General features: G+C 45.6%; 1 long non-coding RNA gene across 1 annotated transcript; it reads left to right on the forward strand.

Moving 5' to 3' along the window:
• The first annotated feature begins 9,243 nt into the window (after positions 1-9,243).
• On the forward strand, positions 9,244-59,892 carry LOC138521976 (uncharacterized). The gene is made up of 3 exons (XR_011283201.1): positions 9,244-9,385; positions 27,766-27,960; positions 59,539-59,892. It is a non-coding gene; the product is annotated as an uncharacterized lncRNA (long non-coding RNA).
• Positions 59,893-72,089: the final 12,197 nt, after the last annotated feature.

Here is a 72,089-nt window from a genome sequence, read left to right on the forward strand (position 1 = left end):
TGTTGGATTGTAGATACGTTGATTGCGTGCACTGGCTTATTGTATCCGTAAGGGTAACGCCCGGTGCCTCAGTTGGTTGTTATATGCAAATGTCTGTTATGTTGGATGTGTGTTTCATGTGTGGTTTGGCTGGTAGTTATGGTTGTACGCACTAGCTTGTTGTATCCGTACAGGTAGGATACAGTGTCTGGGATTGTTTGGTGTATGCTAATGTTAGTAAAGTTGGTTTGTGTTGGTATGTAGTTTGGCTAGACCATAGGGCATGTGTAGTACATGTGAGGTATGTTGGAGTCGAGCAGGAGCAGGGTGGTCAGTACATTGGCTGTTCTCTAGTTCTTCCACATGTGTCCTCGGAGCACATCATCCAACTGCAACTCAATGATACCCTCCAATTCTTCCAAGTGGAATACACTGGCCGCCCCTGCCACCGCTCCAAGCTCAGTACACCAGCCACTCCCACAGATTTCTCTAAGTGCAGTACATTGGCTACTCCCACTAGCCCCTCTCGGCGCAGGAAGTGTGCTTCTCATGTAGCAAGATTAAACAGCGATAGTGGCGCATGGCTAATCTTCACAAATCTCTAGATGTGACGCATGGCTAATCTTCACAAATCTCTAGATGTGACGCATGGCTAATCTTCACAAATCTTTCTAAATGTGACGCATGGCTACGCGAGGAGGGGTAGGAAGCAGGGTTTAGTGGCTTTCCTTTGGTCCCCATTAGTATTGCTGGTATTGTCCCCTTTTGTGCAGGTTATTGGCAGTTGAATAGCCAAGTTTTCAGTTATTTTCCAAAGGTGATGTGGTCTTCTGTGGTCCTAATTTCATTTGGCATTGTGTTCCATAGATTAGCAATTAGGCGTGTGAATGCAGTTCCTCTGCATTTCCTTTTGTTGTATTGTTTTTGTCTCCATTTGGAGGTCGTCAGTTGATCTTAGGTCTCTTCCTGGTTGGTAGCGGCTGATTTTGGCCTACAGAAATACAGCTCCTTGTCCATGTAATGATCTGTGGACAATGCAGAGGGCTTTGAATTGAATGTGTTTCTTTTACTGGGAGCCAATGTAGGCTTCTGAGAGCTGCTGTGATGTGGTCTCTTCTGTTTAATCTCATGAGTATCCTTGCTGTAGTGTTTTGGATGCATTGAAGATTTTTTGTGAGCCGTTCTGGCATTCCAAGATAGAGGCTCTTTGCATAGCCGATTTTTGACAATACAAGGGAAATAGAACAAACTATGTTGCAGGCTTTATCCTTCGCTAGAAGGTGCTGACTACCCCAGCCTCCACAGAGCCTATATTTTTGAGTGCAACATCACCATGAAATCGAGTTAACCGTGTATTAACTAAAAACCTGTCATACTATTGATATCTTGTCCAATACATATTGAACCTGTTACTTGTATGGGTGTGATCAAAAGGGAATTCCTAGATAATGGTAAACTAACTGAAAAAGCAAATATATTTTGAAAATTCAGCTGAGATTGTTTCGAGAATACACTAAATGTATTGAGTTTACTGAAAAACATGCATGTTTCTTTAAATGAACTGCTTGACTCAGACAACATGGCGTAACAGATTTTTTCTAGGAATTTTCAGAAATTCTTAATGGTGTATTAGCCTTTTTACTGTATCTTTCATTGCTGTGGAATCTAAGGCTTTCAAATGTGACGCTAATGTCTCTGGACAAAAATCGTGATTTTACTGTTGCGAGATATTTTCATCATGATCGGATGTAGAAGATCAAAGTGGATATTTAGAGTTTGTACTAGAATTAAGGGCAAGGAATTAATCTTTTCTTCCTACCTGAATTTGGGGAGAAGTCTCCCAAAGCAGAGTTGCTGTGACCATTCCAGGTGATGGGGTGTAGCGCTTATTCCATCTTGAATATCTGCATGACCTATGGGTCTCCTGGGAGGCACATGATGGTGGGCATTGGCTTTTCAGACAGTTTTACCCTTCCTCTTGATCTAGATGGAGGTTGATGAGTTTGGTGTATTTCAAGCACTGTCAGAAATTGGGGCTCTGAGGAAGGCTGATTTCGAGGAATTTTTCTCAAAGTGCCGATTCTGCTCCATCTCATATACCATAAACGTTGACGTTTGATCTACGATTCCGGTTTTGGTCACTCAACTTGTTCGTCATCATTGAGCCCTTCTGGCAGGCTCTTTGTAAAGGTCTTAATGCCTTCTCTGTGGGAACTGTCTTTGTCTCAATCATATTAATTCTGGGGTTAATTGTCAGCAGGTCATCTCTTATTTTCATGACTTTAGTCTTCATTTGTGTATCAGTTCTGTATTATGTGACAAAGTTAGTGTGATAGTGAAGTTCTTCCAAAAGTGTTGCATCTGATCTGGCATTGGGGAGTTTTTCGGGATAAGTGTAGGAAGATAATCAAACTTAGCCCATTTCACTGGTCCAGAAGGTGTAACAACATCTATATAAGGGTTGGATTCCAGATCAGCACATGCTTCCTACACTGAGCTAAGGACTTGGGTAGGACTAGGGCATAGCGGCCGACTGCAAATGAAGGCTCTTATGATTGGAACAAATTCTACAGTATTCTTCTAGGACATGAATACTCATTATTTAGACCACGGGACACTTGCAGTCCCTCAGACCATTTGATGTGGCCCCAGTGACCTCCTTTCTACTCTGCTTCTGCTGCAAAGCCAGCATTGCAGCGATGAAGCTAAGTTGCATGCTTGACGAGTTTAGGTCTTACCTGCTTATCCTTTAAAGTGTTATGTATTTTAGGTTCAACTTCAGGGTCCAGGCAGAAGGTCATTCTGCCATAGTCAGGGGGGGACAAGTGGGAACAGCTAACAAGAATTAATTAAATATAGCATTGACAAACCATATGGTTTGGCCTTTGAATGAAATATTTCAGGGGTGCAGTCAGGCTGCAAGTGCCTGCAGCCTGACTGCACCCCTTGCGAGGTGTGCTATCTCGCGGTAAGGACTCAAGAGATTACACCGCTGAGTAAGACACGACGACTCCTGGGGGCAGAGGAGGTGTAGAGCCCAAGACACATGGTGATCAGTTGTGTACTCCCACCCATTGCAGCAGAGGATCCCCCTGGGAGATCTATACTCTACTAACACTGGCAAGAAGAGAGGCAAGCAGTGGTCCTCCTCGACTCACCTGTTAGGATGTCAGATAGCAGCTGGCACGGCCCTCGATCATACACGTGGCCCCAGTGTTGGACTGCGCTGTTGGGGCCGCTGTGGAAAGGAAGATCTGGTGATCGGCTGTGCTGTTGAAGCGCTTACAGCAGAGGCATACCACACTGGGTTGTGCACCGAATCGGCCCACGCAACGTGGCTCAGGAACCATACCACCAACATTTGGTCACAGGCACTGCCCCTCATACAAATACCCCCAGGGACACACCCCTAACCCCTGAGGGTCACTGTAGAGTGAACAAGGAAGGCCACGCGCTTGGGGCACCCCCAAGGAGCCGGCTATCACCTCTGCAATACTCCTGTAATGAACCCTGGACTTAGCCGCAGGTGAGACACGACAGGTGAGGGAAGGTCGGTTGCATCTCAGGGCGCAGGGCGCTGAAGGCTCACAGGACACCTCCCAGATCTAACACCTGGCTGCGCACTGTACTCTCTATACAACTATCGCAGGCACCTACCCCTTAACCCCTGGGGTTACCAAGGAGACAGACAAGGGAGGCCATGCACTGGGCGTGCTCCCAGGGATAGGACCTACGACTCCTGCAGTACTCCTGTGAGGGAACACTGGGATATGCAATACAAACAGAGAACAGGCTGCAAGGCGGACCCCTGCCCAACTACCAGCCGGGGTATGTGACTTCCTCTGGGGAATCTGAGAAGCTTCATCCCCGTGGTTAGATAAGTGACCTGCAAGGAACAGCTGGTGGTGACCAGTGAGACGCTTAGAGTGGCTGGCGACACACTGCACAAGTGAGCCCCCAATATCCATCCCTGCATCATGTCTAAAGCACATAAATCACACAAGCAACAAACTAAACTGAACTTTGACGCTGCAACACCATCCACATCCTCTGGAAATGGAGACAACCCCTGGGAGGGGACGCCACAGAGACCTGTGTTGATCTCTGACTAAATGCTCTGTGATATTAAGGCAATGTTCAGTCAGGTACATGCCAGCATTCAATCAATAGATGGGAAAATGGACACACTAGCCTGCAAGGTGGACCACATGCAGGCCCGTTTGGACAAACACAGGGAACGACTTGACGAAGCGGAGGAGAGGGGTGGTAGAACTCGGCAGGCCTCGGACAAGTGGAGAGAACTATTGAAACTGGGTGACCGGGATCTCTGGGCCCTGATAAGCCCCCCGAGCGCGAGCAATGGTTGATGTGAAGATGGTTGGGGTTGCCGATGGGGGAGGGTGGAGGCCACAGTTGGGGTTGTTCTTAGTTTAGAAGAAGTAAGGTTCATCCTACTCACTGACAAGGTGGAGACACATGGACTAGTGCTCTTACCCTGCACCATGACACCCAGCAACATTTGTGTATAGGCGTGTTACAAATACCATATCATAACATCAAGATGAGGCGAACTCTGCAAGTGGTAATAAAGGTGGTCACTATCGAAGTGAATCTAAGTGGTGTCTGGGTCTCTTAGGACTATTACGTGGAACGTGGAAGGCCTGAACTGTCTGTCAAAATGTCGCAGAGTTCTATTATATATGCAGAAATACCAGGTCGGTGTGGCTTTCCTACAGGAGACACATTTGACATCGAACTCAGAGGGGAGATTTGGGAAAAGCTGGGGATGCCATCAATATTTCTCCTTGTACTCATTATATGACAGAGGTGTGTTTCCTAATCCATGACTCTGCCGGGAGCGCCTAACCACACTGGTCAAGGACGAAGAGGGGAGGGGTCTGGTGGTGCAGGGCATTATACAAGGCTAATTGTACACTCTGATCAATTGCTATGGGCCCAATCAAGACACCACTGAGACATTGGAATGGGTGGACTGCCTATTGTGGAGACTAGCACCCGGCGACACAATCTGGGCAGGGGATTTCAATGCGCTCATGACACAGGACCTAGATCGCATCGGGGGTTCCCAACGCCCAACTCCTAAAATGACGATCAAACTTCAGGACATGTGTATAGGGTGGAAGCTAACTGATGTTTGGAGAAGCAGGAAGTTGAACGCATCACAATATACATGTTACTCCTCAGCACACAACTCAGCATTCAGGCTGGATTACTTCCTCATCTCTCACACACTTATGGGGTCGGTGACCGAGATGTCCATTCTTGCACATACACTGTCCGACCATGCACCAGTATTGCTTGTTGTTCAACTGACATGCTGAGGGCCCACGAGAGTACCTTAGGTATTCAAGAATGAGCCATTGTCCAATACAGTATTTCAGGAGGGCTTGGCGGGCGCCATAGATATGTTCTTTGAAATGAATGTGGGATCAGTGGAGTCTGTCTCGACCCTGTGGGAATTTTTTTAAATGCGTGGTTAGGGGCGAATGTATATTGAGGGAAGCTTGGCCATTAAAACAAATAAGGAAGGAAATGAATGACGAATGCTGAGAGCCAAATCCGGAAACTGCAGACACAGACACCCACACCAACACCTCTAGAACAAGCTGAAATTGGAAACCAGTTGAAACTGTTCAATTATCTGGTGCACAGAGGTCACATTTCTAGCGATGAAAGCCATGGTACTGCAATACAGGGAGGAGCAGAGGCCAGGGAAACTCTTATCCAGAGAAGCGAGAATGGATGGCTTCAGGAACCCCGTGCTGTCCGTGACACACAGGGCACCGAAAGGTTTGCAGACACCGACATAGTTGAAGAATTCCAGCGTTTCTATAACAGGTTATACTCCTCACAAGCAGAGGCCTCCCAGAGCGAAATAGAGAACTACCTGCAACACGTGGCCCTGTACTTGTGCTCGGGCGAGGAGAGAGAATGGTTAGGGCACCCAATAACACTTGAGGAAGTACTAGAAGCAATCAAATCCTTCCCATCTGGAAAATCCTCCGGACCGAACGGGTTCACTGTAGAATTCTATAAGCGGTATGCAGGGAAGATTGCCCCCCAGCTACTACGGATGTTTCACCAGAGTCTGAGTCACGGCCAGCTGCCAGAGTCTCTGCGGGACGCGGTGGTTGTGGTGATACTCAAACCAGACAAAGCCCCGAATGACTGCTCCTCTGTCCTATCTCTCTTATCAACCTAGACAGCAAAGTCCTAGCTAGGATACTGGCATCTAGACTGGCACCCTTAATGCAGAAAATGGTGAGGGCAGACTAGTCCAGGTTCCTACCCGATCGGTTCACGTCCCATGGCCTTCACAGGATGTTCGGTCTGATATCCGCTGGTCCGCGGAGTTAACCGACTCCGGCAGTGCTTTTGGATGCTACCAAAGCATTTGATATGGTGGAATGGCCCTTCATGTTTACCGTGCTACATAGGATGGGAATGGGGGAACAGTTCATCTCACTGGTTTCGCTGTTATATATGCTGCCCAAACATAGGGTCAGAGTGAATGGTCAAGTCACTTCTGATATTATTCTGGAGAGCGGCCCCCTATCGTCCTTGCTGTTTGCTTTGGCCATCGAGCCAATGGCAGAGTCAATGGCAGAGAGACTGAGGGAGAGTCACATCCATAGGGGTATCCTGTTAAAACAAACATTGGGTGGTTGTATCTCTATATGCCGATGACATAGTGATATTTGTGTTATTCTAAACCCAATTATGCAAAATGTAATTAGATTTGGGGAGGTCTCCGGTCTCAAAATAAATACAACGAAATCGATCCTCTTTCCGTTGACAATTTAGCTTGATTTGAGGATGAATGGGGGTTCCAATGGCACACCAGTTATACCCGTTACTTGGGGGTCAATATAGCCTGTGATATGTAGATTTTATTCACACACAACTAGCAAAAAGTGTTGGAGCAAGCCAAGTCTATGTTGGAACGCTGAATGAACCTACCCCTTAATCTCTATGGCAGTTTTCCTGATAAAATTGGCAATAATACCCAAATTCTCATATGTGTTCCGGAATGTTCCACTGTTGCCACCCACGAAGTACTTTAATATCGTTAGAACCGTAATACTGGGGTTTTTGTGGGCTGGGAATCAAGCTAAGGTCTTGTGGGATAGACTGGTCGCACCGGTACGCCAGGGGGGACTAGCACTACCCTATTTTGAGACATATCACAAAGCGGCTCAGGCAGGGTTTCTCCTCTATTGGTATGGTGATCGGGGAGATCAGGAACATGTAGAGGTAGAAAGGGCGATGGCGACACCGTTCCTCTTACGGTCCACCACCCTGACAGCACCCAAACGAATGACTAGAGCACACAATATGGTGGAGGTGACCTGCAAGGCCTGGGCCTTAATAGAGGGGGGTATTGGAAACGATACGATGTATTCCCCAGAGCTCCCGATAATCTATATCCTTGGGGTTCCCCTTACTAGCGAGAGATGCTACATCTCCTTTATGAAGCGGCTGAAACTGATGTGTTTCCAGGATCTTTACCCTGGGGGAAAGTTCATATCATTAGCAGAGTTGTGAGCCAAGGGGGAACTCACAGCCCTAGACACATTCCTATACTTCAGACTAAAAAACTCTTTGAGACAGCTCTTCCCGTCCTTTCCTGAGCAGCCAGCTGTGGCCCCAATAGTCGAGATCAGGGCTGTTTCAGTGCTGTACTCCATGGGCCTCACCGACAAGAGGGCGACAGACACTACCCCCCGTGAGAGAAGGGAAAAGGCACTAGGACAGGAGATAACAGAGGGCATTTTGACATATTGCTGCAAGGAGGTTTATAGTGATTTTTTCGACAGTTAAAGTTTCTACATACAAAAGTTTCGACACAAAAACATCGAAAAAAAGTTTTGAATGCATTTTTTATTTTTTAATGGGGGGTTCCCCCTCCAACCTCCTGTTTTCTTTTTAAAAAAACACTTATTTTACTAAAACTAAACTAAACTCTTTAACATTAAAAAAAATGCATTCGAAAAAAAAATATCTGAACCTTTGTATTCAAAACTTTTGTATGTAGAAACAATTATTTTGAAAATATAACTAGACAGGCTGCGAGGGCATTAACAAAGTGGCTCGGAACGCTAGGTACGAACTGATTTACTTTAAGTACCTACATCAATTTTACCACATGCCTGCTCAGACACACCGATTTCTCCCTAAGGTTTCAGACAAATGTATGAGATGCCAGAGTGCTCCGGCAGACTTCCTACACCTGCCATGGCAACACTGCCCACAGATTGCTACATTCTGGGAACAGGTATTTGTAGCCATTGGCGCAATAATGGGAGAAGCATTACACATAAACCCCTTGATGGCACTACTAGGATACACCAAACCAGTTTGTGGAGGTAAGACAAAACTGATTGGGCTTCCCCCGCTCCTGGCTAAAAGGAGAGTGGCGATGACACTCCCCAACGATGAAACAATGGCACGCACACATTCTATGTTGTAATGACATGGAACTAGAATATGAGTGGTCGTTGTATCACCACACACCCCCACCAACATATGGGGCCCATACACGAACTACCAGATAATACAGTCCAAAGAAACAGGGAGCCACTCACTGCAACCCTGCGTTGACCACCCCAGCACAGGGACGGGAGATGATACTAGGACTCAAGACTGAAGGGCTGACATCCCCACGTACCACCACACGAGACTCGCAATGCATGTATCCCTTTGCTGCTTAATATAGAAGACCTGTAAAATGTTAATCAAACATCTCAGCGATATGAGGTGTTACAGTTTAATGTGAGAAGATGAACCAATGTTGTGAATTGTATGTTGTTTATGGTGCATTGGAACAGATATGTTCAATGGAAACCAATAAAAAGAGTTAAAACAAATAAAGAACAGCCCTTACTTGTTTCGTTGCTGCCATTGTAAGTGCAGCCTCAAAAACCAAAGTATTATCATCAGAGGTGTCGCTAGAGAGGTTTGGGGGGTTATAACCACGGATCCTTCGATTATAGCCCTGGATGAAGATCAGGGGGCTACAATCAAAGGCTAGCCCCGAACATGCCCACCGCTGGAACCTAAATCGATCCTTTATACACAGGCCAGGGGGCAGCAACGTTCGTAATTCGGTGATTAGATCCCATTTAAATGATACATTAAATGGGACTGACGTCACGTTGCTGCCTCCTGGGCTGACCTGCATGTGCTCGTGCTGCTGCTGTCCGTGGCTGCGCTTGCGCATTGCAGGGAGCCACTGCCCCGGCCTCCCAGACGCATGTGCCCTGGGCTCTCTGGCATGGGCAGCCACATCCAGTAGCAGGTGTGAGAGACGCCCGTGCCCGCGTGTCTCTGCAGGCAGGGCACTGCTCTAGCCTCCGAGCTGCCACCGTGCCCTGTGGAGGAGGAGGTAGGTCGTACATGAATGCCTGAGCAACGCCGCAAAGCTGCGCCCAGGATGTGTGACAACGTAAGTTCAATCGGGACGACATTTGATTGAGTTTTCTCCATGACTGACTGCATTTTAGATTAGCTGCTCAGTGCCAATGGCCCAAATAATTGCAGTAGGGAAAGAACGTAGTGTGGAAAACGCAACCTTATCCTGCATTGGGAAAAATGCAGGATACAAATCACGCCGCCCTCACCAAAACCTTATCACGGAAAAAGGTGCAAAACGACACCCGCTCATAGGAGTAACACTGACAGAGAGGAGCCGGGCTTCTTTTAAATCTCGCCTGTCAACTGGTGAAAGATAGATGGGGACGCACTACAGGGGAAGGGGCAGGGATGGGGGGCTCCTCTCACCATAGGCTTGGGGCCATTCCAGCTACTAGCTTCATAACCCAAACCACAGTGAATAAATCCCGAGCAGTCACTGGCAAGATCTGTTTATTGCTCTTCAATGAATGAAGCTTTGCAGGGCAATGCCAGTGCTGTGTACATGCGCCACTTATAGGAAGGGCATTGAAGGAACACTTTGCAAGCTGTGACCTGTTGCCCTGCACACTTGACCATTTCCCTTAAACAAGGCTGTACTAATCATTGGTATTTCCCATCATGCATCTCTTATCAAACATTACCCTCACGCCTAATGCTTTGGTCACCACACTGTGCAATCCCACTTTGCACATTTAATGACGCTTTTATAAAACACCTTACCATTTAATCTTTGCAGAATGAATACCTCACTCACAACGCAGGGAGCATATTTTAATTTTCCAAAGCCCCCTTGAAGCTTACAGTCAGTTTGCAACTTCAACTATACGCCTGGCCCACTACGCATGTTTTCAGAGTTCCCATAATGTTACTCCAAATGCTGAAACACAGGTATTGTTTGATTATGCCCACCTGTAAAGCTATAAAGATCATACCCGGCCCAAATTGCACGTGCAAATTCTAGTGTGGAGTCAATCTTAATGTACTATTATAAACTTTCGAAAAAACGCGACCTGTGTTTAAAAAGACTGATTAAAATGCATTTTTCAAAATATGTATCGTGAGAGCAGCCTACGGCCCGAAAGGGTGTCTTGAGCGATGCGATCGGAAATAGAAAAACGTCAAATTAAAGTTGCGAGTTGTTTAAATTAAAATGCAATGTACGGCTGTTTATTCAATATTCTGGGAGCATGGCCAGGGGTGGACTGGCCTATGGGAAACTCTGGAGATTTCCTGGTAGGCCTCTGCATCCTGGCCACGGGTGGACTGGCCTGTGGGAAACTCTGGAGATTTCCTGGTAGGCCTCTGCATCCTGGCTAGGGGCCAGGGGTGGATTGGCCTATGGGAAACTCTGGAGATTTCCTGGTAGGCCTCTGCATCCTGGCCAGGGGCCAGGGGTGGACTGGCCTGTGGGAAACTCTGGAGATTTCCTGGTAGGCCTCTGCATCCTGGCTAGGGGCCAGGGGAGGATTGGCCTATGGGAAACTCTGGAGATTTCCTGGTAGGCCTCTGCATCCTGGCCAGGGGTGGACTGGCCTATGGGAAACTCTGGAGATTTCCTGGTAGGCCTCTGCATCCTGGCCAGGGGTGGACTGACCTATGGGAAACTCTGGAGATTTCCTGGTAGGCCTCTGCATCCTGGCCAGGGGTGGACTGGCCTATGGGAAACTCTGGAGATTTCCTGGTAGGCCTCTGCATCCTGGCCAGTGGTGGACTGGCCTATGGGAAACTCTGAGATTTCCTGGTAGGCCTCTGCATCCTGGCCAGGGGCCAGGGGTGGACTGGCCTATGGGAAACTCTGGAGATTTCCTGGTAGGCCTCTGCATCCTGGCCAGGGGTGGACTGGCCTATGGGAAACACTGGAGATTTCCCGGTAGGTCTCTGCATCCTGGCCAGTGGTGGACTGGCCTATGGGAAACTCTGAGATTTCCTGGTAGGCCTCTGCATCCTGGCCAGGGGCCAGGGGTGGACTGGCCTATGGGAAACTCTGGAGATTTCCTGGTAGGCCTCTGCATCCTGGCCAGGGGTGGACTGGCCTATGGGAAACACTGGAGATTTCCCGGTAGGTCTCTGCATCCTGGCCAGTGGTGGACTGGCCTATGGGAAACTCTGAGATTTCCTGGTAGGCCTCTGCATCCTGGCCAGGGGCCAGGGGTGGACTGGCCTATGGGAAACTCTGGAGATTTCCTGGTAGGCCTCTGCATCCTGGCCAGGGGTGGACTGGCCTATGGGAAACTCTGGAGATTTCCCGGTAGGTCTCTGCACCCTGGGCATCTTTCATCTGGTATTTCTAAATTTCCCCATAGGAAAAGGCTTGTGCTTGCTGAAAATGTGTAATATGGGGCCACTTCGAGAATTATTTCCAGGACCTCATTTGGTTCCCAGTCCAACCCTGCTTTGCTTGCGCGTGTAAGCACTGTAAGTAGTGGGTGCGTGCATGCATACTACGATGTTCATTTTCTCCAAAGCATACTTAGAGGAACATGATTATTTTAGTACGGTGCTTATTTTGCCACGTTCACTGCAAATGTGCCCTCTTTGCAAATTGCAAAGAAGTGAACTGTGTGTGTATGTGTCATGACCTGCGTGCCCCATACTGGTATTTACGTCATGTTTGTGCATACGTGTACACAGGCATTTTCAAGCATGGGCAAAACGGGCGTGTGCTCCTATCACCACTTTCTAAGGGCCGCAACCTGTAGCATTCCACTTTCAACACAATGACACAGCCGATCCTATCCCCATCACCTGTGGTATACCCTAGGGTTCCTGTGTCTCCCAACCCTGTATAACATATTCACCAGGCCCCTTTCTGATGATCTGGATTGTCTTGGTATCACCTACACTAACTACACAGATGACACCCAGATTCTCCTCCCACTTACAGGGGATTACAATCAAGACTTGGCCTTGGTGAATAGAATATACCTCATTATCCAGACATGGATGGCAATCCACGGCTTATGCCTGAACGATGAAAAAACTGAGCTCATCATCATTGGAACTCCACCCAATATTAACAAACTTGGCCACAAATACACCTCCTTTGACATAGATGGTAATACAATTAAGGTGATGAAGGTGGTAAAACCCTAGGCTTTTACCTTGATTCTGGCCTCACCATGAAAAAACAAGTAAACGCTATGGCATCCGCCACGGCTTACATGTGTAAACTGATTAGATCAGCTAAACCATTCCTCCCCTCAAGCAGCTGCACCACTCTGGCAAGAGCACTTGCACTATCAAAGTTGGACTACTGTAATGCTCTTTACATTGGTGTCAACAAGTATATCACAAAGGAAATACAACTACTCCAAAACAATGCCCTAAGAGCGACGCTAGGAATGTCCAAAAGAGACCACATCTCTTCAGTAAGGAGAAACAACAATTGGCCATCTCTCTCGATAAAATCAAACTCAAAACGGCATCTCCAACCGTCAAAGCCCTCGACAATGCAGCAACCCTTACCTAACCAAGAAGTTTAATAAAAGAACCTCCACTCGACCCACGAGATCAAGTTACACAAACTGCTTAACAGTTCCACCATTCAAACGAGCTACCATCAGGGGAAATAGCTTCCCTGTCAAAGCGGCCCAAGTATGGAACGCTGTGCCCCCACACTTGAGGGAAAACCAATCATACCAACACTTTAGATACAACACCATCACCTGGCTCAAATCAAACGATATCTAATCAGGCAAGGGTCTGAAGGGCCTCCCACCCCCCCAATAGCCCTGATGATTCTCATCTCACTATTACATACTCCAGCCAAATCCGATGTGCCATATCGGGAATATTTAATGCTGCCAACTCCTCTATGCCCTACTATGTAACCTTGCAAGCCCCCCTCAGCAACTAATTTGCATACCTCAAACTCCGCTGTATCATACCATGAATCCTTGTTAGCCACGCACCTGAACATGCAAGATGAACATTTTTGTAAAATGTAAATATTGTAAAATGTAAACTTGTATATTCTAATGTATCACATTATGTAACCTTGTAAGATGAAAATATCCTTTGTCTCCGTGCCCTGATACCTCCGGGTCTGGCGCGTGCTACAAATAAAATAAACAAACAAACAAACAAAACCTGCTTCACTACCGTGCCTTAAAATATAACCCCTTATTTCTGCCCACTGGGGCAGTGCAGCGACGCTGGCTGACTGCATACTGACAAATTGTAAAGGCTATTAATGCATTCTAGTGCCTGCCTCGAAAGCCAGCTGGGTCCTCCTCCTGTGGCCCCCTACACTACCCAGTGTCTCAGCCCATGCTGGGCTGTGCCAACTATGCCCATTTATTTATTAAGAGGGCGAAGGGGAAGGAAAGAAGAGCTGCAGACCAGTTGGCAACGCCTGTTCACTAGTCACTTGTATTTTCGAACCTGTAGATTTTCACTACAGCTCTGGCAGTTCTGCTAACAGTGGCTTGAGTAGTCCCATGCAGCACAACGAGTTCACTCATTTTGGCACACAGGGCTGGACTGGCCTATAGAGAACTCTGGAACTTTCCCAGTAGTCCTCTGCACCATGGGCCTTTTTTGTGTGGTATTTCCAAATGTTCCCGTAGGAAAAGGGTTGGGCTTGCTGAAAATATGCAGTATGGAGCCACTTTGAAAATGATTTGCAGGGCCTCTTTTGGATGCCAGTCCACCCCTGTTGGGGGATCGATATAGTGCTGCCCAGGTGTGTTTCATACAAATAGAAATTGAGAGAAATTCTGATGAAAGAACCACAACTCCCATGTGGCAGCTCCCTCTGGATTCTTGTTTCTCTTTGGGCTTCTGTGGCCTATTTGCATGTTGAGGACTCAGAGTGGTAGAGCAACACCTGCCACAAGGCAGTACTCTTAGGCTGGGAGCGCACCTCCCATTTTTTTATTTGTTCTGTCAGGCTTTAACACCATGTCCGTGCATCAGAGAGAACTAGGACTCCAACTCCCGTTAGACAGTAGACCTATGCTTTTAGTGCATGATCAGATGCTGGACTCTTGGTTCTCTTTGGGCTTTGGCACCTTTACGCTCGAAATCGCAATGCGGCGAGTGGGTTCATATCATGCAGTTATGTGACGTCCAGGCTTGCAATCCGCTCTAGCCCCGGATCTTTTACAAACCTAGCAACGCCCCTGATTGTCATGCAATTCAAGTTAATACCTCGCCTGCCTGGTACAATAACGTGTTTCGTTTTCCTGCTAGAGTCCTCCCACTTCTAACTGCTGTAAAAAGAAGTGTTGTTATCACCCCACTTCAGGGCACTCAGTTTATGAGCCCTGGAAGGATACGTCAGCCTGTCGCCTGATTTGAACTTGCAAAGGACATGCTCTCCCCTCTGTAAGAGGCAAGCACTTTACTTCTGAGCTATTCACCCAGACATTTCAGGAAGTCACCTCACGCGGGGTACAGTGTAGCCTCACATGGGCAGGTGTATCATCACATGCCAAGCAGAGCCTTAAATGCTGCATTAATGCCACGCAGTGGATATGAAAGCCTCATAGCCATGGCCCGAGCCCACACTTCCTTAAAATGCATGGTATTAAAATACATTTTCAAAAGTTGTCCAAACACTGCAAACATTGTTTCTTCTTTAAAACAATCCATCACATTTTGGCCAGAGTAACCTAGAAAATGTTGTAGCCAGAGATGCATTGCTAGCTCTTTGATAGGATGAGGAGGAAGAAGCCAATGCGATCTGATGAGCCCGCAGAATTATGGTGAAGTCCAACGCTACTGCTGCGGAGAACTGGGCGGGGTCTGTCGGAAGAGGCTAGCTACACCCTTTCCATGGAAAGGCCAGGCTCTCTGCATAGTTAAGAGGTTGGTTGTGAGGCTCAGTGAAGTCGCCTTGTGAAGATGTTCATGACAAGTATCTGCATTGGATTCACTTTGACTTCCTATCTTTTATTTTTTAACAGGACTGACCTGATATTTTATTCTTCAGACCAATGAGTGGCCCTCCCTTCAATCAGAGAAGCTCTGCATTTCATATCCCAATGCATAACATCAATGCTTTCTAGGGAAGTTTGTGTTTGCGCCTGGTTCGGCGGTGCTTAGAGAACATTGTGAGGTTCACCTCTCTCTCGCTCAACGGGATACTACAAAGTCAGCGTTATTGGAAGGGGGGCCTCGCCCACGTCTCCCACATAGCGAGGGGTGGCATGCCTCCCTGGGCAAGCAGAGGAGGGGTGCTAGAGTGGGCTCTACCTCCTGAAGGCACGTCTGCCCCCTTGGGGAGGCATGGTGTCCTTGGGCCGGCATCACGGAATTCCAAGATGGCCGCTGCACGTTTGATAGGCCTTCATGCTCTTCCCCTTTGTGTTCATACTTCGAGTACACTTTGCCAAAATGGCCCATGCGCTCAACTAGACAGTTCCTACTTTCTACCTGGACGAGAATGCAGGTTACAGGCTCAATTAAATGAGAACCCAACTTCATGTAGCTGCTTCTCAGCAGACCAGATGTTCACTGAAGCTCAGATAATTTTGTTTTGCTGATTCTGCCTTTTTTCCTAGAAGTCTTCCATGCCTGATCTAGTGGTTCCTTGATGATAACTCACCCTGCTCACTGCCATCAGTTGCTGTTTTTCTGTTTGCGTTTTGACATACTTGGCGTGACTTTTGAGCAAAAGGATCCTTTTCTTTTAATAAAGCGTACCATTGATCGGTGCATGCAGGAGAGCAATGTGGGGTTTAATATTGTCAGATCATTGTCACAGGTCTGCATTCCAATCTTTCCAGGTGCTCCCCCCACTGTAGCTTCCAGGTAGATTGATACCCCAGAGTACTGGCACGGTGGGCACTGGAGGAAGCCGCCTCCCGTCTAGTCAGAGTTGTTGATAGTAGTGAAGTCCGTAACGCAGGTCCATTTCTTGAGTTGAACCGGCAATCATCAACAGTCGGATCTCTGTGCAAAATGGCACCATGCATTGTGACAGCCTAAGCCTCTAAGAAAAGAAAGATCATAAATCAGGGTATTTTAGATTTGAAGCCTTGCTGAAAGATCTGTGAGGTTTTTGACTATCATATGCTCTAAGCGTGCTCTAGGGGACGGGGAATTGGGGATATACGTTAAATTTTCACATGTGGAAATTAATGCATCTTTTTTTCTGGTTAAAATGTGGAGGAGACCCCTGTCCTCCCTTTACCCCCTACTTTTACTGTTAACCTTAGCCCCACACCCCACCCCTATATTTCCTAAAAATCTCCCCAAAATTGGAAAAATAACCGCAAAAAAGATGCAGTCATTTCTCCATGAGAAACGTTTCCGACTACTTTTTCTGCAGATACCGGGAAACGGTGGGCACAGGTAGAGTGAGCCAAGCTCAAGGGAAAACAGCCATATCACCACAGCTGAAAACCATGTCTCCAAATTCTGTTATTTCATTCTGCACTCTTATGAGCTGCAAAACAAATGCCCTGTCCCCTTAGTACCACATTCCCAGCATCACAGCCAATACTCATCTCTTCTCTCATTCCAGAAGAGACCATCAGACTTTATCAACATGCCGTGAACCTCCTGGCCATCAGTGGGTACATTCCACCTCTGACTTACCGCTAAGGTTCTTCTAGTAACTTGGGACTTCGAAAACCACAAGGGTCTATCCTTATGATTTAGGATCTTTCAGTTTTTCGATGAAAAACATTCATATTCACCAATTCGCTTGCAGTCGTGTAGAAGTGGTGCCGGAAATAGTCCGAGCCCAATCATTTATATGTCCGCCCCTCGTGACAAAAAAAGGAGACAGTACTAATGACAAAAAAGAGAGATACACAAAGAAAAGGGATTCCCGAACAGAAGGTGAGAGTGTACTCACATTTCTAATAACTGATTGAACTGGTCTTTGTACAGAACAGTTGTCAAGGTTTCCATTCCCATAGTACTAGAGTATCAAGTGCAAAACAAACAGAACACACATCACCACCATTCAGAGCTGGCACAGTATAAATAATGATCAAAACCAAAACTAAAACATTGTTAGAAGTTTACATGTTTCTTAGATCTTAGACAAAGACAAAAAGGGGTCATCAGAGTTGTTCACGAAAAGAACAAGCCACAGCCACAGTAACGTTACTTGGTGCATTTTGGGGCTCCCTGCTTCATCACCAGCGGTGACAGGGTTATCCTATGGCAGGGGGTCTGCAACCTGCAGCTCAGGGCAGAAGGTAGTTGTAGCCCAACACATCTGGAGTGCCAAAGTTGCAGACCGCTATAGTGTGTACTTCATCAGGTCCTGAGTCTCTCACTTGAAACGTTGCACTGGAGGAATAAGCATATGCAAAGCTTTGCTGGTAAAATGTGATTAGCCCATTTTGTCTTTTCTAAAATATAAGAAAGATTTGTTTTGGTAATTCTCCATTGTGGCTTGTGTGGGAGGTCCTGAACTTCCTATCCTATGGCGTCAAGCTCCGTTGCAAGGCTGCAATGAGGGTTAGCGGCAGAGGCGTATCCAGAATTGTCTAACAAGTGGGGCCTGAAGCTAATGTAGTTGAGCCCACTGCAGCGGTAACCCAGGGTGCTTAAAGAAAAAGTATGTTGGTGATTCTAGAACTGCCAGCTCCAGGGATGGCAGCATAACTGCTGAGCGCCTGTGCCCTATGCTGTTTCCCTGATCATTATAGGAAATATCTGTGCCAAGTACCCCAGAGGCAACACAGCCAGCTAAAAGACAGAAGGGAGCAGAACAGGAAGACAAAGGAGAGAGCAGAGAGGACACACTTTTGGATTTGATGAGCAAAATGACTTTGGACATTGCAGAGATTAAGGCAGCTCTTTTAAAATCAGAAGAGAGGTTTGAAGCAGTTGTCAAGAGAGTTAATTCAGCTGAAGAAAATCTAACTGTTGTGGATGAAAGGACTTTAAAGCTGATGGACCAGATTAGGGAATTGAGAATAACTAATGAGAAGATCACCTTGAAGTTGTCAGAGCAAGCACATTTTTCTTCGAGAAACAACCTTCGCTTTGCTGGTTTCCCAGAAAATGCAGAGAAAGGTAATGCTATTGATTTTCTGCAAAAGACTTTACCAAAATTGTTGAATTTAGGCTCAGCAATAGTATTGGAAATAGAAAGAGCTCATCGGTCTCTTGGACCTAAGCAATCCCTGGGTGAGAGACCAAGGCACCTTATTGTCAAATTTCTTAGATTCCCGGTGAAAGAGCTTGTCTTGAAAAGAGCCCGGGAATTAAAAGACCTTGCTTGGGGGGGGGGGGTAATAAGATGATGGCATTTGTAGACCTAAGTAAGGATGTGTTAGACAAGAGGTGGGCTTTCGAAAAGGCTAAAATGAAAGCTTGTGAAGAAGATTTAAAATACTACATGATTACCCTGCCATATTCAGGGCAGTAGTTGAAGGTCATCTACACTCCTTCACTGAAAACAAATCAGCAGAAGCCTTTTTAACAGATTTAGACATGGATCCTATGGAGGGAATGGCGTCAGATTTGGAAACCAAAAGCAGGTTGAAGAAAAAGAAAGGGAGATCTGATTAGCATTAAATAAACTAAAAGAAATGCTGGCTGGACTTGGGCCTGTCTTTTTTAAAAAAAATTTTAAGATGGCTTTTCAAATTTCGTTTTTTTAATGTTTTAATGTTATATGGTTTTTATGGTCACAAAATGGCCGACACCTTCGAACCATTTTATGTAACTGATTTGGAATGCTACATCCATCATCAAAAGTATAGAGAAGCAGCTTTACATTCGCTGCCATGAGGATTAAACCAAGAAAAGCACCGTTAGTCATAACACAACGTAACATAGTGTAACGTGATACATCGTAGAAATGCGCAGAGCTGAAGAGCGAATAATTGAGCTGCAACACTTCAGAATGGAAATGGTGCCTCCGTCAAACAAGACCGTGACAAGACCGTGAGAACTACAGATTGACATGATGTGACTACTTTCACTCGCGTATTGAGGTGAGGAAAGGCTGCCCTATTTCGGACGCATATCAACACTAAAAGAACAAGTGTTACGAAATGGTGTGCTACATTTATGCGCTCCGAAAGAAACTTTGTCAGCTGACCCATGCAATCGCGTAATTCTAAGGAATGCTTGTCTTTGTTGCAATCATTCTGATACGATAACCACAACACACGCAGCACTACAGGAAATGGTAATTGGAGGCACTCCATGACATTTGGTCCGTGTAATTGGCATGAAACTGTTAGTACGATGTGCAGATGGAAGAAGATGGAAGTATATGCGCGATGGAAGAAAATGGGAAATAATAAAGTTTTTGAATTGTCAGAATTCTGAATTTTTAGGAAACAAAGATTGGAATTATGTTTTGCTTGGAAAATGCAAAAGTAAAGATCCTACAAATGGAGACTTATTTATATAAAAGGTGTCTTGCCGGGCTACGGCCCTGACCTTTTATGTGGTAGGGGTAGGAAACGTGATTAATTTGATTATAACTCACTTAGGTATGGTGCACAAGGTGATGCCATGGGCAATCTTTACCAGTCATGTGAATATGCTGATTGAGTCATGAGTAAATAACTGCTATTAAGTCAGCAATAAAAATTGTAAGTTGCATGGTTAATGTTTGAGGTTTAACCCATAGCATTCTCAGATGTTATTCCAAAGCTGGGGAATGTAGAGCTAAATGGAAAGGACTGCTATGCATCACAGAATACACTCTAAAGATCTTGTTGAGGGATATTTAAAGACTTGTGTGTATGTTGTACTTTGGGTTGTGAATATTAGTATGATAACATGCTGTGGACTCAAAGTTATTGGTGCATTTGATTTAATGGTCCAGAATACCTTGGCTCTTATTTACTTGCATTTATACAGTAATGTTTACAATTGTTTTGAATTACAGCAATTGTGAAGGGAATCATTGCTGTGCAAAGTGGCATGGAATTAAAGTAGAAGGGAAGGGCTGATGAAGCAAAACATTGTGAAGATTGAAGCTCAGATTTCAAAAAGATCTTTTATCAATTTGTCATGTTGCAAGGAAAAACACATTTGGGCCAAATACGATCAAAAACAGAAATGTATGGGGGGGCTTCATATGAGAGATGTTAAGATTCTTTGTATTATTGAAGATGGGTGTGATATTTTAAATATGAAATCAAATAATAGTGGGAAGCATCATAATACATTCAAATTGTTAGTTGCGGGACCTTAATTTGAATCGAAAATAAGTAGTTATGGATACATGGGTGTGAGATAAATAGAGAACGGAATGCTAGCTACAGAGACGTACACATGATGCAATTTTACAATTGAGCAAAACAGTCATTTGTTTTTATTTATTTTTTAATTTATTTTTTATGTTGATTACTGGGTTAATAGAAGAGATGGTCGTTGTCTGATCTTGATATCAACGGAGAGATAAATACTAGAAGAGTTTTTCAAGTTAGTGTGGGGAGGTGGATAAATGGAATTTAATATGGAATTATAGCTGGATACATAGCATATGGAAAACTATGTTATTAAGAAAAGAAGAAAATCTTGGAGATGAGGACAGATTGCCTAGAGGTGTTCTACCGTTAAGGATTTCTCATTTACTTTAAGATGTATAAACAATTCAATTCATGTTAAGTTGGGAATGACTGGACCAAATGATTAAATCCTATGTTGATGATGGGGTTTACTTTTGGTTGATGTAGTGCACATTGTTATAGTGGTAAGAGTCATGAAAAAACAATGCATCGAGTAAAGGGATAGGAAACTGTGGCTCTTAAAATAAGTGGGCCAAACATTGAAATAAGGTTTGTTAAGTTTAAGGTGGGTCTGGGAAAAATGAGGGGGTTCTTAGAGGTAGTATTTATAGAATAGGGGACATACTGATGTATATAATTTGTGTTTCTTAGGGCATAGGGTTTCTGGTAGATATGGTTCAGAATACTGTGTTAGATGTATATATTTTGCTTATTTTAATTATCAGACTTCAAGAGTTGTGCAAAGTTTAAGGTTTGTATATGTTAGTCTTTTTGTGTGTCTTATTTTGTCGCGTATACCCCTCCCCCTTTTTTTTATTTTTCTCCTTCTTTCAAAACCTCCCTCTTGATTATGAAGGCCATTGTAAAACTGAGTTAGTGCTAAATTCTGAGGTATGAATCCGTTAACTTTTATTTTGTGGAATGTTAAGGGGATTGGCAATGCTATTAAAAGACGTAAGGTCATGGCAAGGATTTGGAGAAGTAGAAGAGATGTGATCCTCTTTCAGGAGACTCACTTAAATGAGCAAAATGGAAGTTATATGACCAGTCTGAAATATTTGTAAGTGATTTCAAATTATTATGATTCCAGATCAAGAGGAGTAAGCATATCGATTAGGAAACGTTTGCCGATAAGAATAGAAAAGACAAAGATGAAGAGGGCCGAATTTTGCTGCTTGATATAGTCTATGATGGCAGGAAAATGACAATTGGGACAGTTTATGCCCCATGCTCACCAGGCGTACAGTTTTTCAATCTGCTAGATTCATTGCTAGACAAAATGGAGGGCGAGGTGGTGATTTTGGGTGGTGATTTCAATATGGTGATGGATAGCAAACTAGACCGGAAGTCAGAATGTAGATATAATAGTGAAAAAGTTAGCGAGGAATTGAGAGCGTTTGTGTTTTAGTATGGGCTTGTAGATGTATGGAGGGAACTTCATCATGGGGAAGAAGAATACTCCTTTTATTCAGCTGTTCAAAACTCGTACTCGAGAATCAATTATTTTTTTGTCAGTAATACATTAGTTAGTCAGACAGTGAGCTCAAATATTATGGAAAGAGGCAAATCGGACCATGCTTTGCATGACATGCAGTTACATTTAAAGAGTATAGGAGAGAAATCCAAAAGATGGAGGATGCAAGCTAACATACTTAAGGATACTTTGGTTACAACGGGGTTAGAAGATTTTATTAGACATTATTTTGAGGATCATAAAGATACAGCTGCAGTTAAATCTGTTTGGGATTGTTTTAAGGTGGTATTAAGGGGTGAATTGATAAGCAGGGGTACACGTGCTAAGAGGAAAAACCAAGAAGAGATTAGAAAAATAGAGGAAGAAGTTAAGGAGTTGCAGAAGGCTTGTGCAAATGGAGATTCAGAGCGGAATAGGCTAAAATAAAAAAAAAAACTAGAGCCCGAAATTAATAACCATGTACAGACAATGGCAGATAAAGGGATGTTTTATTCAAAACAGTGTTTTTGGGAATATGGTGATAGGAATGGCAAGTTATTGCCCAACAAACTTAGAGGAATGGCAACAGATACATGTATTTCTTCCATTCAAACGGAAGAAGGTAACACTTTACAAAAGAACAAAGAAATATGTGACCATCTCTGGGGTTTTTATGAGCAGTTATATAAAGAGGAACTCTATCCTAGCGATGAAGCCTTAGAAACATTTTTTGATACAATTACTCTTTCTAAATTAACTATAGAAAAAAAATACTTGATTCAGAGATTGATCTTGCTGAAGTATGCAATGCCATCTCACAGATGAAAGACTGAACATCACCACGGCCAGATGGTATCGTTTCAGAGTTCTATGAGAGATTTGCTACTCGGCTGGCACCAATTTTATGTGAGGTCTATAATGAATTTATAGCATCAGGTGTAGTGTGTAACTCGATGAAGGATGCTTTGATCATTGTACTTCTGAAACCTAATAAGGATCATAACAAATGTGGAAACTACAGGCCAATTTAGTTGCTGAATGTAGATCTAAAAATGTTCACTAAAATATGGGCTAATAGATTGATGTCATGTATGTGGGAACTCATTGATGAGTCTCAGGTGGGTTTTACTCCAGGACGGTTTGGGTATGACAATATAAGGACTGTGTTGAATGTAATTAGAGTACATTTTGGAAAGGAGTCAAATGGAATTATAGGGTTTTTCGATGCTGATAAAGCCTTTGATAGGGTTAATTGGAAATTTATGCAATACACATTGTTGAAAATGAGATTTGGACAAGTGTTTATGAAAATGGTTGAGTATATTGATCATGATGTTAGGGCTGAGGTATTGGTTAATGAGTTGATCTCGAGGTCATTTCCTTTATCTAAAGTTACACGACAAGGATGCCCATTGTCACCGTTTTTGTTTAATTTGGCACTGGAGCCGTTAGCTGTGTACATCAGGCAATGTGAAATGATTTAAAGGAATAAGTGTTGGGAATACTGAGGTCAAAATTTTGTCTTATGCGGATGATGCTTTTACTGTCAAATCTGGAAGTTTGTAGACATATATTAAAATAAATATTTGAGGAAGTGGGCAAATTATTGGGACACAAAGTAAATTGGGACAAAACTGAGATTTTTCCACTATCTAGGACATGTGATGAAATAAATTGGAATCTTGGAATAGTAGATTGTCGCCCAGGGGTGTTACATATTTAGGTATACATATTATTGGAGATTTAAATAAAATAATTCAATGCAATCTAGATCAAGTAACAGCCAAAATATCATTGATAATTAAAAGGTGGGAAAGATTGCATTAATGTTTGCCCATAAATGTAAATTCAATCAAAAAGGTTCTGTTGCCTACGTTGTTGTATGTTATTCAATCAGTCCCACTACTGATCTATAAAAAGCAGTTGTTGAAGATTGATAAGCTCTTTCAATCCTTTTTGTGGGGAATTGGCAAGAAACCTTGTGTTCCAAAGTACATATTGATGCAAATAATTGAAGAGGGTGGATTTGGATATCCAGATCTAATGAAATATTGCAAAGCCTTTCTGCTTAAGAAGTATTCATATTATTTTATAGAACAAAGCACTAAAGAGCCGATCTGGCTACGTATGGAAAGAGAGATGTGTGCACTGTATCATCTAGAAAATCTTTATAGTATGGGAAAACTGGCTAATAAAAGTCTAAAGTTACAACCAATAATGGCAACCAGACAGGCCTTGGGGTTATTATTTAGGGAAAATTAACAGAGTTACGGTTTCAGCCCAGATGCATCTATTTGGCATAATGAGACATTACAACTTAATAATAGATGTCTGCACTGGAAGAGCTGGATTAAAAAGGATATTTTGAAGTTAAGTGATATACAGGATGGGAACAGGTTGTTGCGTTTTGAGGAGTTACAAAGTAAATATGATCTAGGACACAGAGAGATGAGTAAATATTTGGATTTGGTTTCCCTAATCAATCAAAGGAAAGATATGGCAGGTGGCTCACTTGGAATGAAACCAGAGATTAGTAAATTATTGGTTGGACAAGAGTACAGGGTGCGGACTTACATGCGTTTCATGCCCATAGGACATCTTATAGCTTGGAATGGGTTAAAGGAGGCTTGGTCGAATGATGTCAATATGGCCATTTCCGAAAATGATTGGAGAGATGTGCTAAGGGTGAGTATGAATTTGGGGAAAGATATGAATTTGCGTCTAATTAGAGAGAAAATTATTGGAGGAATATACTGGACACTAGTTAAGATGTTCAAATTGAAGCTGAGATTAGATGAGCTATTCTGGAGCTGTGGTACTGATAGAGGTACTGTATACATCTATTATGGGACTGCCCGAGGGTACACGTTTTTTGAAAGGATGTAGTTGATAGAATTGATTTAATATTTGGAATAAGTTTGCAAAGATCTACAGCAAACATAATCTTGCTCTTACATAAGGAAAGATGTACAGGCACTAGGAAATACAATTTCTGGATTGACAGGGCTGTGATGGTAACGATTAAGCTGATCCTTAGGATTTGGAAGACGAGGAAGAAACCTAATATTGAAGATTGGTTGGTGGAATTACAGGTTCTATCAAAGTTTGATAAGGTCTCATGGAAGAATAAAGGTAAAGAAGAAGATTACTTAACGTTATGGGGATCGTTTGAAGCCCTTTATGATTGATATAGTAGAGAGACTGTGAGAGGTGGGTAAGGTAGATGTGAGAGAAGTTAAGTTTACTCCCCTCCCCCCTCCCCCTTTTTTTCCCTCTTACCTGTTCATGTTGTCTTTTGTGGTGTTTTATGTGTGTTAGTGAGTACCTTTTGTAAATGTTTTGCTATTTTATGTTTCACATAGGGTGGTTATGTTATTGAAGTATGCAATGTGAGATGTTCCGAAACTTTGGATATTGAATGCTTATTGTAATATTTTGTTGAATCTATGTGAAGTTGTTATGATTTGTTGAAAATCTAATAAAGAGATCTTTAAAAAAAAAGAAAAAGTATGTTCTGTCATTGGACGGGACGCCTCATGCTTCCCGTTCAATGACTGAAAATACTGAGCTAAAATGGCTGCCATGGAAAGGGAAGGCTGAGCTTCGTACGGAGCCCCTTTTCCCTTTCCATAGCAGCCAGAGACGCTGGGAAGCTGCTGCAGCGGCCTGCCCCGCCGCAACGCACAGGTAAGTGGGGTTGGGGAGGGGGGTTGGAAATTGCCACAAAAAGAGGTTGGGTGGGGGGAAGATAGCAGCCGGGTGACCCAGCCGTCAGGTGGCTACGAACGTGGGCTGAGATTGTAGGTTTCAGCCTGTGTTTCTAGCCACTTCATTGGCTGGTTCCCCCGTGCCGGCTGCTAATGGCAGTTTCATCCTTGGACATTACACTTTGATATGGTTAGTCCAAAAACTGTCAACACAAGACTCGCCCATACACTTCAACAATTTTAAGGGATAGCTCATCCTTGAAACATAAATGCACACACCTTCCACTCCTCGCCTAACCTGAGACTGCGTGATCTGTTCCACTGTTGTTTCCTCCCGTTTGCTTGTAGATCCTGTGCTGCCAAATTGCCCACCTTCCCCCTCTCCCGTTGTTACCTCCCTGCTCCCTTGTATCACTGCTTCACCCACGGTTTTCTTGTCCCTATGACCTGTAAAGTGTGTTGTTGCTTTGCGGAACTAGGTTTGCCCTCAATAAATACCATAATAATAAACAGTTGATCAAAATGTTAATATAAAATAAACATGTTGGGGGTCATGTTGGTACGGGACTGCGAGGGAGCTTTTTGTACAACCCTTTGTGTAATCATCTAACCTAATGATGGAACAGTGCATCACCCAAAAGGAAAGACCAGATTCTCCAATGGTAGCAGAAATAGAGCCATCAGCCTTAACTTTAGGAGGGACAAAGGCTGGCAGGGAGGTACAATTAATCCCGAAGATCCCACACAAATATAGACCATACTGGTATTCTAAAAAGATATACATTTGCTTTCTAAGGTCACAAATAAAATATTTATGATGGGGAAACTATGTATTCAGGTTACAAAGAACACATAGGACAGCAAAGTGTAAGTAAAACAGGTAATGACCAGTTAAGGCCTATCCCGCTTTTTTCCCTAAAATGTAAGCCTCATACCTGGCGGCAGACACAATGCTAGAGGCGACTTAAAGAGTAAACCCTTAGGTAATATTACACACAGTAATCACTATCATGTTCAGGATGCAAGGGTGCCACACAGAACTTAGAACGGGCTTCCTTTTACAGTCTAAATAAAGAAGTATACAGAATACATAGCCATTCATTGTAGCGCACAGAGCAACACCATGTCCAATAGAGTCAGGAGAGCTGCCGACGTAGAGGATATATTTTATCAAGTGAGTCTCTTGGCCAGCAAGTGATTACACTTCAAGGAGCGAACCAGTAACTGCACACAGAGATAGAATGTATACCCCAGGCAGAAGTGTAATACAAAGACTTAAAAATAACCAATAAATCAGGGGAAGACTCTAGAAATCCAGGGCTTGGTACGGAAATTCAGGCATCGCTTGCGTACCGTAGAAACATGTTCTATGTGATATTTCCGCATTTTAAAGGTCGAACACAAAAATGACAGATTTCTTTTCGGACGATTTTGTGTGGCCTTTAAAATGTCAAAAAATCACATACTAAAACCAACCCCCCTCTCAGAAGGCAATTCCATCCTCACCCTTACCCTCTCCCGCCGGATTTCCAGTAAATGGGGGGATGAACCCCCTGAACTCCCCCTTTCATCACCCACCACCCCCCTTCCCAGCACAACACATTCCCCCTCCACTCCGAGTCATGCAAACACACTTGCTCCTCTACCGCACAGACATGCACGCACTTACTCACAAACCCCCCCACACACACACACACACACACGCACTCAGTCTAACAATACATAAAACATACTTACCTCGCTCCTGTGCCTTTCCTCTCCTGCCTGTGCCTGTCAACCCCTGTGCGCACTTGTGTTTGGAAGGGGCATGATAGTTTGATTTAGAAAGGCCGCTCAGAGATGTTTCCGAGCGGTTTTTCTACATTGGATTTTATCTCCTGCAATTTTAAATGCAAGTTCTTTACTCCACGCCTAGACAAATGCGGTAGTCCATGTGCATACCTTACAGTGTCATTTGTAGGAATGCTGACAACAGTGGCCTATAGGAAACAATAAGAAAAGCCAACTAAGTCTCAGTTTCTTTCCACAGGTGCCTAAGAAGAAAGCAATCAACCCCTGGGGACACCAGAAGAAGAGATCCAGTGGAGGGTTCAAGACCCAGCAGCCCCAAGAACAGAAAAGCAGGGAAATACATTAGAAGGGAACCTGCAGAAACTGACGACCCCTGGGACTCATGAGTATCACGAAGAACCCACCAATCCAAGACCCAACCCAAGACCCAGAGGTAAATACTTACAGTTTTTGCTTCCAGTAAATTGGTTCCCAGAAGGTGAAACAACCCGTAAGCGAAGATTTGTTATGGTGAAATGATGGATCGGTCACCTAGGGTCTTGCACCCGGAGCCAACGGCCCAAAAGAAGAACAATCGACCTTCACAGAACTGGGTAACACAATCCAGAAGGGAAATCAGCAATGGAGATGGCTGCAGGAGGAAGGAAGAACCTGCACATTGCAGACCCTGGTCGCTCACAGGCAACGATGGGTGGCACACCAGCAAAAATGCCCCCTGCAGCAGAACAAGGGTGGCGACCAGAGACAGCCCGGGCAGGCAGATTGGGCAGGTTCTTTGGGTCCCACCAGCAGTCCAGGTGGTGGCGGCTTCCAAAATCAAGGCTGAACACCCTGCTGGAAATGGCAGTGAAAGGTCCCAGAAAACGGCTACAGGATGGGAGGTATGGCTCCAGCAGCTGAACACCACCAATAGCATGACGAGGAAAACTAAGGAAAGACACCCAGCAACCAAAAACCCAAACCAGGGCTATGCCCAGACCACTGATTCTAGCCAGCATATCCAGAAAAGGGCGTAAAAATGCAACAAGGGTGGGAAACGGCCAAATATTCTCCACCAGGTAAGCAGACCTGCCCCCCTTCCAGAAATTCAGCGGCATTGAGCTCAGGAAAAGGGGTTCCCCCTAAATATACCTTCACTCACATGGGCTGGCTTCTGCTAGATAAACTCCAATCAGGATTCCGAACAAAATTCGGAACTGAGAGAGCCCTCCTAGTAGTACAGGATGAATTACTGAAGGCCGCGGATCAGGGGGAGCTCACACTTTTGGTGATGCTGGACCTGTTCGCGGCTTTTGATACAGTGAATCACAAAATCCTCCTAGAACGACTACAGGAGGTAGGAAGAGTCTCGGACTCAGCATTGAAATGGTTTAAGTCTTTTTTGACTAACCATCAGCAGCGTGTGAGACTGGGAGAGTTCTTGTCGAACCTCATTTGTTTAAGTTGTGGAGTCCCACAGGGATCCTCTTTGTCACCGCTACTGTTTAACTTATATATTCAACCCCTCCTGGAAATCCTAAGACGGTATGGGTTGGATTTCCATTCATATGCCGATGATACCCAGATATTCTTACAAATTACTAATTTCCAGGAAGCGTTTAGCAAACTGGAGCAATGTTTGACAGAGGTAAGCAGCTGGATGTCAAAGAACTATTTACAGCTTAACGCTGCTAAGACCGAACTTATATTATTCGGTCCTAAACATCTGCTGACAGCTGCTAAAAAATTGCCTGTTCCAACACTGCTGGGTAAAAATCTTCAATTTGCTTCAAAAATTAAAAATCTGGGATGTATGTGGCAATAAGACCTGGGAGTGAAATACAGGTGGGAGCAAAGACCAAAGCAGTCTATTTTGTTCTGAGAATGCTACCCCAAGCACTTCCTTACATTCCTAAAGAGGCTCATGCCGCTGTGGTAGGGGCGCTAACTAGTGCCCATCTTGACTATTGCAACAGCCAACTGATGGGCATCCCTTCCAAAGAACTTCAGCGACTTCAGAGAGCCCAGAATGCGGCCTTCAGACTGATATTTAAATTAGGTAAATTCACCCATGTATCATCTTATCAGAGAGAGCTACACTGGCTCTCAATTGCTGACCGCATTAAATTTAAAACAGCCTGCATTATTTTCAAATGCATGAATGGCATTGCCCCTCTGTATCTGTGAGAGCTAATTGAGTCTTATCACCCAGTAAGACAATTACGCTCTAGTGATAGTCATCTTCTGGTCATTCCCCACTCAACCTATACCTCCAGAGGTGACCGAAGATTTTCTGTCTTCGGTACTAGGCTGTGGAACTCTCTACCTTTGCAACTTAGGACCATGAGCTCTCTTCTGCAATTTCGCTGAGCATTGAAAACCTTTCTCTTTAGGTAGATAGCCCTGTTTTCGGGGATCTGTTTCGATCTAAACATTCTACCAGTGCTGTTGTCATCTGCGCCAAAATATGATTAAGTTCGTCATGTGCGCGCTATAAACACAAAAAATCAAAATCAAATCACGACTCTTATTAGGGCATTTAAAACAAAGGTTTTGGAGGCCAGCCAATAAGGGTGGCCTAAAAAAAAACACCAAATATCCAGGCCCACCCCCAGAGAAAGTGTAGTGGACTGTTGAAGGCCAGGAAAGCTGCCATATTGGGCTCACAAAGAGCCCAACTTGGCAGAACTGCCATTCCAAGGCTTGCTTCGTGGTTTTCTTGAACAAAGGATGCTCCTTCAACAAAATGGCTGAGAGTATGACTTAAAACGAAAATGAAAGTGACATTGGGCTACTACTGCAGTAAATCTGCTTTCAACCCCCTGGTGAAACCAAAGCTAAATATTATCTGCCACCATAGTAACCCCCTAAAACCAATGCAGGGTGATACATTCACTGTAGGGCAAACATGAGGCACCTTTCAGTGTGGTACTGGACACTTTATAGGTGACCCAATAGATATAGGTTTAGCAAGGTAAAAAGAGTGTTGGGGTAGGGGGAATTCACTAGAAGTCCCTCTGGCCACCAAAATAAATTAACAAAAAATAAAGAGCGGGAAAAAGCAAAAAGAGTAGGGGGCGTCCCATAAAATGACATTGCAGAACCCCCACAAATAGAAATCTTTCATTTACATGGACCACTCCTGTTTGCATTTAAGTGCAAATGGTCCCCTTCGTGCAATGTTCAACTTTTGTACCTTGTAGTGGAAAGGCGGAAGAGTGAAACATAGGCGAATTGGCCTTTATTCTTCACTTTCCCATGACGCTGGAGGGAAAGTGTGAATGCGTCTCACTATACACGATTACGGGCGGCATTTATAATAGAATCCTGCCTGTTTTTAACAGGTGGTAATTTTAGGCGGATTCCAACGCATTGCCAACAACATGAAACCCAAGCTTGCAGTAAGGCAGCCACAAGGCTTTCTTGAGCAGAGTGGGAAATTGGGTCAGGCATGCCTGGTACCCCATCTCTGCCTGATAAAGGCACGAAAAACCAAGTGGCAGCAACAGTGTTTTCCACTACTTTTTCCAATCTGATTACCCTAAAAAGTACTCCCAATAATTTATCAGACTTTGAGCCATAATGGATTATTCACTGTGTGCCAGGACACAGTGTTGTGTGCTATATTTATTTTAGTAAATACGAAGTAGACTCATAGACAAAAGAGTGTACGCAAAGCTGAAAGTCTGCTAGGAAATACTGTGCTGCCTTTAACATGGTAAAATTATTTCCAAAATGATTATAACGACCTTGATTAAAATAGGAAGCATGCCTCCATCATGCAGTGGCGCTACGACCATTGGGCAGATTGGGCTTCAACCCCTACCCCCACATTTTGGGTTATGTTGACTTGACCTGGCTGACATACAGAGCTGTGTCATGGAAAGACAGGACAGAGGCAAAAAGCGGTGCCCGTGGGCTGTGCTGTTAACAAAGACCCAGCAATTACTAGTATAAAGCGTTTCATAGATAGTATCATTTCCTGTACATATGCATCCACTGTAACTAAGCTGAAAGTTTACTTGTAACCTCTATGTTAAAGGCGCCCAGATACCCTTGGGTAGGGTGCACCATACCAATAAATAAACAAACAAGCAACTGCATTTCTATGGCAATTGAAATCATGATGATGTTATAAATGCATGATCAGGGGAGTGATTGGAACGGGGGGCAGGACACAGCTCAATCTCACAGCACTCCTTAAGTGTCTGGTTTCAGATGTGAAGGAGAGTTAACTGCTTTTAGCATTGAACCTTTACCAAAAAAGCCTCACTAGAATGTGTAAAGACAGTAGACGCCCCAGCACAAGTAAGTTTGCCCGTCCCCCTTTCTCGGAAGTTAGCCCCCTCCCATCATTTGATGGTTTAGCTCCTGCCCTAAATGCCTGCCTAGTTGCACCCCTGCTCTCAGGCATGCTTTTCAAACAAGAGCACAGCTCTCACCTCACAAGCTTCTGGCATGTATCACCTGCCATGGAATCAGTTCTTTCTCCCACCAACCTCCTTACTCATTCACTTTAATGGCATAGCTCTCAACCATTTGTGTTGCAAAGGCGGGTGAAATCACCAGATTTTATTTTTGGCGGGTGAGACGCCCATTGAAATGAATGGGCGTGCAGGAGGCTTGGCGGGTGAGTCAGCCCTTTAGAAGGCGGGTGACACCCGCCAAAAGCGTGTGTGTTGAGAGCTATGTTAATGGGCTCTTGTTACCCACCCCAAAATGAAATCTGTTTCCACCCGCCCAGGCGGCTAAAAGTGTTGAGAGGTCTGCAACAGGCCATGATGTGGACCAAAAATTATGACCTGAATGTGCTAAAATACCTTTTGAAACCTGTAACCTCACACGACTGCAAAAGGTGTCTTTTTAATTACTATGCCATTTTTCTTTTTGTTTTGCTTTCGATGCTTATAATCAACACAGACCTTTACTTTGTCAAGCATTTTAAGAGTCAGGATCCAGAAGCGTGTGCCTGGCACCCAGATGCCATACACTGCTCTCCCTCCAGCAGGTCCATGCTGCCACTGCAGTGCCATTCCATCGCTCATCGCAGTCTCTCGCGCGGCGGCCATTTTCCCTCCCTGCAGCCTGCCTCAAGGAAGGCCCACGTGGCGCGAACCTTGCTGACGGCGCATGCGCTCTGCCGGCTGCACACGCCCAGCGCGCGTGCGCACCAGTTGCTTGAAGCGACCAGCCGTCGTGGAAACGCCTCGTGCGCATGCGTGTTGACCCGCGTAGGCGCCAAAGTAAACTAAAACGTGCCAAAAAGGAGAGAAGGAACGTAAAAGCCGCCTCTTTCATTTAACGCCTGAGAAAGATGAATTGTAAGTAGCCAATGAGTACCAACACGGCTTGCATGGGATCACCAGGGCAGGGCACAACAGACCCTGACTGGGTATATTCCCCTGAACGTTATGGCATTAAGTATTTTTAATACCTGAGTCTAAAATAAGTGCCATTTCGGTGCCCCCATGGCGGTCCTGACGCAGTGAGTCTGTCCTAGATGTTCCCATTGCATGATTGGACTTCATTCGTTATTTCCATTGTCAGTATGGGCCTACTGGCAAAAACAGTCTGTGGGGGGGTTTATATTATAATTGTACAAGTAAGTCAAAAGAATATAGGGAGGTGGTTAATCACTGCAGATTATCGTGGGATAGGCAGTCAGCAGGGAGCCGAAACACCAAATGGCCAGCTGAAAAGATTTTAATCACTCTTTGACAAGGTGCTAATTGCAAGGCGGAGGTGACCGCCTGAGGGCGGCAGCCAAGGCCGCCAGTTACATGCTTGATGGGCAGGTTCCATGGCCCAAATTAAAGGAATATGTTTTTGTGTCGCCAGACTGCCAACAAGGAGCAGCTCCTCGAAGCCCTCCACCCATGAGCCAAGGGGCCTATTGAAAGTGAAACTGTGGAAAGGCTCTGATGCTGTGCCTGCGGGCAGCTATGTCACCGAAACTATACTATCATATACCTCCACACAAAACATATGACTGCACCGTGAAACTTCTTATATACTTTCGCAGCACTCCCAAGAGCAATGCCCTAATATTAACCCAACTAAACCATTTTTGCATACTATTGAAATTAAATTCACCCTCCATTTTCAAGCATTGGCCTCTTAGTAATCGTTATTCTGATGCTTTCAGTTGCCTCTGATGGGCAAGCGGAAGCTTTTGCCAGCCAAATACGGAGGAACTTGTTCTGTCGTGCACAGACCTGCAGCCAACGGAGTGTGAATGTGTAAAACTGGCCATTACTGGTGGTCTGGGAGTTAGTGGAGCGCCTAAAGCCATGACGTCAATCTCTCATAATAACTACCAGGGTTAATTTATCAACACAACATTTTAAAACACCAATAACTTCAAGTCCATTTGGTTTTAGGTACTTTTACGGGCCCTTATCAGTGGAAACTGTGGACCATACACAATGTGTTGGACAACATTGTGAGAGCCCCTCCTACAGAGAACGAACAAGGCCCAATAACTTGCTCTATTCGAAGGTGCCCAATCAGGAGCAACTTCGTGAATATTTTAGCCCTGTGTGCCATGTCAGTGGAGAACAAGTCATTTTGCATATCAGTCTGGTTACACCCACAAGGACAGTAGGGCACCAAAATGCCAGGCAAATCTCTGAACAAGAGTACCACCATCGACCCCTGATATGCGTTTATGTCTCCCAGTGTGTCATCCTTCAAGTGCAGTGCCCCTAGCCTCAAAGAACAACTCCTCTACATGACAATACGTAATCGTAGTGCTTAAACGAGTGCATTATAGTGCCATCTTTGCAGCACGTTAGTTTAAGTACCATTGCAACTTCCATAAGAAAAAACAATGACATAGCGCCTGCCAAATTTTTAAATCACCAGATAGTTCCGGGCAAATTGATGATCGCATATTGTTTGTTACATGTGTGAAGATGGCTGAACATTGCCCTTGGATTGTATACTTTACAGCAAGTGTCTCGTATTTGCATTGGGCTGTTTTGGAAAATGGTTCAGAATCCTCCAAACCAGTGTTCATCACTTTCTTGTGAATGTTTACAAAATTATTTAAACATGTTCACCAGTATAAAGAAAATCAATTAGGAGTGCATGTTTGTATGTGGCGTAACGTGAATGAAAGGCATAAAAGCCGTGAGTAAGGCTTAAACGACTTCCATTCATGCCATGCCACATATTCAATCATTTGTATGGCGGAGAGGAGGGGCAGAGCGTGACTTGCGTTACCGCTGACTTCAACTATGCCATACAATTTCTCCAGCATTTGCGCTGGGATGGATTTTCATGCCGGCGCAAATGCTGGAGATCCCTATTGGGTCCATTGGACACACTGGGCCTCATTACGACCCTGGCGGAAGACCATGGTGCTATTAGCACCATGGTCGATGCCGGAGTCCGCCATGGCGGAATGGGGAATTACCACCCCATTCCGAGGTTGGCAGGGCGGTAATTCCCCATGCCGCCATGGCCCTTCCCCATTCCCATTTTTGCCCCATAGGGCTCAATGGGAATGTGCAAGGCGCTAAGTACGGTGCCGCAAATTGCGGCACCGTACTTAGCACCAAGGTCCCTTTGCGGGTGCCTACTTTAAAGGCTGGTAAAACCAGCCGTTAAGGTTGGGTCCCGCAAAGGGACCTCGTAATTAGGCGCTAATAGGTTAACGGCGCCGCAGCCTTTTATGGCGCTGTTAACCCATTAGTGCCTGGGTCGTAATGAGGCCCACTGTCTGCCATGCTCACATAGCAAGCAGTGCACACAATTACGAACACTGCCTACCATGCGCGAATGGTAAGCAGTGTTCACAATGAAAACTGAACGGTGCCCGACAAGCGAGCATTCCAGGCAGCATTTACTTACCTTGCACGGCAGAGTGCAAAAGGACAAAGGCAAAAGGTGGCATACACATATTCGCCGTGCAAATGATGAACATTTGGTAGCTGGAAGCTCAGTGGCAGATTTAAGGCAAAGGGCCCCGTGGGCAAAAATTACAGAGGGCCCCCAAGTGGGCGGGTACTGGAGGCGGGGCCCCAAAGTGGGCAGAGTTGCGCAAAGATGAACTTTAGGGACACATGATTCATTTTATTTAAATTGTGATTTTTAAGGCCCGAGCGCAGACATCCAGCCCTGAACTAATATTACAACAAGCAGAATTCAGGTCTGCTTAAATCTGCATTATTTCTTAACTATAATACAATAAACACTTGCTAGAGCAGAGGAGCGTGCGTTTCTGGAGAGGGGATACGGCGAGAAGTAAACTGCCCAGTCAGAGCACCCGCGACCGAGCTGCAGAGAACAACTGGGAAGTGATTAACACAGAGTAATAGTGGGCATTGTGCACTGCGCGGCAGGCGTTTAAAGCCCATTAATAGATTCATTGGGCCTCATTACACGGAAGGCGGTGAGCCATGGCGCTATTAGCGCCATGGCTCATGCCGGTAAAATACCGGCACCGCCTTGGCGGAAAGGGGATTTACCGCCCCATTCCAAGGTTGGAGGGGCGGTAAATCCCCCTTCCGCCATTGCCCTTCCCCATTCCCATTTCTGCCCCATAGGGCTCTATGGGAATGGGGAAGGCGCTAATTACGGCACTGCAATTTTGAGGTGCCGTAATTAGCTCCGAGGTCCCTTAGCGGGTTGGTTTTTAACGCCTGCAAAAAGCAGGCGTTAAAGCACCAACCCGCTAAGGGACCTCGTAGTAAGGCGGTAATGGTTAACGGTCACCGTTACCATTAATGGTGGCCGTTAACCATTACCGCCTTCCGTGTAATGAGGCCCATTGCCTCCATTACAGTGCGCTGTGAGCATCTGCTGAAATTCGGGTCTGACTGCAACGTGTGTCTCAGAGAGAGACTGGGAAGGGAAGGGGTGGGGCAGGGCACATGGGCCCGCTCGCCATTTGTCTGTCTGCCGACCGTTAAGTCCGCCACTGCGGAAGCTGTTCACGCTGCAATGCTAACATAATGGCTCTACACCGTGAAATTGTTGTTATGTTGAGAATACGATAGATGTCAACGCTGCTAGAAGAAAAACAAGAGAGGAAACATTTTCTACATTTTCTTGTGTGAACAATGGGGCCAGTTCACGAAGAAATCAATGTGTATACACAAATTGTGACAGGTACGAACTGCGGCAGTGACCACGCACAAATTGACAAGGAATACCATATGCACCATGAGCAGTTTTATCCCACTGGATTACCCACAGACAAAAGGACATAAAAAATAAAAATCAGCGACCCACCAGATGCAAGTCCCTGGAAGCATAACACAGGAAGAGGAAAAGTGTAAAACTAAATGTTTCAATGTTTTTTACTGAAAGTAGTGTCAAAGGCTGGGGAAGTCAATCTCTTTCAGGGAAACATGTTTAAAAAGGGGACACATTCCTGGGAGCTGCCTTGGTTGCAAATCTGACTTACGTCTAGTTACAAAGGGAGTAACTGACTTGCTATTCTTCCTGCATAGTAACAGGCTTTAGACCGAAATGGGCGGCCTGGCTCTCCCTTTGGGCCTCGCCCGCTTTTAAGCTTGCTGCTTTTTTAGGGCAAGGTCCCCGACGTTTGCGTATGTATGTGTGCCCCTCATTTCAATTGGCCACCCACTGTCATCGTAGACACGCCCATTTCGCATTTGCGAAATGGCTGTTTCTGAGAGCTGCTTTATGAGTCACTTAGGTGCATTTATATAACTTGTGTGGAGGTCATTTTCTGTCTCAGGCCTGAGTATTTTCTTGGCTGCTACGTGTCTAATACATGACCCATTCGAGCGCACATCTGTGGGTGATAGCAAGATTAGTCATGTTTTCGCTCATACTGGGGCAGTTTCATATATTCTAGGGGCAATTAGATTGCTTATATTGGGGTCTGCTTCATGGCTTCCACTAAGCCAATTTCATAGCTGGGTTATTACAATAAATTGTCTCCCACAGGACACTTTAATAGCAAGTCAACAGTCTCACTTCCATTGTACATGTATTTTATTTTCGTGGTTGTATTTTTTTGTTTGAAAAGTAAGGCTATTGTTACACGGCACATGAACAAAGAATTGAGATGTTACCATTACAGCAAGATGAGTATTGCAGAGAAATATCAGAGCATGATCCGGATTTGTTTGCCGAAGGAGGAGGCGGTAGAAGGGAACACAGATGGTGGTGGCTTTCTGGCGGCTCAAGGGCCATCTAAAGCACTTTTGGGCCCCTGGGCACGGACATCTTTGGGGCCCCCTCCACCAAACCAAATGACTTAAGTGATCAAGAATATCTGCCCTCTTCACCCCCCCGCCCCAGCGTTCACAACTCATAGTTTGATATGCTGCATTATAAATCAGCATGTTTACTCCCTTTCAGTCCCCTTCCCCTCTTCATTCTTGCAATAATCAGAATGATAAACAAGTACCATTTCAAAGCCAACATTATTAGTCATATGAAGAGGTTACCTCTGTTCTAGCATAGATACAGGACAGGATACTTTTTATCAGTAGCATCCAGGAAGATATGCAGCCTGTAGTATTAATGCAGGACTGAATGTAAAAGGTACATTTAACCCAGAATAGGTAGAGAACTCACATTTGCTGCCTCCGAAAATGTGAACGTGCTCAAGCATGGATAGAGGAGACCAATTGGGAGGAAGGAGAAAGCTACACATACCATAGCATGGATAGTGGATGCAGATTACAAGCTACCAGGAAGGTGTCTGTATCCTGACAGACTGAGATAATAAGTAAGGAGTTAGGACAAGGTAGGAATAAATCCAGAAGCAAATGGAGTGTCGGAACCCTGTGACTTTTCACTTTGAGGTACGGATAGGGGCACACATATGTAGATGAATTTGAGATTATAAGTGGGACATTGTTTTTAAATAATGTTGCCATTAGAGATTAAAAGACTACGTGCCTGTGGTGTGCAATATATCAATGCTCACTATTGTAGTGGAAGCAACACTATAGCCAGTGACACCACGAGTGAGGCTGTTTTGAAGATCATACTCTGAGAAGGAAATCACCCTGAGGTGCTGACAATTTTGAAAGGTTTAGGAACTGGCAATTTCTAGAGGCTAGGCAATACAAGATTACATTAGATGCCCAGCATTACACCCACTGGTTAAGGGGTGAATCTGGGATGTGTGCCAACTCTGCAATGTCTACATTTGAACACTTTCATTACCCAAACTAAAATAATCTAATTTTATGAAAGCGGACTTGGAAAGTACAACACACACATTACCAAACATGACCATTTTGAAAACAAAGTAGTATAGAAGGGTGCAACACAGAATCATTCTAGCTTCATTCTCCCCATCATCAAGGGAAGTATATAAGTACCAGCATACCAATCAATGTGATTTAACAGATTTCACCTCGGTTTGTCTTTTGTAGCTTTATATACGTCCAAAACACTGGCTAGTAAAATTGGTCCTGCACCATCTGGTCCGCTCTCTTCTGTCTACCACCCCTTCCACTCAAATGGCCCACATAAGAAGAAAGATGAAGTAATGGGCTAAATGATGCCACCAGCATGCGAGAAGGCAAGCTTCACAGAAGACAGTACAGTAATGTACGAGAGATTGGATGATTTGACCAGGATCATTGTATTGTCTGCTGGCAAAGCCAGGATACCAGCATGAATGCTTTGGTACCAAATTTGGATATGTATTCATCTCTTGGACTAACAGTTTATGCTCATTGTTGGAGGTGATTGCCTAGGTTTTACGACACCCCATCTGAACAAACCAATTTCTAGACCTTCACCATAAGGATGACATGTTCATTTTTATTGCAACAACTGTCTGGTGCAGGTATATTGCTGATAATAGCACCTGTTGCACTGCAAGACCAAGTACATATGCAGGCAGGTTTATAAACTTCACACATAGGAAAGGCTCAGCCAGCCTTACATGAATGTGCTCTTCTAATCTTGCATAGGAACACATATCTCTGCAATGTGTGCTTAACACACTGAGCTAACTTCTGAAACATTGGGGCACTCAATTTACCAATGTGCATTTCAAATCTGGCTATTGCACATGATCAACATAATTCCCACAGGAAGGAAAGAATGTGTTAAGATGGATTTCTGAACTCTGTCCTAGAGGAGCAGAGGTTCAGAAGGCCAGCCTAGTTTCTTGGAACAGGGTAACCTCTGGACAAGCCAGACCAATCAAGGTAGCGATCGCGGCGGTCAAGACTAGGTCTCAAGAGGGGTGAGGGTGACTGAAAGCCCGCAATGAGCACACAAAGCAAGGACGCTTACAAATTACTCCAAGCAGGTGTTATATTAAAAATATAGACACATTTATTACAAGGCCTTTGTAATATTGACCAGAGCAAAGAATCACGATAAAACTCAAGTAAACCAACACATCACAATCAAATACAATATATATACAATTACTGAAGGGTCTAAAGAGTTAGACGCACGAAATATGCAGACCACCTAGATGGGGAGGAAAATAATGCTTAGAATAGTTGTTCCCACTATTCCAAAGGGTCGAAGTACCAGTACAGGCCTTCTCGTTCGATCAGAGGCAGAATGGTTTCACGGAGCGACAGCAGTGCAGAGGAGCATTCCTTCAGCGGGTCACCAGCAATTCCTCGGTTCAGCCTCATGGTTGCAGGATACTTGGCTCCTGTATCCGTCGTTCGTGAGAACTCAGGAGATCGACATGGTAGTGGTGTTTCCAGCCTCCTCTTATCCAGAGTTCCCTTTGCGCCAAAACAGAAGGGACCCAATGGGAGATCTGCTCACAGAACACTCACACCATACGTGGACCTATCACGGACCACGGTGGTCTCAGGCATTCACGACACACTAGACTCTCTGGCACCCAGTATGTGTATTGGGACCAGACATCTCAGCCCACATCCTGGAGGCACACACAAGGCCTGTAGAAGCCCTCAAAAGTATCTGTGTTTTGCGGGAAAGTGCATGCCCAAATAAGGAAGGCCCCGGGTCGGCTCGACCTGGGGAAGGTGAAGGGGGCAAGACGGTCAGCGGGCAGGACAAAGAGCCTTGTGGTCTGGCCATTTTGGGAGCCAGGCCACCATTTTGGGCTAAGCGCGAGAAACGCGCTTAAACAGCCAAAAGGAGCTCAAAACACAAATAAACGATCGCTGCCACCAGTCCTGTCCGTGGTTCACTTGCACCGTTCGTTAACAATCCAAAGAGAGTGTCTAGGGCCTGTAGAGTGACTAGAGACCCAAGAGAGCGGTAACGTAGCTTACAGTGCCCTCTTGTGTCATGTTGCGCGAAAGCTGCAACATGATAAAAGAACTATGGAAAACAACGTTTCCCGGTACTGACTGTCTTAAGGGCATGTCAGTTTCCCCGTAAGAATGGAGCGAAAGCCCAGAGGAGTGCGGCAGAAGGTTGCACTTCACTGGCAAAGTCTAGATCATGGTGAAAACAACAGCAAAAAGTTTAGGGGTTGCCACATGGAAGGAAAATTACCCACAATTAAGAAATCTTTCCTAACAGAATGCTACAGGAATTGTGCCGCAAGGAACACACAAACTATACATACCACAGTTAACACAGAAAGCATTACATGATGAATTGATCGAGGCAGAATGTACTTGCCAAAACAGATGGGCAACAGGTTTAGAGCCTCGGCATCATGCCATAAAATATCATGATGCCTGGGCAAGTGCCCCTTTTGCCCTCCCATAAAAACGTCTCTGGGCGGCTCAACTACTGGGGCTTGGATCAGCGTTCTGGGTAACCTTTGCCCGGCGGTAACTGTAATGAGGAGAAGAGCCAGCAGGCAGTTGGCATTTTCACTCCCCTGGGCATCCTGCTTCCAATCCTTGGGGCTGACAAGGAACACGTTGTGTCTTGTGCAGTTGAGTTGGCACCCCTGTGCTTGGAGGATGCGATCAGGGGCAGGTGTAGCAGTCGCACAGGTTCACGTGGTGACTGGGAGTCGTGGCTGTATCGTGGGTCACTGAGAAGAACATTGGAAGCTAGGAAGGAGGAGCGCACGTGGAGCAGTGACCTCACAGCAGATGCCCTCGCAGGTCTGTACTCACAAATTATTTCAGGCTGGCAGTGAGCAATGGGGGGACTCTTGCGAATGGCTGGCTGCTAGGTGGCTGGCCAGCGGTTTAGGGTGATGGCCGGCGAACAGAGGCAGGATCTACATGGTTAGTTTAAGTTGTAGTTGCATGTTGTTATAATCATGAGTAGAAAGCATGAGCGGAAAAACACAAATTGTGACTTTTTCTCACTTTGGGTTGATGCTCAGGGCAGAGACGCAGAAGGAAAAATAGAGATCGGAGGGATTGGTCTCGCCACCGAAGACATGCAGATCATGCCTCCCTGAGAGAGACTTCACAAGAAGTCTGAGGCTGTGGAGGTATGTTTCCTCTGTGAGGAGAAGAGGCTTAAATCACTTGCCACAAGAACAAGTGTTTTGGAACTGGGCCTCCTCAAGAGAGATCGGAAAGTAACAATGCTTAAGGCAATGGTGCAGGGATCAATGGATGCTCAAAACACATTCATGCCCCTTCAGCACTGTGCAGAGAAGGGAATTTGGAGACAAAGGTGGAGGTGCTTCAAAAGCTTGAGAGCAGCAAACATACATACTCTGTAATTCCTCACTGTGGATGAGCCGAAAAAACTGACATTCCTAATCAGGCCCTTCCTTGATAAGTAAATCTTGGCCGAGGCATCTTAGGGTTCTGTAAATAAGCTCAGAGTGACCTGATTTAAGGATTCGCACAAAGAGAAGGCGCATTTCTTTATCCGCACAGAGGAAGTTCAGAAGTTCTTGGCTGCATGAAATCTTGTGTTGTGGTTGCATCCTTCTAGCCAGCTGGGTACTGTGATGAATCCAGAGAAGTCATCACTTCCTCTCTGAGGAAACTTTCTTCCCATGTGGCCAGGGAAGGGCAGCCGCAGCTGGATCCCAACCCTGGGGGTGGCTGTCCGACGGAGTATCACATGTGAGGAGAGGACACTTGTGGGAGGGAAGGAAATTCACTGGTAGAAACATGGTACCCCCCTTTCCAATGAGGGTATGACGTTCCCCTAAGTTCACCAATCTTTATGGCATATTGTAGTACAAATTCAGTCCAACCCCTCTATACTGATAAACAGGACTTTTTTTGACAAGTTCCGCCGAAGCATTGAGACGAGGAAGAGCTAGAGAGTAATGGAGAGCGTAAATGTCTTGGAACTAGAGACACGCTGTAGTGGTTGGAGGCATCTGATAGGTGCCGGGACATTTAAAATCCAGGCAGTGCAAGGAAGATGGAGATTAACAGTACCCGATGCGGGTGGGGAAGCGTAAAGCAGGGCAGCTAAAGCAGGGAGCAGAAGAGCTCCTATTGGCGAACTCATGATAGGGACAGAGAGGAAGATTTTGCTGCACGTAGACCTGCAGCAAGTGAGGCTGATGAAAGGAGGTCCAGGCATGGTGGACACCAGAGGACAGGCGGGACACCAGTAGAAAGAGGAGGTGTCCTGCTGGAGAGACCGAGAGCTGCAGAGAAGGCCGAAGGCACCAGAGAACACTGGTGAGCCCAGAGCAGGGAAGTGGGACCCTGGGGCACTTCGAAGCATATACTGCATGCTACGGGAAGGCAGAAACACTCAAAGGGCAAATCCGGCGAGGGGGCTGGGACGCTGAGTACCTTTAGAAGGGCGGCAGAAGAATGGGAGTGAAAGACCCGGTACCTGATAGAACTGAATTGTAACATATGTGGGAAGGCCTGGCAGGTCAGTAAACCAGGCAGCCTGTTGCGAGTCAGGAGACCCGCACCAAAAGTACAAAGTGAATAAGCCCTGGCAGGAGAGTATACCAGGCAATGTGAGTGCGAGTTAGGAGACTGGTACCCAGAGTACACAGTGAATAAGCCCTGGCAGGAGAGTTTACCAGGCAATGTGACTGTGAGTCAGGAGACCTACACCCAAAGTACATAGTGAATACGCCCCGGCAGCAGATTATATCAGGCAATGTGACTGCGAGTCTGGAGACCCCCACCCAAAGAGAAAGAGAACACTGGGAAACCGCTGGCAGAAGCGGATACCAGGCGGTGGGTTTGCAAGTCTTGGTCCCGCACCCAATAACAAAGAAGAGGTTTACAAATAAGAGGTGCCAGTAGTGGAAAGGTAGCCTCTTGAAAGTGTGTGAAACCACCTTGGGCTGATAATGGGATTGAACTGTGGATAGCCAAGTAATTCAAGGGGAGGAAAAAGAACCCTTGAGTGTATGAAGTCTAGGGGGAGGGAGCCATGCCCCCTGAATTGAATAATTGTACATTATTAGGAAAGAGAGTTGTGGCTGAGAGATGTGAAACCCAAGAAAAAGGATTTCATATCCCTGGGATGGAAAAGTAACAGAACTGTAGAGATCCAAGGGGGGAGAAGAACCCTTCAGTGTGTGTGGTCCAGGGATATGATATGATATGATTGGTTATTTATAACGCACTTAATACCCAGAGGTTTCTAAGCATGGACCCGGGGATCAAACCTGTGTTACTCCATGTCATCTTGCTTCCAAGGCGAGCACGTCACCGCTAAGCTATCCTCCCGAGACACAACCCCTGAAGTAAATAAATATGCATGTTTCTGAAGTTGAAGAAAAGCAAGGAAAGGGAAACCTTCTTGACTGTGTGGAATCCAGGGCAAGGGAATCATAACCCTGGACTGGAAAAGTAAGGTGAATAGTGGCATTGACAAGAAGGCCTGGCAAGAGAATATCCCAGGTGAATTGATCCCAAGTCTGAAACCTGTAGCCAAAGAGTGAGAGTCAACTTCGTGTATATGTAAAATCCAAGGGGAAAGGAAAGCCCAAACCCTACCCCTTTAACTAAAGTGTTTATAAACCGATCACTGAAGATACCAGTAGGGGAGGAGAAGCTCTTCCCAATGAAATTATAATCCTGAACTGAGAGGAAACTGAGAGACTCAAGGGCAGGGAACCCCCTGCTTTCGAGAGTTGTGAAATCTTGTTGAACCTTGATTTTTCATTTATTTGTGCACCTTTTTAACTTTGTGTTGGAACATTAGAAAGCCTACAGATGGCCAAGTGAAAGACTTGTCCGTTGCACATTTCTTTAAGTTTCGTTTGTACGGGTCAGGATAGGATTCTTGGACACAGCATGGGGAACTCTTTATTTTTGGACATTCTGACACTGACATCCTTTAGTTTTGTTGAAGCAGGGAAACCCCTCATAGTGATAGAGTGAGATAGGTCTTTCTGTAACCCTTCTTTTATGTTAATAAAAGTCTATAACAACCACCTGAATAACCCCTGTGTCCAAGTATTACTCCTGATTCATTACAGTACTGAAAACGAAATGGACAATTTAGTGGCAACGCTTCTTGGTTAGGAAACGGTTACACAATAATGTAATGCTGTTGGGATGGATGTAAGGGTGGCAAGAATTTGAGAGGTTTATCCTTTGGGGTAGCAGCACCTCCTGATGCTAATTGTGTGTCAGGTCTACCCTATACTGTGAACAGTCCTGGTCACCTTGCCGTTTATAGATGCTTGTGAATCTCATGTATGCAAAGATTCTCAGGCTAGGTGCGGTATTTCCAAGTGTAATTCTTTATTTACAGCGGTGTAGACACCTGGGGCATCATTCCCCCCCTTTTTTCTACTATCCATCTTGCCTTGAGAAGGACCTTTTTGGGTCGAAACATGTGTAGGCTGACCACCCTAGACCACGTGTCTACACCACTGTAAATAAAGAATCACACTTGGAAATACCACTCCTAGCGTGAGAATCTTTGTATACAGAAGATTCACAAGCATCTAAAAACTGCAAGGTAACCAGGACTGTTCACTATTCCCTAACCAGAGGTGTAGTTTCACCACTAGCAACCTGTGACCTTGCACAGAGATATGAAGACCAGATGACTTAAAACCGAGCTCAGCACAGGAGTGTGCATACCTAGAGCCCAAACATTTCTTTTTCCTACCCTATACTGTGTCAATAAAAACAAGGAGAACCCTAAACTGTGTCTTTAGATGAAAATGCAGCAAAATATTATTCTTCCCTAGTCCACAAGCACACGCTGGACATTATTTCACTTCATCACTGTCCATGAGACAGTTGACCAGCAAATTAGGGTGTATAAAATGTAAATGACGGTCATGTATGCACATTTGCCTTCAAATCCGGGATTTCACCTTTTATGCAGTAAAATGAAGCCATGCACCTATTCAAGGAAGACTGAAACAGAGTGTGTATGAAAGGATGTCTTATAAAAAGTGAAGTATTGCGGTGGAAAGGGCTTAGCAGCCAATCAGGAAGAGTGGAGCACCACACATGTCCAGAAACGCGGCGCTCTGTGCTCACTCTGAAGCCTGAGTTAGCGCTGCCAGGCGTAGGGAGTCTGAGGAGCCGTCACATTATGCATTCCACGCCTCAAAATCGGAACGCTGCCTCCCTTTTGCGGAAGGGTTATGAGAAGAGTGAGAGTTCAGTTCACAGAGTTCATGGTGTCTTACCCTGCAGGGGGCACTGTGCTCCTTTCTCACACTGGCTCTTGAGGAGTTCCTCCCAAGTGGCTCAGCCGGCCGACTCCTGCAGCAGGACTCTCAGGATCCATCTTTCCTGCATCAGAGGAGAGTTGAGAGTTCTCATCTGTTCTTCTTGATCCGAGTGAACCGTTTTGTTTTCTATTAGTTGTGAAGGGTCTTGTTGATTCTCTTTGAATCGGATCTGGACTCGCTCTCTGACAATGCTGAAAGTGATTGGGCTGTTCTTGTTTTGTAGAGGGCTACTCTTTCCAAGTCCCAGACTCCACTGTCCTCCGTCACCACATAGTTCCTTCCTACTCTTAGCACTTACAGTGGTGGACTGCACTAGGACAGGATTTCCTTGTTCCTATGGGTCATTCTCTCTTTGACCCAATCACTAATCACCGGAATGCATGCCCCGAGCTTTTGCTGACTGCCTCTGGACATGCTAGAAATATCAGACGCCCTCCGGCCAGTCGTATCGCTGGACTCTCACTAGTGTGTCATCTAGGTCCATAACTGCAAACCATTCCTTTGCACTGATTCTGTCTGTCTAATCACCAACTCCATTTTCTAAGGAAGAAACTACAATACACTTCTGTCTCTTTTGAATGCAGTTGTCGCTGCTTCCCTCCACGGTGGCACGACATACAGTCACAGTGGCTCTTCCAACCAGGAACACGTTCAACTGTGAATGGGTACTTTAGTTATTTCCAATGTGGAAGCAAGTATTCTACCTTCACTGCGCATGTGTCACTGGGGGTTCTGGTCCCATTGCTCACACAGACAAACGCATCTGTCCGTCTCTCTCTCCCTCATGAAATAGTTTCTTCCTGACGCACTAAGTGTTTTGGACGCTATGTTTTCAATACTTCACCTCTGACGAATCAGGGCCACTCCTATTCCTTAGGCCGTGGCATCTACTGCAATGTGTTTATCTAGTGTAAGATCGAAAGGCCTCAGACAGTGTGTTCGCTATGTAAGACTTCACGCGCGCAGATACTTCTCCCTTCCCTTGCTAAAATTCAGTCCCTTTCTTTAATAACAGCCATAGATTCTGTTTCTTTTCCCCCAGAAAAGTTCAGAACAAGCTTCCTGTAGTGCTCAGGCAGGCCCGGGAAAGACTTGAGCTCTTGTTTGATGTTGAGGTCTGCGGTATCGGGGATCGCTTTGAGCTTGGGCCTGATTCTATCAGTGTAGAAGGTGTAGCCGGGTTGAAATTAAGATTTGATAAACTGGAGCTAAAAGCAAGCTCCTGGTATCCAACATTAACCAGTGACCAGGAGCTACCACTGGGAACCAAGGACACAGCGTTTTCACAAATCTAACTTCCACATAGATTGCAAACTTATCATTTTGCACCTTATGTATGACCCCTTATGCTTTTAATGTTGTATAGATGTGCCCTAATGTTTATTTATATGCTGTCCCAAATACACAGAGTTAAATGCACATAGGTGTGCCTGTGCGGCATCAGTTGGCCAGGGGAGCCAAAAGTAGCTCCTAGTAGCTGTTGCTGCCAAGCTAACCATACTCTTCTAGGCTACAAGGAGGAGCAAAATAGCTCCCAGCTCCCCTCAATTTCGAACTCGGAGCCCAGATAATTTACAGACGTCCATCATGCATATACACTTTTCCTTTTGGAGACCTAAGCCAGCTGTTTGTGCAACAGCACCATTAAGCCCTCATTATGGCTCTGTTTCATCGCTCTGTAAATCAATGTGTCATCTTGAAAGTAGGACAGATTCCAGACTTCTCGCAACAACGTGCTCATTGTCCTCTGAAATGCAGAAGCTGCTGAAGAGAGCCCAAACGGCATGCGGGTGTAACGGTACTTCCCAAACGGTGTGATGAAAGCCGTCGGTGATTAAGATTATTCACACAGTTTGATCAGACCAGCGGCTTTGCACATGTCGAGCTTCATCGAGACAGTGATATGGTTGAGCATGAATAGCAACACAGAAACACTCCATATGGGAGAGCTGTCTACAATGTTTTCACTGTTGAGGGTTTGGAGAGCCACAGGAAAGCACAGATTATTGAGGTTAGTTTAGTTTCTTCATTTATACTGCGCGCCGAACCCTGGGGTAACCGGGTGCCGGAGACTTAGATGCAGTTACAACAAGGCAAGACTTAGATGCAGTTACAACATGTCAGGAATATACAATATACAATAATACAAGACTGTGAAATAACAACAATAAGTGTGGAAGACCAGGTTATGGAAGACCAGGTTACAGGCTGGTCGTCAGGGACATGCGGAGAGGAAGTACATTAGGCAGAGTTTCTGTTGGAAAGCCAAGTTTTAGTTTTGGCTCTGAAAGTCCAAAAGGAGGGTTCTGTTCTGAGGATTAGCAGGATAGCGTTCCATAGTTTGGCAGCTAGGACCGGGAAGCTGGCGCCGCCGGCTTTTTTTAGGGCGAATTTGGGAACGGTGAGGCAGTGTGAGTATGGCATTCTGGTTGGTCTAGTTGAGGTGTAGTTGTGGAACTTGTCTGCAGGTATTTGGGTGCATCATTGGAGCGGCATTTATGGACAATGACGAGGGATCTGAGGGTGATTCTATCTCGTACCGGTAGCCAGTGAGCATCTTGCCTGATGCTGGAGATGTGGGCGTGTCGTGGGATACTGAGGGCGGCCCTGAGGGCATTATTTTGAAGCACCTGTAGTTTGTTCAGATTGCGTTCTGACGTGCCGAGAAAGAGTGTATTGCAGTAGTCCATTTTTGAGAGCACTAGTGCTCTGGCTAGCGTGATGCAGCTGGAGGCAGAAAGGAAGGGTTTGCAGGCGTTGATAAGCTTATTTGTGTAAGCTGTGGATGAGGCTGTGGCATTTACCTGTCTTTTGAGCGAGAGAGTGGAGTCTAGATAAACCCCAAGGGTTTTAATTTCTTTGGCAACTGTGATTAGGTTACCGTCTATGTTTATGGACGCGTAACGGGGGTCTAGTTTGTTTAGCCGTGGTTGGGAGCCAACAAGAAGTAGCTCAGTTTTCTCATCGTTGAGGCATAGCCCGTGCTCTGCCATCCAGGCTTGGATCTCCAAGTATAGATTGTTGATTCTGGTGGAGTCCTCGTCATAGCACCCTGATAGTGTGATGAGAACCTGGATGTCGTCAGCATAGTTTGTGTATGTGACACCCAGGTTGTCTAGGCGGTCAAACAATAGCTTAGTGAAGATATTGTATAGGGTTGGTGAGACGCACAAGCCTTGAGGGACGCCGCATGTGATGGGGACAGGGAGTGCTGAGGCCTTGGGGAGAAGACCCGGGTGGTTCGGTTGGTTAGGAAGGACTGGATCCAGGCAGTCGCCTGATTAGAGAAGGCCGCTGACGTCATCAGATGTTCCGTGAGGATCTGATGGTCGACGAGGTCGAAGGCTGCTGATAGATCTAGTAACAAGAGAATGGCTAGATTACCCTTGTCTTTTGCCTCGTCCATCTGGATTTTTAGGTCCAGTAGGGCTGACTCTGTTCCGTGCCTTTGCCTGAAACCGGATTGTCTGAGACCCAGGAGGTTATTGTCTTCCAGGTGCTTCTGTATTTGCAGGTAGGCCACTCTGTCTAAGATGTTTAGGATGTAGGGAACGGTGGTGATTGGCCTGTAGTTGGTTGGGTTATTGGGGTCTAGACTAGGTTTTTTTAGCAGTGGCATGATCCAGGCCTCCTTGAGGGTGCTAGGCACTGAGCTTGATTTGAAGGATGTGTTGATAAGGGCTGATATGAAGGGGGCCAGCATGTTGGCGCCTTCCTGGATGATGGGAGCTGGGCATGAGTCCCCTTGGCATCTAGAGGGTTTGAGGCCCTTAATGATGCTTTCTACTTCTTTAGTGGATACTGGTGAGAAGGAGAAGGGGGGGCAGGTAGGTGTTTTGGGAGTAGTGGACGGTAGATGGTTTGTTTTTTTGGTTAGGTTAAGCTTTTTCTGTTCGATTTTGGATTGTAACATGGTGATTTTGTCTGCTAGTGCTTTTTGAATCCTCTCACACCAGTCTTCATCTTTCACGCAGGTTTCTGCCAGAGTGGGGGGGGGATTCGAGTTCCCTGAGGATATTGAAAAGCTCTTTTGTTTTGGATTTGGCACTCTCAATTCTGTAGTCATATGTCTCTTTTTTGGCCTTGAGGATGGCAGTTTTGTAGGTGGTGGCTGCTATTGAGAGTTGTGTTTTGTTGGAGGGGTTGGGCGGTTTTCTCCAGGTGGCTTCTGCGGCTCGTTTGGAGTTTCGGAGGATTTTTAGCTCTGGTGTGAACCATTTGTTCATGTGGGCTGCCGGTTTGGCTTTGGTGAGTTTGAGTGGGGCGATGGTGTCAACTGCTGATTCTAGCGTTTTGTTGTATAGGTCAGCAAGTTTCTCCGCATCTAGGTTGCCATAGTTTGTGGGGGTAAGGATGTTGTCTAAGAGTGGGCTGAGGTTTTGTAAGGTAATGTTGCGGTTATTTCTGCTGAGGGCTTGGGGGATGATGGGGGTAGGAGTGTTTGGTTGTGGTTTCCCTTGGATGGAGAAGGAGATGGCGTGGTGGTCAGACCATGCAGTTTGCTCGTTTTTTGTGATGGTCATAGAGCAGTTGAGATCCGCTAGCCAGTCCAGGGTCCTTCCTTTGTTGTGGGTGGGGTCTGTGATTCTGAGCTTGAACCCTAGTTGGGAGATGGTGCTTTCCAGGGAGAGTGCATTGGCATTGTTTGGGTCACCGAGGCCGAGTTTGAGGTCGCCAAGGAAGATGATTTGCGATCCTATATTGGTGTTGGTGGTCAAGAGGTCAGATATCTCTTCCTCGAATGTGGTGATGGGGCCTGGGGGTCTGTAGAGGAGGTGTAATAGTGTGGTTTGTGTAGCTGAGAGTTGAAGCTTGGCTGACAGAAGTTCTGTAGACCGGAAGCTAGGCGGTGGGGTTAATCTGAGGCCAAGGGATGTTTTGGCGATGAAGGCTACTCCTCCTCCTTTGCCTATGTCCCGGTCTTTCCTCAGTATTGAGTAGCCTTCTGGGATGGCGAGGGATAGCGCTGGGCCTGCTGCTTGGTGCAGCCAGGTTTCAGTGATAGCCAGGAAGTGCAGGTTGTTAGCAGAGATGAAGTCTGCGATATCTAACGCATGGGCGACCAGGGAGCGGGCATTGATGAGGGCGCCCTTGATCAGCGGCTGTTTGGATGTGCTCAGTGGGGCTGTTTGGGTGATGTTCAAGATTTGGGCGGCGTTAGCTTGATTGTGCGCGGGAAGAGGAGAGTGTTTTTTGGTGAGTGTCGTAGGGGTTATGAACCGAGAGCCGAGTCTCAGGTTTCTGTCTTTCAATGTGCATGGGTTCCAGGGAGAGGGTGGAGCAGCAAATCGGCGGATCCATTCTACGGGGCTGAGGGTGCCGTTAGGCTGGTCAGTGTGTTGGGTCTCGAAGAAACCCATAGTCGAGGTGCATGGAGGATGTTGGGTTGGGTGTGATTGTGGTTGAGGTTTGTGGCGGGTGATGTTGTTGTGGTAGAGCAATGCGAGTGTGGCCGTTAAGGTGAGAATGGCTAAGAGGAGGTTTGCCATGGGTGGTCAGTGTGCGACCTGGATATGGTGTGGTGAGGTCGACTAGATGGCAGTAGAGTGGGTTGCGGTGGATTGGGAGCCGCCTCGGGACTAGATGGCAGTAGAGTGGGTTGCGGTGGATTGGGAGCCGCCTGGGGACTAGATGGCAGTAGAGTGGGTTGCGGTGGATTGGGAGCCGCCTGGGTCGGGATGGGCGGGGAGGCAAGTAGTCGGATTCAGAGTAGCGGGGTAATGGGCAGGCACAGTGACACAATAGGTTAAGGCACAATGGCTAGCAAGTAGACTGTCCTTAAATGCACCTAGGATTGACTGTCCCAAAACACACTAAATGCATATGTGCCAGAGGGCACCTAGAATTGACAGGTATAGGTTATATGAAAATTGCCAGAAAATCGTCACATACAGGCATGCAAAGTGGCCCTTAGATTTAGAGTAGCGCAGATGTGCAGATTAGCAATTAGGATCAAAAATAGCAAGCGTTTGAGATTAGCACAGCAGTAGATCGGAGTAGCGCATGAGTTCAGAGTGGCACATAGATTCGGGATAGCGCCTGGATTGGGAATAACATCTAGGTTCAGGGTAATACTTAGTTCAAAATAACACCTAGATTCAGGATTCAGCCTAGCACCTACATTCCGAATAGCACTTAGAATAAGCGTGACATGCGTTTGGAGATTAAGTACAGCATTGAGTTTAGAGGCTATGGAGATATGTTGCACGAGGACACATTGGGCTACAGGTCAACAGATCTAGGGGTAGTTGGTGAGCAGATCAGCAGAACAAAGGCAAATGATCACAATGCAGTTAGAAGTGGTAACTAGAATTGCATTAGGGTAACAGAGCATCAATGAGGCACAGCAAAGGCAGAGAGTTTTATATATACAAATCAGAGAGTCATAAAGTAGTTTGGTGCAGAATCTTGTCATAGCATCTAGATTCGAAATGTTGTAAATGGGCTGTGAGCCAGTCAAAATAGAGTGTGGTCGGACACGATGAAGGAAGGTTTAAGTAGGCACACGCCTGTGACTTTGAAAGGATTTTGCCTTGCATTTAGGCATGGAGCGCTCAAGTCACCCTGAAGGGCATAGGTGTCACAGGTGGATGTTACCTTAGGAGGCTGGTGTTGGGAGGCCAGGGGACTGGCAGGTGGCAGGATCGGCAGATAACAGGCTGAGAACAGGCTCCAGCCTTAGTCTCAAAGGCCTTGGTCAGAGAGGGCCGGCTTCGCCTGCCGGCGTCCAATAGCAGGAGATGTAGTACAGCTGGCCAATCAGGCAGGGCCAGGAGTGCTGCTGTGTGCCTGGTAAGGCACCACTTGAATTCGCCTAGAGTGCGGCGGCCATCTTTGAAGGGGGTACCTCGTGTACCAGAAGCTGTGATTAGGGCAGAAAAGTGCACTTCTCAGTGAGGGCTAGTGCAGGTTTCTTTAAAATAAACAACAAAAGAAACGCTGTGCTCAGCAATTTTTTCTTTCTTTTTACTGGTTCTGTTATCCCTTCCATTTGTGAATCACCCAGAAGGTCTTTAAGGGGTTCACTGGCAAAGGTTTAACTTTGTGTTCGACAGGTAAGTCTCCTTTGTGCAGGTGGATTTTATGAACACCTTTTTTCACACACCCTATTTCTTTGGAGAACAACACCGTCCTCACTTGTTTTAATATCCAGACTGCGTCCTTGTTCCCTGCTGCAGGCTCTAACTTCATCCAGGATAGTGAGGGCATGTTTTATAGAGTACACTTTCCTAGAAGCTGAGCGTGCATTACATTCCCTGGGCAGTTTCTGTAAGCGAGGAGATCCTCTCTGGGTTTCTAGTTATTTCCTTCTACATGTCTTGTGGAATCACAGTGAGGTCACGGATGGAGTCCGCCATCAGCCGGATTTCACTTCCTTCCACTCTCACTAGGTAGTGTAGACACGCCATCAGTTGCCATCACTGTGTGTGGAATCCAAGGTCCCACCATGATGTTGCTTCTAGCAGCAGGGCTAAACAAAGAGGTGATGGCTGGAAGGTTTAGAATTAATTCTAAACTTCTGTCCATGGCGAAGTGGCCTACACAGCCACAAATTGAACACTCTGCGTCGAGCAGGATAGTTACGATCACTATTGTCGCAGCAGAAGCATGTCTTCCTGTTGACCGATCTCTTATCTGGTCCTTTCAATCTGGTCATCTTTCATTCCTTTGACGTGTCACTTGCCTTCACTTCCGTGTACATTCCACTGGTCTGTCCGGGTTGCTGCCTGCTCCTTGTGTCCTCCTTTTTTAGCAGATTTTGGGGGATGGGGGCATGCCATTTAAATGAAAGGGACCTCTGCCAAATGAGTGGAACAAAATGGTGTGCTACACATGTTGGGGGGGCAAACACCTTTGCCCCCCCTAAAATGACGCCTATGATAGCCATTTCTCTTCCTGGAGCATAAACGGTGCCACCCAATGCCTCTATGTAATTCTGGAATCGAGGAATTGATTGGCGCCACGGAATGACAGCCACACCTGAGCTAGCCATAACGTGGCAGCGGTGTCTGCATGTGGACTGGCTCAATGGGTCACTTCTCATGCAGTGCTGGATTGCTGTCCTTGATGCCTGGTGACTGGAGTCCACGGGTCGCATCCTGTCCTCGTCGCCACTGTAATGAAGCGGCCTCCAAAAGGAGGAATTAATACAGCAGGGTGTGCGTCAAAGAATGGCTTTTACTGCGATCATTATGTCGTCCATTTCAGGGCCCAGAATATGTTGAATGTGCCCGCTTTCTCGAATCTTCCATTGGTCTCAGTTACTTCCAGATTCTCTTTCCACCTCCATCAACACACAGTCGGGTAGTGTGTAACTCTTGCACTCGGCTTAAGCACACGTTGAAATGGGGATTCTATGGCATGACAGGAGGCTTCATATTATGCATTTCCATCTTTACTCTGAAACCACAGCAGCAAAGAAAAAACTTTACAAACAAAAAGTTTCAACAACAGAACTAGATAAGAGTTCAATGTCCATGCATGGGGAACTCCCCAAACCATCATGGAGGACAGGTCATGCCCTGCAAGGAACCAATGAGCAGGGACCCTCCTCTATATATATCCATTACTCTAACCCCAACTCCTCTTTCTTTGCTGCTGACACCACAGAGCTAAGTCACCCCTTTCAGTTGTGTCTTACATGTTAGTCAGTGTTTGCCATATTAATTGGTGTTGCATATATATGTGTGCCTTGCGGCTTTCACTTTGTAAAATTGTGTTTCCTTATTTTAAATTTATTTGCTGTGTTATTTGAACGGCCACTTACTTTGTGGCGTCTAACAGAATTAATGGGCCATGAGCGCCCGTGCTTCTTCCTGCAGTATGGTTCCTTTTATGGGTTTGGGGCGCCTGGCAGCGCCGAGCTGTGTGTTTATTTTACTTTCTTTCTGAGATAATGCGAGCAGTCGCATGGGCCCTTGTGGAAGCTAAAGCTTTAGCTTCAGGCCTGTCGAGCGTGATTTATGTACAGAATGTCAGCTGTGCTGGGTCTTTGAAGCCTGGGCTTCAGACCTCCCGTGCACACCCTTTGTTTATCTTGTTTATTTTTCGCGTGAGGCCCATTTAGAAGCTGTTGCTTACAGGCCTGTCACACGTGGGTTGGGTGCCTACGGCGCCCAGTTATGTTTTCTTTTATTTTGAGAGTCTTTGTCAGCAGGGGTCTTTTAAAACTTTGCTTTGGACCTCGCACGCACAGCCAAGGGGTAGGGCTGAGCAGCGCTTTTTTCTCCTGCAGCTAGTACAGCCACCAGTGGCTCATATGGTAAGTGCTTGGTCTTGGAATGCTGGAGACCTGAGTTCTAATCCAAGGTCTGAAACATCCTTGGCATGATTTAAAAACAAATTTAAATCGTTTTATGCTGAATTATGAATGTCAAATTTTTGAATTTATCCATAAGGGAAATTTCCTTTCTTATACGCTGCCCTGACCCAGGGGTAGGGTTGAGCAGCGCTCGGAATCCTGTGGGTTTGTAGCGCTATATATATAATTGCTGACTTATGAATGCTAAATTGTTCACTTTATACCAAATGAGATAAAAGGGGTTTTTCCCTTTAAAGTAATCCATATGGGAAAGGTGCAGGCTTCCACATATGGGTCTCCCATTTCAATCCCCATGCGCGCCCTGGCAACAGCTTTGCTTACTGAAGCGCAGGTGAGGGGAGCGCCATGCACCACCTTTACATTTTAGAAATGAAATACAAAATGCTACCAAGTGTCTCGCTATTTTTGGGTATCTTTCGTCAGAATTTCAGCACCTTTATTTTGAGTGCCGCTGCCTGCTCGGCTTCAGGTTTCACCTGAGTTTGGATGCGAGGGTTGTTCCCTGGCGTGCTGCTGACTTCCATACCTTGCTCGGGTAAGCAGCTGGTGGTGCGCTTGCTTGGCGTATTCCTTTGACACAGCAATGGTCAAGCTGTGTGTGAAGCATTGCCGCTTCTCTTTGTTCAAACAACTATTTTGTTTGTTTTATTTGTTTTCTCACTTTATCCTTCAAAGGAAAGACAGGGGTTAGTGGAGGAGGTTGTTAAATGACCTAGAGGGGGCTTGGGCCTTCCTATCCAACCATCATTCAGGCACAATCCTGTACTAGAATGATATTTCATGTCCCTTTACGGGGGAAAAGAAATGTCTGCTTAATTTCCCCTCTCTCTCTCTTTTCCGTAAGGTAAGTTCAGGACAACTCAGTCCGTTTTCCTTTAGGTTTCTCCTCCCCTGAAGGGGTTAAGTTCGCAGGTTAGGGGGTGTACCTACAGTTCTGGTCTGTTCCTCATATCCTGTTTTCTTAATATATATCTCCCCTAATGCATGGTCCTTGGTTTCTGTGTCAGTTAATTTGGCGGACCCTACTTGCCAACATGAGGCTTTAAGAACCTTAGCCTTCTTCCCTCATCAGGGGGGCGGTCTTGGGAGACAGTGCCATCCTCTTGTTTTGTGAGCTAACCCTCTCGACATTGATTGCACAGTCCTGGGTATCCTTCTTTGCCCTAGGGGACATAAGGGGTAGGACCCTACAAAGGAAGAGGGTATCTGGGTTTTTTAGGACATGTATAACCCAGTTTGCTCACTGGCTAAAGAGGGATGTAAACTCTATGTTCACTATTTGATGTGCAAGTACTAGGCTACTTGATCGAGATCTGTTTGCCTGCTCGGCAACGACGGCGCCTCTGCTCTTACGGAGCGGCGTAGTTACCCCTCCTGTGAGAAGGGATGGCTCAAGGGCAATGCAGTCCTCTGAGAGGTTAAACTATACAATCCAGGTTCGGATTATAATACTAGCACTTGAAAATGTGCGGATCATGAAGGACTGGATTATAAGAGCGATTGCCTGTTCGGCTTTGATGGAAAACCTTCACGGCCACAGGATGACCTAAGCCCTTACCTGTGCGATTTCATCTCGAATTATTATTGAACAGGTGGCTTTATTAAGATCTTGCCCCTCAGGAGAAGGGAGCAGCTCCTTTGGAGGTTTTCCTGAGTCTACCTATCCGGTAGAAGGTGCATCAAGAAGTGCGCACAGTTACTCCTCTGCTCGAGGGGCTTGAGCATGGTGTTTTTTGTTCCTTTGGAAGGATTGTGCCGACAGCAGTCCTGCTAGTCATAGGATATCTCCTGTATTGCCTTTGGTGTTCACTAGGTTTTTCGTAGATGATGTTCATCTCAAACCCCTGGGGGTTGCTGTGGGTTAACAAGGATCCTATTTGTGTTTTTCCTCTGTCAGTTTTTCCCTTGCCCTCATTTTAGAAGGGGCGGTGATAACAACCTCCCTCACGGTTTCTGAATTATGAATGAGATAAATATGCTCTCACTAATTGGGAGTGGACATATAGGATACTTCTAATAATAAGTATTTTACAAGTTTTAACATATATTTGTGGCACTCTTTAAATGGAAGTATTGTTATGCTCATTGTTTCCTGTCTCCTGGCAGATGGTATGGTCGTATTAGACCTTGAGGGTTAGTGTTGAGGGGTTTCCTCCATTATTCCTCCCCTCAAGAGTTTCCGCGTCAGTTCTACTGATGGGTTCACTCTTATCTTTGTCCCTCCCTTTCGGTTTGGCCTTTCCCTTCAGCCCCTGATGTCACCAAGTTAATGAAGAAGGTGATAACTCACAGAGGTTCCAAAGGTTCTGGCGTGTGTATATATATATATTTGTTTCTTGGATACAGTTAGAGATGTCCCTTCCGCAATCACAGAGTTTGTTCTTGGTTTTAGGCACGTCATTATAACTCTGCATCTTATCCTTTGGGATGATAGACTGTACGGAAGTAAGGAGTTAGCAGTTTTCTCCCCTGGAAAGGGTGATTATTTCCCTTAGCTAGTTAACCTAGATGGGCAGAGGGCCAGCTCCTTCCGTGCCATTGTTCCAAGCACCCCGCGAGAATCTATTGCTCTCGCATTTAGATCAGCCTTTGGAACAGTTACCTAACCCTGTTACACACAAGAGCCTTTCTCTGAGATCAATTCCAGTTAGCTCCGTGACTGGAGCAACATATTGTCAATCAGGATGTCGGTCCGATAACTCAGCAAGTGCATCACTTGCTTTAACATCTGTGCAAAGCCTGCTGATGCAGGATCCAATGGGCAGAGCCACACTCAGCCTTTCATACTTGCGAGATCGATAAATGAGCTCCACACACCGTGTGTTACAACAAGCAGGGCTCAGATGCCTGATGGTTTGTAGCGCTTTATGAAAGCTACATTATTAGCTCTCTCTTGGCCTCAATCTGGTACGGTTGGAGTTCCGATTGGGTGATCTCTTTTCCTTGTGAGAAGGTGGATGCCAGTCCACTGTCTTCGGACGGTTCCTCCGGGATTGCTCGGTTCCTTTTGGGGCCTTCTCGGGAGGGGATGGTTCCCATCCCTATAGAATTTTACGGTGCATGTTGTCTAGTGTCATCCCTATCCACCTTTCTCTATCTCTGCCCGTCACTTCTCTCTTATGGTTCCTCTGTTATTCATTAGAATATATTTTCATCTTTTCCTGGGGCTTCAGAAGTTCTTTGCGCAGTGCACTATCTGGGTCGTCAAGGACTTTTGGAAAGCCTTTAATAAGCCTGTTTTCTTTTAGATGGCGGCTATTCAGTGAATGGGTATGTGATAAGATTTTGCTTCTGTTTCTCTCTTAACGGAAATAGGTTGTTCTGGTAGAACGGTCTATGAAGGCTACTTTGCATGCCAATGATTGCATTTTACTGCCATTATCGCAGCGAAACATGGTCGCTAAGGGTGAAAACGGTGGTTGGCAGTACTTGGTGCGCGGGACCTTCAGGTCCATTGGTTTTGGGGTTCCACCTTGACTAGGTGTTTCCTATCGGCTTCGATTATATCATATGGTATTACCGCATCTTTGTTTTTTTAAGTAAGGATTGTCTGTGCTACAACTGTTTTCAAAGTTATCCATGTGGAGTTTCTTTCCTGTTAAAGTGCATCTCCTGTTTCAGCCCTTTAGATATGGACAGTGGAATGTTCTCCCGGGGGTCAGGATTTATTGCCAGATTGGGTACCCATAGGGTTTCCTCCATTTATTATCCAGGTCTGGGTCATTTTCTAATGTATAAGTTTTTAAGTGTTTTTAAATGCTTAAGTTGGACTAAATACCTCTCAGCTGCTTTCCTGTGGGAACATTATTGCAGGGTCTCTTACCCATGGGCCATATGGATTAAGTAGATTGCAGAGAAAGGGAGTTAATTGCTCCTTGGTCCTTCAATGGAAGATGCTATAGTGTTTAAGATGCTCTCCTGGGGGAGGGAATTGTCAAAGCAGCTGTTTGGTCATGGGAATAATATTTGGAATAATAATTTTATTTTATCACTAGTGTATTGCTCAGGTTGGGATTTGGATTGGGATGCAAGGGTTTTGAACTTGCATAATATGAAGCCTCCTGTCATGCCATAGAATGGGAAATCCCCCTCACTAACGTGACAGGGGGTTTAGATTCTATTAAAGACAGGAGGCGAGTATTATCCCACCCACCCTCCCTTTGTATTGGCTGTTCAGCTTCCACCCACCCACCCTGTTATATTTCATATTGTTTCAGATTTGGGTGAGAAGTCCTATCCAGAAGAACTTCGTCATAGATTCAGGCTGTGGGAAGGTTGAGATCTCCAGTTTCGCTGGATCCTTTCTCCGCGCTACGCAGTTCAACTGTTTCATTGGACGTCTGGTGCAAGACAGCTGCAGAAAGAGGGGTTGGGGTTAGAGTACTGGATATATATAGAGGAGGGTCCCTGCTCATTGGTTCCCTGCAGGGCATGACCTGTCCTCCATGATGGTTTGGGGAGTTCCCGATGCATGGACATTGAACTCTTATCTAGTTCTGTTGTTGAAACTTTTTGTTTGTAATGTTTTTTCTTTGCTGCTGTGGTTTCAGAGTAAAGATGGAAATGCATAATACTCGCCTCCTTTCTTTAATAGAATCTAAACCCCCTGTCACGTTAGTGAGGGGGATTTCCAATTCCATTGCGCAGCTTTAAAACTGGTTCAGGAACAAACCGTGCTGCAAGTATTGACGGGGCGGCCACATTTGCTGCATTGGCTGCATTGCAGTGTGTGGGGTTCTGGCAAATCAATAGGCACACATGTTCCACACGAGATTCCGATCTGGATATATTTAGTCTCGCAGACAGACAACTATGTCAGTGCATTTCTCGTTTACGACATAATTTCCCGCCACCAGGTTACTCGGTGCAAATGGAAGGTCACAGGAGGCGAAAGGGAATTAATTGGAATTAATTGGACGAACTGCTGTTGGGAAGGAAACTTGCGCTCTTCCCTGGGCCTGTGTCTTCTTTCCCACTCGCAGTTTCACTTTAAAACTTCTAGATGATATGCTTGATGTTAAAAATCATCATAAAAACGACACAAAAATATCTTCTTGTTTAAAACTGGACCTGGGGCTGGCTGCATTATCAAACAGTGCTGTATTTTATAATCAACCCCTGCTTTAAAAAAATAATTCTTAAGAATATATTTGTCATAAAACAACTCTGCTTGAACCGCATATTTTAAAGCACAGAATTTAAAACACTTGAATATCTCTTTTTTTTATATTTAAATTGTATAGATAATTTTAAAATCTATTTTGTATTTTGGAGCCTTTTGTTTTCACTTTCCCTTGCAGTGCACTCATTCGGATATAGGTTTAGCAAGGTAAAAAGAGTGTTGGGGTAGGGGGAATTCACTAGAAGTCCCTCTGGCCACCAAAATAAATTAACAAAAAATAAAGTGGGGGAAAAAGCAAAAAGAGTAGGGGGCGTCCCATAAAATGACATCGCAGAACCCCCACAAATAGAAATCTTTCATTTACATGGACCACTCCTGTTTGCATTTAAGTGCAAATGGTCCCCTTCGTGCAATGTTCAACTTTTGTACCTTGTAGTGGAAAGGCGGAAGAGTGAAACATAGGCGAATTGGCCTTTATTCTTCACTTTCCCATGACGCTGGAGGGAAAGTTTGAATGCGTCTCACTATACACGATTACGGGCGGCATTTATAATAGAATCCTGCCTGTTTTAACAGGTGGTAATTTTAGGCGGATTCCAAAGCATTGCCAACAACATGAAACCTAAGCTTGCAGTAAGGCAGCCACAAGGCTTTCTTGAGCAGAGTGGGAAATTGGGTCAGGCATGCCTGGTACCCCATCTCTGCCTGATAAAGGCACGAAAAACCAAGTGGCAGCAACAGTGTTTTCCACTACTTTTTCCAATCTGATTACCCTAAAAAGTACTCCCAATAATTTATCAGACTTTGAGCCGTAATGGATTATTCACTGTGTGCCAGGACACAGTGTTGTGTGCTATATTTATTTTAGTAAATACGAAGTAGACTCATAAACAAAAGAGTGTACGCAAAGCTGAAAGTCTGCTAAGAAATACTGTGCCGCCTTTAACATGGTAAAATTATTTCCAAAATGATTATCACGACCTTGATTAAAATAGGAAGCATGCCTCCATCATGCAGTGGCGCTACGACCATTGGGCAGATTGGGCTTCAAACCCTACCCCCACATTTTGGGTTATGTTGACTTGACCTGGCTGACATACAGAGCTGTGTCATGGAAAGACAAGACAGAGGCAAAAATCGGTGCCCGTGGGCTGTGCTGTTAACAAAAACCCAGCACTTACTAGTATAAAGCTTTTCATAGATAGTATAATTTCCTGCACATGCTGCACATATGCATCCACTGTAACTAAGCTGAAAGTTTACTTGTAACCTCTATGTTAAAGGCGCCCAGATACCCTTGGGTAGGGTGCACCATACCAATAAATAAACAAACAAGCAATTGCATTTGTATGCAAATTGAAATCATGATGATGTTATAAATGCATGATCAGGGGAGTGATTGGAAGGGGGGCAGGACACAGCTCAATCTCACAGCACTCCTTAAGTGTCTGGTTTCAGATGTGAAGGAGAGTTAACTGCTTTTAGCATTGAACCTTTACCAAAAAAGCCTCACTAGAATGTGTAAAGACAGTAGACGCCCCAGCACAAGTAAGTTTGCCCGTCCCCCTTTCTCGGAAGTTAGCCCCCTCCCATCATTTGATGGGTTAGCTCCTCCCCTAAATGCCTGCCTAGTTGCACCCATGCTCTCAGGCATGCTTTTCAAACAAGAGCACAGCTCTCACCTCACAAGCTTCTGGCATGTATCACCTGCCATGGAATCAGTTCTTTCACCCACCAACCTCCTTACTCATTCACTTTAATGGGCTCTTACCCACCCTAAAATGAAATCTGTTTCCACCCGCCCAGGCGGCTAAAAGTGTTAAGAGGTCTGCAACAGGCCATGATGTGGACCAAAAATTATGACCTGAATGTGCTAAAATACCTTTTGAAACCTGTAACCTCACACGACTACAAAAGGTGTCTTTTTAATTACTCTGCCATTTTTCTTTTTGTTTTGCTTTCGATGCTTATAATCAACACAGACCTTTACTTTGTCAAGCATTTTAAGAGGCAGGATCCAGAAGCGTGTGCCTGGCACCCAGATGCCATACACTGCTCTCCCTCCAACAGGTCCATGCTGCCACTGCAGTGCCATTCCATCGCTCATCGCAGTCTCTCGCGCGGCGGCCATTTTCCCTCCCTGCAGCCTGCCCCAAGGAAGGCCCACGTGGCGCGAACCTTGCTGACGGCGCATGCGCTCTGCCGGCTGCACACGCCCAGCGCGCGTGCGCACCAGTTGCTTGAAGCGACCAGCCGTCGTGGAAACGCCTCGTGCGCATGCGTGTTGACCCGCGTAGGCGCCAACGTAAACTAAAACGTGCCAAAAAGGAGAGAAGGAACGTAAAAGCCGCCTCTTTCATTTAACGCCTGAGAAAGTTGAATTGTAAGTAGCCAATGAGTACCAACACGGCTTGCATGGGATCACCAGGGCAGGGCACAACAGACCCTGACTGGGTATATTCCCCTGAACGTTATGGCATTAAGTATTTTTAATACCTGAGTCTAAAATAAGTGCCATTTCGGTGCCCCCATGGCGGTCCTGACGCAGTGAGTCTGTCCTAGATGTTCCCATTGCATGATTGGACTTCATTCGTTATTTCCATTGTCAGTATGGGCCTACTGGCAAAAACAGTCTGTGGGGGGGTTTATATTATAATTGTACAAGTAAGTCAAAAGAATATAGGGAGGTGGTTAATCACTGCAGATTATCGTGGGATAGGCAGTCAGCAGGGAGCCGAAACACCAAATGGCCAGCTGAAAAGATTTTAATCACTCTTTGACAAGGTGCTAATTGCAAGGCGGAGGTGACCGCCTGAGGGCGGCAGCCAAGGCCGCCAGTTACATGCTTGATGGGCAGGTTCCATGGCCCAAATTAAAGGAATATGTTTTTGTGTCGCCAGACTGCCAACAAGGAGCAGCTCCTCGAAGCCCTCCACCCATGAGCCAAGGGGCCTATTGAAAGTGAAACTGTGGAAAGGCTCTGATGCTGTGCCTGCGGGCAGCTATGTCACCGAAACTATACTATCATGTTCCTCCACACAAAACATATGACTGCACCGTGAAACTTCTTATATACTTTCACAGCACTCCCAAGAGCAATGCCCTAATATTAACCCAACTAAACCATTTTTGCATACTATTGAAATTAAATTCACCCTCCATTTTCAAGCATTGGCCTCTTAGTAATCGTTATTCTGATGCTTTCTGTTGCGTCTGATGGGCAAGCGGAAGCTTTTGCCAGACAAATACGGAAGAACTTGTTCTGTCGTGCACAGACCTGCAGCCAACGGAGTGTGAATGTGTAAAACTGGCCATCACTGGTGGTCTGGGAGTTAGTGGAGCGCCTAAAGCCATGACGTCAATCCCTCATAATAACTACCAGGGTTAATTTATCAACACAACATTTTAAAACACCAATAACTTCAAGTCCATTTGGTTTTAGGTACTTTTACGGGCCCTTATCAGTGGAAATTGTGGACCATACACAATGTGTTGGACAACATTGTGGGAGCCCCTCCTACAGAGAACGAACAAGGCCCAATAACCTGCTCTATTCGAAGATGCCCAATAAGGAGCAACTTCGTGAATATTTTTGCCCTGTGTGGCATGCCAATGGAGAGCTAGTCATTTTGCATATCAGTCTGGTTACACACACAAGGACAGTAGAGCACCAAAATGCCAGGCAAATCTCTGAACAAGAGTACCACCATCGACCCCTGATATGCGTTTATGTCTCCCAGTGTGTCATCCTTCAAGTGCAGTGCCCCTAGCCACAAAGAACAACTGCTCTACATGACAATGCGTAATCGTAGTGCTTAAACGAGTGCATTATAGTGCCATCTTTGCAGCACGTTAGTTTAAGTACCATTGCAATTTCCATAAGAAAAAACAATGACATAGTTCCTGCCAAATTTTTAAATCACCAGATAGTTCCGGGCAAATTGATGATCGCATATTGTTTGTTACATGTGTGAAGATGGCTGAACATTGCCCTTGGATTGACTACTTTACAGCAAGTGTCCCATAAGGACTGTATTTGCATTGGGCTGTTTTGGAAAATGGTTCAGAATCCTCCACACCAGTGTTCACCACTTTCTTGTGAATGTTTACAAAATTATGTAAACATGTTCACCAGTATAAAGAAAATCAATTAGGAGCTCATGTTTGTATGTGGCGTAACGTGAATGAAAGGCATAAAAGCCGTGAGTAAGGCTTAAACGACTTCCATTCATGCCACGCCACATATTCAATCATTTGTATGGCAGAGAGGAGGGGCAGAGCGTGACTTGCGTTACCGCTGTCTTCAACTCTGCCATACAATTTCTCCAGCATTTGCGCTGGGATGGATTTTCATGCCGGCGCAAATGCTGGAGATCCCTATGGGGTCCATTGGACACACTGGGCCTCATTACGACCCTGGCGGAAGACCATGGTGCTATTAGCACCATGGTCGATGCCGGAGTCCGCCATGGCGGAATGGGGAATTACCACCCCATTCCGAGGTTGGCGGGGCGGTAATTCCCCATGCCGCCATGGCCCTTCCCCATTCCCATTTTTGCCCCATAGGGCTCAATGGGAATGGGCAAGGCGCTACGTACGGTGCCGCAAATTGCGGCACCGTACTTAGCACCAATGTCCCTTTGCGGGTCCCTAATTTAAAGGCTGGTAAAACCAGCCGTTAAGGTCGGGTCCGGCAAAGGGACCTCGTAATTAGGCGCTAATAGGTTAACGGCGCCGCAGCCTTTTATGGCGCTGTTAACCCATTAGTCTCTGGGTCGTAAGGAGGCCCTCTGTCTGCCATGCTCACATAGCAAGCAGTGCACACAATTACGAACACTGCATACCATGCGCGAATGGTAAGCAGTGTTCGCAATGAAAACTGAACGGTGCCCGACAAGCGAGCATTCCAGGCAGCGTTTACTTACCTTGCACGGCAGAGTGCAAAAGGAAAAAGGCAAAAGGTGGCATACACATATTCGCCGTGCAAATGATGAACATTTGGTAGCCGGAAGCTCAGTGGCAGATTTAGGCAAAGGGCCCCGTGGGCAAAAATTACAGAGGGCCCCCAAGTGGGCGGGTACTGGAGGCGGGGCCCCAAAGTGGGCAGAGTTGCGCAAAGATGAACTTTAGGGACACATGATTCATTTTATTTAAATTGTGATTTTTAAGGCCCGAGCGCAGACATCCAGCCCTGAACGAATATTACAACAAGCAGAATTCAGGTCTGCTTAAATCTGCATTATTTCTTAACTATAATACAATAAACACTTGCTAGAGCAGAGGAGCGTGCGTTTCTGGAGAGGGGATACGGCGAGAAGTAAACTGCCCAGTCAGAGCACCCTGGACCGAGCTGCAGAGAACAACTGGGAAGTGATTAACACAGAGTAATAGTGGGCATTGTGCACTGCGCGGCAGGCGTTTAAAGCCCATTAATAGATTCATTGCCTCCATTACAGTGTGCTGTGAGCATCTGCTGAAATTCGGGTCTGACTGCAACGTGTGTCTCAGAGAGAGACTGGGAAGGGAAGGGGTGGGGCAGGGCACATGGGCCCGCTCGCCATTTGTCTGTCTGCCGACCGTTAAGTCCGCCACTGCGGAAGCTGTTCACGCTGCAATGCTAACATAATGGCTCTACACCGTGAAATTGTTGTTATTTTGAGAATACGATAGATGTCAACGCTGCTAGAAGAAAAACAAGAGAGGAAACATTTTCTACATTTTCTTGTGTGAACAATGGGGCCAGTTCACAAAGAAATCAATGTGTGTACACAAATTGTGACAGGTACGAACTGCGGCAGTGACCACGCACAAATTGACAAGGAATACCATATGCACCATGAGCAGTTTTATCCCACTGGATTACCCACAGACAAAAGGACATAAAAAATAAAAATCAGCGACCCACCAGATGCAAGTCCCTGGAAGTTAAGCATAACACAGGAAGAGGAAAAGTGTAAAACTAAGGGCCTCATTACACGGTAGGCGGTGAGCCATGGCGCTATAAGCGCCATGGCTCATGCCGGTAAAATACCGGCACCGCCTTGGCGGTAAGGGGATTTACCACCCCATCCCAAGGTTGGCGGGGCGGTAAATCCCCCTTCCGCCATTGCCCTTCCCCATTCCCATTTCTGCCCCATAGGGCTCTATGGGAATGGGGAAGGCGCTAATTACGGCACCGCAATTTTGCGGTGCCGTAATTAGCTCCGAGGTCCCTTAGCGGGTTGGTATTTAACGCCTGCAAAAAGCAGGCGTTAAAACTCCAACCCGCTAAAGGACCTCGTAGTAAGGCGGCAGGGATTTACCGGTACCGGTATTTTACCGGTGCCGGTAAATCCCTACCGCCTACCGTGTAATGAGGCCCTAAATGTTTCAATGTTTTTTACTGAAAGTAGTGTCAAAGGCTGGGGAAGTAAATCTCTTTCAGGGAACATGTTTAAAAAGGGGACACTTATTCCTGGGAGCTGCCTTGGTTGCAAATCTGAATTACGTCTAGTTACAAAGGGAGTAACTGACTTGCTATTCTTTCTGCATAGTAACAGGCTTTAGACCGAAATGGGCGGCCTGGCTCTCCCTTTGGGCCTCGCCCGCTTTTAAGCTTGCTGCTTTTTTAGGGCAAGGTCCCCGACGTTTGCGTATGTATGTGTGCCCCTCATTTCAATTGGCCACCCACTGTCATCGTAGACACGCCCATTTCGCATTTGCGAAATGGGTGTTTTTGAGAGCTGCTTTATGAGTCACTTAGGTGCATTTATATAACTTGTGTGGAGGTCATTTTCTGTCTCAGGCCTGAGTATTTTCTTGGCTGCTACGTGTCCAATACATGACCCTTTCGAGCGCACATCTGTGGGTGATAGCAAGATTAGTCATGTTTTCGCTCAGACTGGGGCAGTTTCATGTATTCTAGGGGCAATTAGACTGCTTATATTGGGGTCTGCTTCATGGCTTCCACTAAGCCAATTTCATAGCTGGGTTATTACAATAAATTGTCTCCCACAGGACACTTTAATAGCAAGTCAACAGTCTCACTTCCATTGTACATGTATTTTTTTTTCGTGGTTGTATTTTTTTGTTTGAAAAGTAAGGCTATTGTTACACGGCACATGAACAAAGAATTGAGATGTTACCTTTACAGCAAGATGAGTATTGCAGAGAAATATCAGAGCATGATCTGGATTTGTTTGCCGAAGGAGGAGGCGGTAGAAGGGAACACAGATGGTGGTGGCTTTCTGGCGGCTCAAGGGCCATCTAAAGCACTTTTGGGCCCCTGGGCACGGACATCTTTGGGGCCCCCTCCACCAAACCAAAGGACTTAAGTGATCAAGAATATCTGCCCTCTTCACCCCCCCGCCCCCGCGTTCACAACTCATAGTTTGATATGCTGCATTATAAATCAGCATGTTTACTCCCTTTCAGTCCCCTTCCCCTCTTCATTCTTGCACTAATCAGAATGATAAACAAGTACCATTTCAAAGCCAACATTATTAGTCATATGAAGAGGTTACCTCTGTTCTAGCATAGATACAGGACAGGATACTTTTTATCAGTAGCATCCAGGAAGATATGCAGCCTGTAGTATTAATGCAGGACTGTATGTAAAAGGTACATTTAACCCAGAATAGGTAGAGAACTCACATTTGCTGCCTCCGAAAATGCGAACGTGCTCAAGCATGGATAGAGGAGACCAATTGGGAGGAAGGAGAAAGCTACACATGCCATAGCATGGATAGTGGATGCAGATTACAAGCTACCAGGAAGGTGTCTGTATCCTGACAGACTGAGATAATAAGTAAGGAGTTAGGACAAGGTAGGAATAAATCCAGAAGCAAATTGAGTGTCGGAACCCTGTGACTTTTCACTTTGAGGTACGGATAGGGGCACACATATGTAGATGAATTTGAGATTATAAGTGGGACATTGTTTTTAAATAATGTTGCCATTAGAGATTAAAAGACTTCGTGCCTGTGGTGTGCAATATATCAATGATCACTATTGTAGTGGAAGCAACACTATAGCCAGTGACACCACGAGTGAGGCTGTTTTGAAGATCATACTCTGAGAAGGAAATCACCCTGAGGTGCTGACAATTTTGAAAGGTTTAGGGACTGGCAATTTCGAGAGGCTAGGCAATACAAGATTACATTAGATGCCCAGCATTACACCCACTGGTTAAGGGGTGAATCTGGGATGTGTGCCAACTCTGCAATGTCTGCATTTGAACACTTTTATTACCCAAACTAAAATAATCTAATTTTATGAAAGCGGACTTGGAAAGTACAACACACCCATTACCAAACATGACCATTTTGAAAACAAAGTAGTATAGAAGGGTGCAACACAGAATCATTCTAGCTTCATTCTCCCCATCATCAAGGGAAGTATATAAGTACCAGCATACCAATCGATGTGATTTAACAGATTTCACTTCGGTTTGTCTTTTGTAGCTTTATATACGTCCAAAACACTGGCTAGTAAAATTGGCATTTATAAATGTGCAGAAAATCCTTTGGCTTTTACAAAAAGCTTTTTGTGTCAAACGAGCAGACTTTAAAATCTGCTTGCCCGAGTCCTGCACCATCTGGTCCGCTCTCTTCTGTCTACCACCCCTTCCACTCAAATGGCCCACATAAGAAGAAAGATGAAGTAATGGGCTAAATGATGCCACCAGCATGCGAGAAGGCAAGCTTCACAGAAGACAGTACAGTAATGTACGAGAGATTGGATGATTTGACCAGGATCATTGTATTGTCTGCTGGCAAAGCCAGGATACCAGCATGAATGCTTTGGTACCAAATTTGGATATTTATTCATCTCTTGGACTAACAGTTTATGCTCATTGTTGGAGGTGATTGCCTAGGTTTTACGACACCCCATCTGAACAAACCAATTTCTAGACCTTCACCATAAGGATGACATGTTCATTTTTATTGCAACAACTGTCTGGTGCAGGCATATTGCTGATAATAGCACCTGTTGCACTGCAAGACCAAGTACATATGCAGGCAGGTTTATAAACTTCACACATAGGAAAGGCTCAGCCAGCCTTACATGAATGTGCTCTTCTAATCTTGCATAGGAACACATATCTCTGCAATGTGTGCTTAACACACTGAGCTAACTTCTGAAACATTGGGGCACTCAATTTACCAATGTGCATTTCAAATCTGGCTATTGCACATGATCCACAGGAAGGAAAGAATGTGTTAAGATGGATTTCTGAACTCTGTCCTAGAGGAGCAGAGGTTCAGAAGGCCAGCCTAGTTTCTTGGAACAGGGTAACCTCTGGACAAGCCAGACCAATCAAGGTAGCGATGGCGCGGTCAAAACTAGATCTCAAGAGGGGTGAGGGTGACTGAAAGCCCGCAATGAGCACACAAAGCAAGGACGCTTACAAATTACTCCAAGCAGGTGTTATATTAAAAATGTAGACACATTTATTACAAGGCCTTTGTAATATTGACCATAGCAAAGAATCACGATAAAACTCAAGTAAACCAACACATCACAATCAAATACAATATATATACAATTACTGAACGGTCTAAAGAGTTAGACGCACGAAATATGCAGACCACCTAGATGGGGAGGAAAACAATGCTTAGAATAGTTGTTCCCACTATTCCAAAGGGTCGAAGTACCAGTACAGGCCTTCTCATTCGATCAGAGGCAGAATGGTTTCACGGAGCAACAGCACTGCAGAGGAGCATTCCTTCAGCGGGTCACCAGCAATTCCTCGGTTCAGCCTCATGGTTGCAGGATACTTGGCTCCTGTATCCGTCATTCGTGAGAACTCAGGAGATCGGCATGGTAGTGGTGTTTCCAGCCTCCTCTTATCCAGAGTTCCCTTTGCGCCAAAACAGAAGGGACCCAATTGGAGATCTGCTCACAGAACACTCACACCATACGTGGACCTATCACGGACCACGGTGGTCTCAGGCATTCACGACACACTAGACTCTCTGGCACCCAGTATGTGTATTGGGACCAGACATCTCAGCCCACATCCTGGAGACACACACAAGGCCTGTAGAAGCCCTCAAAAGCATCTGTGTTTCGCGGAAAGTACATGCCCAAATAAGGAAGGCCCCGGGTCGGCTCGACCTGGGGAAGGTGAAGGGGGCAAGACGGTCAGCGGGCAGGACAAAGAGCCTTGTGGTCTGGCCATTTTGGGAGCCAGGCCACCATTTTGGGCTAAGCGCGAGAAACGCGCTTGAACAGCCAAAAGGAGCTCAAAACACAAATAAACGATCGCTGCCACCAGTCCCGTCCGTGGTTCACTTGCACCGTTCGTTAACAATCCAAAGAGAGTGTCTAGGGCCTGTAGAGTGACTAGAGACCCAAGAGAGCAGTAACATAGCTTACAGTGCCCTCTTGTGTCATGTTGCGCGAAAGCTGCAACATGATAAAAGAACTATGGAAAACAACGTTTCCCGGTACTGACTGTCTTAAGAGCATGTCAGTTTCCCCGTAAGAATGGAGCGAAAGCCCAGAGGAGTGCGGCAGAAGGTTGCACTTCACTGGCAAAGTCTAGATCATGGTGAAAACAACAGCAAAAAGTTTAGGGGTTGCCACATGGAAGGAAAATTACCCACAATTAGGAAATCTTTCCTAACAGAATGCTACAGGAATTGTGCTGCAAGGAACACACAAACTATACATACCACAGTTAACACAGAAAGCATTACATGATGAATTGATCGAGGCAGAATGTACTTGCCAAAACAGATGGGCAACAGGTTTAGAGCCTCGGCATCATGCCATAAAATATCATGATGCCTGGGCAAGTGCCCCTTTTGCCCTCCCATAAAAACGTCTCTGGGTGGCTCAACTACTGGGGCTGACGTTCTGGGTAACCTTTGCCCGGCGGTAACTGTAATGAGGAGAAGAGCCAGCAGGCAGTTGGCATTTTCACTCCCCTGGGCATCCTGCTTCCAATCCTTGGGGCTGACAAGCAACACGTTGTGTCTTGTGCAGTTGAGTTGGCACCCCTGTGCTTGGAGGATGCGATCAGGGGCAGGTGTAGCAGTCGCACAGGTTCACGTGATGACTGGGAGTCGTGGCTGTATCGTGGGTCACTGAGAAGAACATTGGAAGCTAGGAAGGAGGAGCGCACATGGAGCAGTGACCTCACAGCAGATGCCCTCGCAGGTCTGTACTCACAAATTATTTCAGGCTGGCAGTGAGCAATGGGGGGACTCTTGCGAATGGCTGGCTGCTAGGTGGCTGGCCAGCGGTTTAGGGTGATGGCCGGCGAACAGAGGCAGGATCTACATGGTTAGTTTAAGTTGTAGTTGCATGTTGTTATAATCATGAGTAGAAAGCATGAGCGGAAAAACACAAATTGTGACTTTTTCTCACTTTGGGTTGATGCTCAGGGCAGAGACGCAGAAGGAAAAATAGAGATCGGAGGGATTGGTCTCGCCACCGAAGACATGCAGATCATGCCTCCCTGAGAGAGACTTCACAAGAAGTCTGAGGCTGTGGAGGTATGTTTCCTCTGTGAGGAGAAGAGGCTTAAATCACTTGCCACAAGAACAAGTGTTTTGGAACTGGACCTCCTCAAGAGAGATCGGAAAGTAACAATGCTTAAGGCAATGGTGCAGGGATCAATGGATGCTCAAAACACATTCATGCCCCTTCAGCACTGTG

Source organism: Ambystoma mexicanum, chromosome 13 (genome assembly GCF_040938575.1).
Source record: "Ambystoma mexicanum isolate Mex_15411 chromosome 13, UKY_AmexF1_1, whole genome shotgun sequence".
Taxonomy (NCBI): domain Eukaryota; kingdom Metazoa; phylum Chordata; class Amphibia; order Caudata; family Ambystomatidae; genus Ambystoma; species Ambystoma mexicanum.